Source organism: Rhipicephalus microplus, chromosome 1 (genome assembly GCF_043290135.1).
Source record: "Rhipicephalus microplus isolate Deutch F79 chromosome 1, USDA_Rmic, whole genome shotgun sequence".
NCBI classification, from domain to species: Eukaryota; Metazoa; Arthropoda; class Arachnida; order Ixodida; family Ixodidae; genus Rhipicephalus; species Rhipicephalus microplus.
In genome coordinates this window covers 210,150,954-210,223,042 of record NC_134700.1, presented here as the reverse complement: position 1 = coordinate 210,223,042, position 72,089 = coordinate 210,150,954, and the positions used below count along the sequence as shown (strand labels likewise).

The window sequence follows — 72,089 nt, the reverse complement described above, 5'->3', positions numbered from 1 at the left end:
GTTTGTTTGGCCTATTTGGACGACATCGTAATTTTCTCGAAGACTATGGCAACTCATTTGCAAGATTTGGAAAGTGTGTTTTCGGCTTTGGACGCGGCAAACTCACGACTGAAGTCCGAGAAATGCAGCTTCGCCCGCCAGGAGATCAAATATCTTGGACACATTCTCACAGGTGAAAGCATCCGGCCGGACCCAGACAAAGTAGCAGCGATCGAAAAATTCCCAAAGCCACGAAACAAGAAAGGTGTACAGACCTTTCTAGGAATCTGTAACTACTATCGGCGATTCATCAAAGATTTCTCGACCTCTGACCAACTTAACCAAAAAGGATGTTCCTTTCGTCTGGGATGCGGCATGCGAAGTGGCCATGGAATCCCCCAAAGGGAAGCTGATCACAGCCCCCAATTCTGCGTCAGTTTGAGCCGGGAAAGCCAATAAAGGTGCACACTGATGCCTGTGATTACGGCATTGGCGCCGTGCTTGTACAGAAAATTGGAACTCAAGAGAGAGTCGTCGCCTATGCCAGCCGCCACCTTAACAAGGCTGAGATGAACTACAGTACAACTGAGAAAGAATGCCTCGCCGTTGTGTACGCCTGCGGACAGTTTCGGCCATACGTCTTTGGTTCTAAGTTCACGGTCGTGACTGACCAAGCCAGCCTGGCTTGGCTAATGAAAGTAAGGAATCCGAACGGTCGTCTTATGCGATGGTCTCTGTTGCTTCAGGAATTCGACATAACGTTGCGACACCGCCCTGGCCTCAAGAATGGAAATGCCGACACGCTTTCCCGCCTTCCTCATGATCCCGCGCCTGTAAGCGAAGAAAACCCCTTACGGTTGCTGGTTCTGGATCAGGTGGATGTTGGAAAAAAGCAGAGGGCAGACCCATGGATGAAAGAAATTATGCAGCACCTCGAGCACCCGGATGCACCCGATGTCAGGAAAACTAAAAGAACGGCACGGAGCTTTCGGTTGATCGACGGTGTACTGTATCGAAGGGCGAAAGGGTTTCAGGAGGATCGTGCTGCGCTCGTTGTCCCCAAGTGCTTGAGATCTGAGATTTTAAGGTACTGCCATGACGCCACCACGGCAGGCCACTTAGGTGTCAAGCGCACATGGGAGAAAGTTCGTTGCCGATATTTCTGGCCGAAGATGTCCTCGTACCTAAGCAAGTACGTTCTCTCCTGCCCCGACTGCCAGACACGAAAGCAACCACCGGGGAGGCCGGTCGGTTTCCTCCAACCGATCCCATTTGCAGGTCGACCTTTTCAGCAGGTGGGCATGGACTTCATTGGGCCTTTCACTAAATCCAAAGCAGGGAACCGCTACATCGTCGTGATTACCGACTACCATACGAAATGCGTCGAGGCTGTCGCGTGTCCAGCGGCCACTGCCGCAGAAGCAGCAAGAGCTTTCGTCGAACAAATCGTCCTACGTCATGGTGCCCCGGAGAAAGTAATAAGCGATCGTGGGCAGCACTTTGTCGCCAACTTGACCGAAGAAATATTCCGGCTCGTGGGTAGCGAGCATGCCACCACAACAGCATACCACCCAAAGGCCAACGGCTTGTGCGAGCGTTTTAACCGCACGTTGGCTGACATGCTCAGCATGTACGTTTCCTCACACCACCGTGACTGGGATGAATTCCTACCGTACGTTCTTTTTGCATACAATTCTTCCACTCACGAGACGACTGGATTCACTCCCTTCTTTCTTCTTCACGGACATGAACCGACACTACCGGTGTATGTAGGGTCAGGCACGCAACGCGGATTCGACTACACCCTGGATGCAATGAAAGTGGCCCGCAGGCTGTGGCAGGCTCGAAAAATAGTAAATGAACGGGAGAAGCGTTAGCAGGAGAAGAACAAGCGCAGCTATAATGCTAGGCGACGAAGTGTTGTTTATCATCAGGGCGACTTGGTGTACTTTTGGACTCCCTCCCAGGCGAAAGGGAAGACGACGAAGCTTCTTCACAAATATCACGGACATTTCCGTCTTGTGCGCCGGGTAGCCGAGAACAACTGGGAGGTGGTAGACCAAACTGGGAAAAAACGTGACGTTGTGAATGTGGCGCGTTTAAAGCCCTGCCACGTTCGATTGGGCTCCGATGCCGATGACGCGGACGATGAGTCTGATGATAATCATGAGGTGTGCGATCTCGGTGGTGATGTGCGCGAGTGCAGTGCAAGGAGAGATGACCACGGATTGCATCGAAGTGTTGTGCGCGAGTGCGGCTCCAATGGTGATGTGCGCGAGTGCGGTTCGCGAGTGGGTCAAGAACTCCGTTTGCGACATTGTGTGCGCGGGACACAGAACAGTGTTCCAGTACAGCAGTGCGAAAGCTACGACACGGACACTGAACTTTACTCGGACTGGAAGACATTTTCAAGTAATAACAACGCACAACAGAATGTCAGTGCTTACGAAACGGACACTGAGTTGTATTGCAGTACCAACGAGTGAACCTATATATTTCTGTGCCCAAGGATTTTGTTTTTTTTTTTCATCTGTTGCTTTTATGTAATTTTTTTAAAGCCTCTCACCTTTTATACACATGCATAAGTGTCTTTAAATAAGCATCTCATACACTTGTTGAATGCAAAACCTTTTTGTATAATTAGTCTATTTCTTGTCGTGTTTTGCAGATAAAATGAGTGGGACACTCTTTTTCGCAGGGGGGAGGTGTCGCGAGAGCAATGTTTCGCGGAAAACCTTGTTCTTTTACTGCTCACAAGCGGATCAGTCAAGGTCGCCCCGTTCGGGATTAGAAGGGGAAAGCTTACTCGGAAAAGCGTCTAGCAAGAGGCAGGTCCGGCGCCACCGTCTGAGTTTAAGCCATTGTTGGCAGGCACGCGTGTCATTGAGAATGACATGGGGACGCGACCACTTGGCTGACCGAGACATAGTGGCGGCAGCTAAACGACCATATTCTCCCCCGCTGTTGTTAGGATGTCGGGGCGCCTCGCTGTCGCATGTACACCTGGTAAGCGCACGGAGCCCAATGGTGTACCCATCGCTCTTAGGGACGCTTCTAGGAAGCAACAGTTAATGAAAGAACTGACGGGGCTCGAGCGTGAGAATGGCCGCCGACGGAAGTCGGCCGATGGAGGCAGCACGAGTAATGTTGGGCAGCATGGCCTGGCATGGGAGAGAGTGTCCCGTGCGGAGAACCTATCCCTTTGCGTGTTTCATTTGGTGACGAGGTTTTTACAAATGTAGTGCCTTTTATGAAAGTGTTTCTGTGATTGGTTGTGATGATGCGAGTCCCAACATGTGATTGGTTTTTGTGAAGACTCTTTGTTCGACCAAGGGTTGAAAAGAGGATGTTTGAATTTGAAAGGTGAGCAGAGTCGGGGTAAACAGCGGATCTCACCACCGGAGACCACGCCGGCCGAGGGGTATGCCACTATTTTCTATGTTTTCTCTTTGTGACCTAGTGCATTTTGTAAATTGAAGTTGTGTTAGCCAAATAAACCCCCAATGAGTGCTCCCCGAAATCATCGTGTTGACTTCTCATCGATTGCCTCCGCAGAGTTTCACCCACACTTATTCGTCTCCCTGGTCGTCCGATGCGCCTAACTTTGAACAACCCCGACGTTTCGCTACAATATATATGTTTCGGTGCAGAGATCTGTTAACTGGCTTGCAGTAAAGAGATATGCAAAATATGTTGGCAGTATAAGCGAGAAACAAGCAAAGAAACCAAGTATGGAAGATGTTGATGGATGCAGACTTGTTGCAAGAATACAATATAGAAAAAAAAGCTTGAAAGCAGAAAGAGAAGATTCTAAATGTATACTCAAGAACACTATAGTTTTTAATATATGTATTAAATCAACATTAGAATGTAGAAAAACAGGCTAGATGACTGTGCTTGTCATCACACTTTTTGCACAGGTGATGCCAATGCGTACCATCATCATCATCATCATAATCATCATCATCATCGTCGTCGTCGCCATCGTCAACGTCTTCATCATCAGCAGAAGCGATGACGTTATCATTCGTTGAATGTCATGGCGCTCCCCATGCATGGACGACTCATTGCGGTGGCTGGTATTTTTTTTTTTTTTTGCTTGATGGCAACGGCTCCTTCTAAGACACGTAATGTTCTCTTGTAAATGTATCGAAGACTGCACAACTGAAGCAGATGACCACACTAGGTGTATGATAGGTAACTATCAATGAAAGTATAGCGCCGAATCAATATGTTTTCGCTGTATAGGTTGTGTTGTGATCACAGATTAATATGAATTCTTCGTGGTATTTGGTCGCCTGCTTCAAATTTAATTTACCGTTATACTCGTACGTATAAAACTTGTGAACAGTGACTGGGCATGTTTTATAAACTATATATTATATCTCTTCTCTTCTCCTTTATCCCCTCACCCCTTCCCCCAGTGCAGGGTAGCAAACAGGAAGTGCGTCTGGTTGACCTCCCTGACTTTCATTTCTTCCCTTCCTCCTCCTCGTATATATTATATCATTGTTTGCTATGTATAATAGCAGACTACGATGACAATGATGACCAGCACGATTGTTGCTACCACTATAAATGTTATTGATGATGATGATAATTATACATGATAGCATATTGTTATTAAGCGTAACGTCAAGCGGCTCACGACTCCTGGTGGCGCCATCACTAAATTTTCGCTAGCGAGATTCATTTAATACCAGGACTTCAAGCTCGTCGTGACGTTTTCATTGTGAGCCGGAAAATATGATTCAACTAGTTTGTCTCCCTGCGGTAAAAAGCAAGTATATGGTGCATGGTACAAAGAAAAATTCAGCCTATTAACCATATACTTCGTGAACGATACCATGCCTGAAGGATGACGAATAAATGCAAAAATGACTTGTTGGTAGTTACTTGTTACCATAGGGTGGTTGCCTATTACTAAACTTTCTTAGACACATAATTTTCTTGCCTGCGAGTTTGCATTTCCTTTAGTCATCGGATGACGCACGAATGCGGTTTACACGACTTCATAGAAGGCGAAAACCGTTTACATCTCGCCTGAAATGTAATTTCCGTGCGGATTAACAAAGTCAATATCGCTCGCTAGTCAAACACGCGTATTTTAACCTTGTCACGCTCTGCCGGCTCTGTGAACAACGCGGGCTGAAATATTCTGGTAGTCAACTGTGTTACGTACTCGTCTATTCAGCATACGCGCCCCGTCAACTCCCGACAGATGTCCCGTTTCATTTCATTTCGTCTTTTTTTTTTCTTTTTTTTTGTTCCCGCACAGCCAGTAGCATTAGTATAGACATGGGCTCTTCCGATTTATCGATCCACCCATACCTGTACAACACAGCGTTCGCAAGCTGTCGAGGCAGACACACCGATGGTATCAACACTCCGCGAGACAAACGAAACTAGAAAAAAAAATGACGTCAAAGGATAGAGTAAATAGCCACGTCGGTGTAGGTCGATGGGGCAATGAAAACAATATTACATGCACAATCGCCTACGCGCGGAGCTTTATACGCTGGCATCAATCACTTATCTAAACAAAAAAAGGACTCCCCCGCCTCCTGGGGGTTCACAAGGGCTGGCTGCGGAGCTCGCAAGCACTCGTGTATGGGAGAGAACACCGAAAAACGGTTCTTCACTCGCTCTACGCACGCAATCGCAGCCGCTCTCGATGTGGGTGACTAAACGCAGGAGGGCCGTACTCCCGTTTGCGTAAGGGAAGCGCCCGCGATAGCAGGGGAGGCGAAGGCCTTGACACCTTCACGAAGCGTGACCGATGGATGACGCATGGCAGAACCAATTAGCCGGGCATCGTATGTCGTGCTTCCCCCTCCGCACGACCGACCCGCCGCCTGGTGGATCCCCCTGGCGGGCATCGCGTGAACTATACGCTGTATAGGAAAGCGCATGTGACGATGTGAGCGAACCACGTCGCTAGTTCCATGCAACGTTGGAAGATGATTCGGATTAAGCCGGACCCTCGGTTGTGTCGACTTACTGAAGAGGTGAAATAGTAAGGTGGAAGCGGGACCTATATTCGTAGTACCGTAGGGTCAGTCATAATAATCTTACACATCAGCGACGCAGGAAATAACTTGCGACGTCGCACTGAACCTCCAAAGCTATTAGCAATTTATTATAATAATTAACAGGTGGTGACTAAAAGTAACATAAATAAAAAAATTCTAAGAATGGAGCAGTGTGTTTCGGCAAGAGGGCTCGTGTTCTCCAGGGTTCTGGCAATTTGAATCGAAACGTACACTTTAGACCAATTGTTGACTAAATAGCATGCCTGCTTCATATTTATTTGAATTCATCACTTTTTTGTTTTAAACAGAATCTGTTTTGCACAAATATGTGATTGACTGGGCGCTGATGACTTCTGTTCTTTTTTTTTTCTTTTGGCTCAACGCCGGCACACATTGACGTGCAGTACGTAAGTATTTGTAAAATGCGAATTCGAAATTAGCCTGGGATGACGGAGACTTAAAGAATGCCAATATTAAGTAGTCCAGAGCGTTTCATCCGCCGAATGCATCAAGCCCTGAGCGGATACGGGGAGCCTGAAAATCCCGGTTCGATTTGCCCGCACAACAGATGTAAACTTTGATCCCAGTAAGACGCAGTGGGAACACATTTCCACTCGGGCTTAAATATATATGCTCCAATGTGGTTCTTGATCGAGAGGTTGGAGTCAATGTCACGAAATCGCGCGTGCTATTACGATTCCTTCTACTCTTGAGATGTTCGGAACCACTGCACGGAACTGTTTTATACGACAGCCGTGGCGTATTCGTCTCTTCCTTCTCCCTGTGTGTTCACGCTGTGCCCTGTTGGTCGGTTGCGAGACAGCACACCATCACAGAGCGGTAGCAGCCATCCATCTGTCAGAAACAAGCAGCCAGCGGTGCCGGCATTGCCCGGACACGGTGATCTCTTTGACTTGTTGACGGGACAGGCACTGCGTGACGGCGGCTTCTCACTCGATCGAGCTGTCATTCAAAAGAACAAAGGAAGGCAACAGATATCGCCGTGCTTCGGCGTGCCCATATGTAGTCATATTCGTACTATTCACGTCGTGACTTCATTGTAGTATCACAGAAGAAAACGGCTACCGAAAATAATACCAGAAAAACGACGAAAATGTGCTCACAGTTTTTTTCTTATGTTTCTTGAGTAATTTCTGGCAGCCACAAGAAAGGAGGGCGGAAATATTGGTTTGCATTGGCAGAGATTTCGATATCAATGATTGGTTTCAATTAAGTGCAGATGCATTCGGAAACTTTGTACCTTGTCGAATTAAAGGATGGGTAGCTTTGTCTAGTACATGAATAATGAATGTGAACTCGTGCGCAATGTTTCCATATTGACGGTTAATCAACACGGTCACACTTGTCAACATGCTGACGCTCAGTACCATGACACTTAGCCTTGAAAATGTTTAGCATGTGTGGACTTTGGGCTACGCTTACAGAGTATTATAAGTTTACATACAGCGTGAGACTGAAATCGTGACAGTGTCAGACTTTGTAATCGTCGAAATTATCGTAATGCAATTACCAAAGTCCCATAACTTTGTTTTGGGAACACAACAATTAACGGTCCTGCACCACACATTTTCCGGCCGATGTGTATATTACGTAATAGCTACACTCACACCTTGGAGGTCTTTGATAATAGTAACGAGGGAATGCAGCATCAGATGAACAGGCACGTGGTGGTACGCAGGCTCACATATATATATATATATATATATATATATATATATATATAGGCAAGAAAGAGACGACGAAACATATATATATATATATATATATATATATATATATATATATATATATATATATATATATATATATATATATATATATATATATATATATATATATATATATATATATATAGGCAAGAAAGAGACGACGAAACTTTCGTGGAAGCGTCTTTACTAAACGTTTTCAGCTGGTGGACCAGCCTTCGTCAGAGTAATGTGACAACAGTTCATACATGGCTTTAAAAGCTCCTTTCAATAACAGGTCAGCGCCATCTGCCAGCGCAGATGGCGCTGACCTGTTATTGAAAGGAGCTTTTAAAGCCATGTATGAACTGTTGTCACATTACTCTGACGAAGGCTGGTCCACCAGCTGAAAACGTTTAGTAAAGACGCTTCCACGAAAGTTTCGTCGTCTCTTTCTTGCCTACAATACGTCGGGTCCAGCGTGAATGACGTTCAAAGAATCTGGTATATATATATATATATATATATATATATATATATATATATATATATATATATATATATATATATATATATATATATATATATATATATATATATATATATATATATAATGTGTGTGTGTGTGTGATCTCTGTTAACATTTCGTAGCTCTCTGCAAGCTCTCCAAAGCTCCACCACATGGATTTAAAGCCGTGCTACTGTCTTGAGGAGATGACCTTTTGTGGCTTTTCATACTCGTTGCGGGAATTTGTAAAACGAATTCACATTCTTCATTTTAGGATCTTGGGCTTTCCAATATTCATGCTCGCTTTCGATCATTGCATGATAACCCGAAAACTAGTATTTCGGCCTGACACAGGTGGAACACAAATTGACTTATGTTGTCACCTATCCCTAGAAAGAATGTTCAGCACTATACGTGCTACATATTTTAGGCCTACTGTTCACAGCATATATATATAGTGTGCCATATTCTTTTGTATACTGTGCAATACGCGATACTGTACTATGGATGTAATCTATTTCGCGACCAAAATTTTTTCTACATACTGTAGTTCCGACATGCGTGGTGCAAACTGAGTCGACACACCTCCGTTTGTCGCATTCACGTAAATGCCTTGTATACGCTCCGTAACAAAAGAAGTCGTTGGCCACGGTATTTCGTTCCGCTTGCGGCCAAGATCGAACACTGCGGTCTTTCGCTACATAACGGACCACGCAATGCGGCATGAGAGCCAAGGACTGAAACAATTGCACGGCCTTCTTCGCAAAAGTCACCTTGAATGCACATGTCGTCGCACTGCACCACGCGAGGAGTCGTAGACGTGATCCATGGAGAACGATCAATCTCAGGACGTCGGTGCGGGGCGGGCTGTACAAGCAAACAGCGTCGCGTTTCGTCACAACTCATGGCGGCATTGTTCACGTGATAAGAGACACTTGCCACCGAAGATGTTACAGGGGCGCCGCGAGGCGAACGAAGTCAAAGAGAGGCCATTGTTGTGGAGTCGAGGCGCGCAAGTGTGTTCTGACTGCATTCTCTCTTCACCCGGACGAATCTCTTGTTTTTTTAGGGTGATTGGCGCCACTGTGTGTGAGCGATGAGAAAGCGGAAACAGAAAGCTCGCTTCGTTGTATTCATACCCGAAACTCCTTACACAATAGCTGCCATTGTCCCGTCGCCTGGTTCATAGAGGCAGCTGGTTTTGTGGGGAAGCCGTCACGAAGGTATCGTGCGTGTTCTCACTTTGCATGTGTACGACGTCCATGGGTGCTTGATGGAGTTTGGTAAATGAGCCTCTCTTTACGCATGCAAGATTAAGATTCCTTGATCCAACGTTAAGCATGCAGCTTCCAACAAAAATTCGACGAGGCGACGCTACTGCTCTGTGCAGACTATGGTTGGGAGTCGCGTTTACCCGTGCGTACGCGTTCCGCATAGGTATGGCCGACACTGCCGACTGTGCACACTGCGGAGATGAAGAAACAATTCAACATATCCTGTGTGACTGCCCGAAATACAACCTGGAAAGACAACACCTTTCTAATAAACAAAACAGGTTAGATGACCAGCCGCTGTCAGAAGAAAGTATACTGCGCCATCGTCATGACTCATCGTCACAGAAAAAAGCTGTGCAAGCGCTACTGGGCTTCTTACGAACTATACTGGCCTGTCGGAACGCCTCTGAGTGGACTGATTTTGTGCGTGCGTGTGTGTCGGTGTTTTTCTCTTATTTATTTTTTACTCTCCCTTTCTCTTTCAACCCCCTATTCCCCAACCCCAGTGTAGGGTAGCATACCGGATACTAGCATCTGGTTAACCTCCCTGCCTTCCTTATTTCTCGTTTCTTTCTTGAGTAAAAACCGATCGATAATTACCACCGACAGAGAGAAACAACCGCTCAAATACGAAACGGTGTTCCGAATGATGCCTCATGCACAGCAAAACTTTTTGCCTATTACACAAGCAGACGCTCGCACAAAATGAGATTGTGACAAGTCGTAACCTATTTCTTGTCGTATAGGAAAGTTCACGGGAGAGTCAAGTTCCGTTTACCGTGCATGACAGCTTGAATTGATGAAAAGCCAGTATTACCACGCTTATCTCGATGTGTTTTTTCATCTCTGCAGTTTAATCGAGGAACAACGATTGAAATGGTGTACGTGCAGAGTGTAGCTGCAGTTCCTGGCCTAAGAACGAATACGAGCCACTGAGGAATGTCTTTGAACGAGTTGGCAGTATTCGTATCGAATACAATCCTTTAATACGCAATGGTGTGAAGATAGTCACTTGTATTCGACCGGATGAAAAAGCTGCTGTATTGCGAATAAAACGTGCGAAATATTTAACCGGGGTGGGGCAATAATATTGTGTGTAGACCCTCAGTATTTTTAGTCTATTGTCTATTCGCCTAAATAATTTGAAAAATTGAACTGCCTTGATAACGCGAGGCAGATTGAGGTCCGTATATATAGCGACCTTTCAAAGGTTGAAGACAACAGAATACAAAATCAGAAATTTTTCCTTTGTTACCACTCCACTTTAGTTTATCGTAATGTTGCACTTAGCTTCGAAGGACAAGTAAGCCGATTTGGCCTACGACAATCGTAAGTGTTCGTGGCAAACGCAGCAACTCGAGCGCTGACAGCCTTATCATCCCAGTGTAAGTGTTTTTTCCCGAAGGTGCAGGCTTTTGTAAGAGACTGTTCCAGGGACTTGATTGATTTATATGTGGGGTTTAACGTCCCAAAACCACCATGTGTTCTAGTGGCTTACCGCAACACATTCATTCCACAGCAAGTGCTTGTTAAGAGGCCCCGTGTAGCTGTTTATACACGCGTACAAATAAACTGAGAAGCTATGAAACGGCGCCCCACTGGCTGTCAATGAGCTCAGTCCACACATGTCAGCCCAGCAGCCGGCTCTCTACAGCCATAGACTGCGCGCGCAGCAGGGCAGCTTCTCGGGACCATCGTTCGAAACACAAGAGGGGGCGAACGGGGGCAAGTGGACGGCTGAAAAGCCGCGTACAGGGTGCTTGATGAGCTTCGCCGTACGCAGGACTGGTGCGTGTATACGAGCTCGCTTATTCATCCTCGTGACACGGACGAGGACCGTTCCCGCGCTTATCGGCGCAAAATGAGAAGCAGATAACGCCTGCCCTGTATGTACACGACAAGCGGGACCTCTCGAACCAGAGAGGAGGCGCCAAACTTCTCGCGGTGTGTAGCGCCGCCTGGCGAGCGCGGCAAACGACGACTTCGCCACTCCGCGGGAGGGACACGGGGCTGCGGTCTTTATGAACGAGTCGTTAGCGGCGGAACATCGGAAGCGATATGGTCATCGCGGAGGAAGCGGGTGGCCAGAGGCCCTCCCACAGAGCACCCATGCCTGTTCATTTTCTCTTCATACTCCACGTCTCTCTCTGTATGTGTACTGTATGTGGGCGAAATGGCTTCATCTGAGGTTTCGTCTTCTGATCCCGTACGTTACTCTCGCAGAAGGTGGTCTCTCGCTATGGCGCTGTGCCCCCGCACCAAATGTTCCGGCTCGGTCCATCCGCAGCTAATCGCTCAACGGTCATCAGGTTTCGGTGCTATTAGCCCGCGCGACGGCTGTATCTTGCACACGCTGTGGAGACGGTTCGAGACGCGATTGGCAGCACCCGTCTTTTTTTTTTTTGTCTTCTTCTCTTATTCCTCAATGAACTGGATCGAATGGTTGGGTCCGGGCTCTTCCATTCTCTCGCCCTTTGGTGTCGTCGCTGCGGTTGATGAGTGGCGCGAGGTCGTGCACGCTGTTCCGGCCGGCCTGCGCTAATCGGCGTCGAGATAGACGGCCGGGTGGCAGAGAGCATTATGTGCGCCCCATCAAGCGTGTTACTGCGCCGTCTCTTCGCGCATTAACCTTTGTCGACCGGATGTCTTCCGTTATGTAGACCACTATCACGCCCTATAATAGCCACGAAAGTATCGTGAACGCAAACAGGAGCGGAAGTTTGCTGGTTTTTTTTTTGTTTTTTTATCTGTCCTATTTCTTGGACCATTTGTGGCAAGGAAAATACACCAGGTACATGTTTATGCTGATATCATATACTTATGAGCCACTGGTAGATTGATGCCATGACACGATATATCAATGAGCTGAACTTTGGCGAGATTAGGTGAGGTGGCGAGATTAAGATATTTGCCGGCAGAAAATGCAATCAGCGTATACGCGCACGGTGTGGTACGTTGGATATGTTTCAGAGAGGCCTATAAGCGCTCAGAAGTGAACATATGTGAGGCTGAAGCGAAGTGTTGGTACGGGCTCGTCGGTATTCTATTTCAAAAGTAGATTACACCACAAGGGAAGACACGGGAGAAAGAGACCAACGAAAACGAGCGCTGATTTCCAACTAAAGTTTTACTGTGAAAAACAAAGCAGTACCTATCCTTGTGTTTGTTACCTAATATGCGATGTCAACTTTAGCGCAAGAGATGATTGATTGATTTGTGGGATTTAACGTCCCAAAACCACCATATCATTATAAGAGATGCTGTGGTGGAGGGCACCGGAAATATCGACCACCTGGGGTTCTTTAACGTGCACCCAAATCTGAGCACACAAGCCTACAACATTTCCGCCTCCACCGGAAATGCAGCCGCCGCAGCCGGGATTTGATCTCGCGACCTGCGGGTCAGCAGCCGAGTACCACTAGACCACTGCGGCGGGGCAGCGCAACAGGAGTAGCCGGCGCCAAGCATTGGCACTAACCTCTTTATTTAATGAAAAAAGCAGTTTACAAAAAACAACTGGAGCGAAAAACAAGCAAACAAAAACAGCGTGTGATGAAACAAATCCATCCGAAACACGAAGCTAACATGAGGTAGGCTGAAGATAGGCTAAAGATGGTTATGGCGACCATCTAACATGAAAATTTAATGCACATTTCCTGGTTCGAAGAACAGGAAAAGAGCGGAGGACTGCGTAGCAGAAGTACACAGACTCAAACACCGTACAAGAAGTAAGTAACACGCGAAATATAAGAAAATCTCCTCAAGTGGCCCAATATTGCGCTTGCCTATTTCGAGGCCCGTTTACGCAGTGAAAGAGCCATTTATACACGCTCTGAACTCTCTCAGGAAACCCATTCTTGCATAACTGCCACGAATTACGGTTTGATTTTACTATGGACATAGATACGACATACACGAATAATTCGAATACCATGATTGCGTACATGGTGTGGCTGAAAAGGTAAATCAGGATAGCGTTAATGTGTCCCGATCTTGAAACGAGTGAGCCGTTGTCAACTTACTTCTCTGGCACGTGTCTGTCTATACTATAGTCACACTAATCAAAAGAATGGCAAAATAGAAATTTCTATATATATAGCTTCTTTGCTAAGTTGATGTATATAAATAATGACATAGGTGGTAACGATTTCCCACCAGCGTTTCGGTGTCTGCTTCAACTCTTGGAAACGAGGGCCGATCTGGCCAGAAAGAAAAATCAAGAAGTGTTGTCACCGCACAAAAGCGTCATAAAAAGTACATGCATCTAAAAGTATAATGCATAAAAGAGGGGGGGGGGGGTAAACAACAAGAGGGAAGGCAGGGAGGTTAACTAGGCACATGCCCGGTTTGCTACCCTACGCTGGGGGAATAGGAAGGGGGCATAAAGATGAGATAGAGAGAGAGAAAGGAGGCATATAAAAAGGAAATTAGGAGCACACACTGGCGCGCACCTATCCCCCCTCCCCCCCCACACACACAGACTCGTACGCATGCACAAAGAGACACGCAAATGCACACGCACGCACGTACACATATACACACGCGAGCACACAGCGACAGACAGAATAAACAGCAGTGCTTCCACGCAAGTGCACATCTGTGTGCAAATCTACGTGTGACACGCTGCTCGCGTGCACATTCCTTGCTTCGCGCTTTACAATCGCTGCCGCCAGATGGCAGGCGCATTCGCAGAGTATGAACTTGTGGCAGAAAACTAGAGGCTCAGACAATAAATAAATAAACAGCGGGGAAAAAAATGAGGACATTGTGCCGTAAGTAGCACAGAAACGGGCTGTGAATTCCTTTTGTTTTTTCTGTAATAGTATCGACGTAATCGAAGCAGGCAAGGCGATATTCCAACATTGAAAAAAAGAAAGTTTCGTTTTTGTCAACCCTGGTGGTTCACATGCCACCGCGCCGTTATAAAGGGGATGTTCATAAAGAGCATCCATCCATGCATCCACCCCTCCAGCATTGGCCGATAAACTGGCGAACAGAGCGGACAAGATGATTCAGTGCACATATTCCATGCATGTGATATACTGAACACTCCGCTTGCATAGCATCTACACACACACTCACACACACACACACACACACACACACACACACACACACACACACACACACACACACACACACACACACACACACACACACACACACACACACACACACACATATATATATATATATATATATATATATATAGGATTGTTAATGGGCAATATTGAATGGAGGTTGGGTTGTAAACGTCTTCGACCATTTGTAAATGCTAGCAGAATTGACGCCTGCTCCAGTTGTAACGTGATGATAAAGTTCGGTGTGCTATTGTAAGACGTATGTTCGAACTATGCTCTATCAAGGTGAATGTATAATACTTTGAATTCGGCCAGCGGCACGTAACGTGACACGAGTTGACTGATAACCGTATACTCACTTGTGCAGTAGGGCTGTGCCACACGTATACAGTTATATCACGCGAAGCATACGTACTTCGCAGGCGCAGCTGATATCATCTGTAAGACGCAGATTTATTTTTTCGTATATAATACGTATATATTTCAGCAAGGACGCAAGTAGGTAAGAGAAGAGTGATATAAACGCCATCGACTAAAAAGACATGCATGACCAAAATAAATAAATTAGTAAATTACTAAATAAATAAATGAATGAATAAAGAAATAAATAGGTGTCAAGGATAATGTGACTTTTGTACGACAATATAATACCGGCTCTCCTCAAATGGCACAAAGCTCTAACATAGACTGGTGTTTACGACCCTTGTGAAATTCGTAGGATGTTGATAAACACTATTTCGAATTGTTACCGCAAAAGGAGAAAGAAAAAAAAACTGCCGGGGTTATTCCGGTTTAATTCACTCTTGTTTCATTCCTTATTGACCTGTCAAGTGGGATCGGTTGACAATTACCAGCGAAAGATTCAATACTGTTTCTTTGTATATACGATACTTAAATATGGCACTTAAGTCGGCAGTGAAAACTAGACGGTTCGGCAATTTTTTCCCTCGTAAAATGTGTGCTGTACACGGTCTTCAAACACGCATATTTTTATATATAGCCAGAAGCTCAGCAACATTCGCTAATACGGTATGGTATGACTAACCATACTCGAAATATGCTGAGACACGCCACTATTTAAGGTATACCTCGGACAAAATAATATATATATATTTTTAAATGTCTCTCTTTCTTTCAGTTAGTCCTGCATGACTTGCCACATCGTTAACTTTAGAGGGTAACGCTTCCCACCACTCTCCGCAGAGAACATAATGATCTCGAACAGAGAGTTAACGTGTACCTTTTAAAGAGTGTTATATGTGCGGCAAGTCAGGACACACCAAAATAAGTAACATGACTTTGTTTTGTTTGCTTGTTTTCAGTGATAAAATATCTATAGCCACAAGTTATGCTTCTCTCAATGCAGCTAAGTCATGCGGAGAAGACACACAATCGTTCCATGAACGCTCATGTTTTCGCGCCTTTTCGTGCTTATATAAGCAACTTCACTAAAAAAAAAAGCTTCTTTGGGTGGAGTTGATACAGCTAGTCTGATCACGTGCCTCAGCGCATATAAGGAATTCGTGGCCTTTGTCCTGCAAAAGATCTGCAACTGGTGAAATGACCGGGACCAGAATACATGGCCGTGCGCATGTAGTGTTTGAGGACATTTTAAATCAAAATTTTGGAGAGACATTAAAATGAGAGGAAACGCCAAGCGTTCACCCATGTATGCAAACGTTGTCCACCTGCCAGCGTTTTCAGCGTAGGCGTAGCCAGGTGGAAGGAGAGGGGTAGAAATTTAAGTTCACCTGAAAACTTTCGTTTTTACATGTGTATGGTTGAACAATAAGTGGCTTGTGCGAGAACTAGTGACAGTAAATCTTGCCTCCTTCTGCGCGCGCATGAATTATCCGCGTGTTCTCTGAGAATTTTCTATTCCCTTTTTCGCTTTTTTATTCGCCTGCAGCCACCACGTGGGAGTACTCCTTTGTCACTGAATTATAATCATCAGGCACAGAAAATATTTTAAATATTAGTCTGACCTATTCAGAAAACATCACCATCCTCTTTTTGTTCATCGTCATCACAAGTGTTTTTAATCAGCGTCAACATTGTTAAGAAAAGGCTCATACAGAAAGAAGTACGATCCTTTCTTTGCTTGTCAAAATTTCTTTGCTTGCCAAATATCTTGCTTTGTCAAAATCGTCGATTGTCTATTCCGAAGCAAAGTCCTCAATAAGAGAATTCGCAGGAGCGACACAACGAAATACGCACGCACAAACGAAAGAAACAAAAAAGCATATACGTAGGAACACGTCGACTCGGTACCACATGGGCGTGCAAACATCGGAGGGGCGGCTGCTTGACGATCTACGCATTACGGCATCACCCCGTCCTCGGACCTCTCCCGTGATCAAACAACGGAAGAAACACGTTTGGTGCCTTCGCACTTTCATGAGTTGTGGGGAGGGTTTTGTATGGGATTGCGCCAAACGAAAAGAAAAAAAAGAGCACGTACCATCTCGAACGGCCGAGCCATAGAAGTGGAAGAGGGGGGAGATATTTAACATTGCTTGAATACACGCAAGTTCCCGCCGCATAGAGAGGTGGTGCGGGTGACTTGTTACAACAGCGTACGCTATTGTGGAAGTTGCATGCATGGCCGAACGATGGGATCTTTTGTGTATACAGGCTCAGCCTCCTATGTGTATATGGTGTGGCAGTCTGACAGCGGCGTCACAATATGGGTGCTGAAGCATTGCCTTTCGTTGACAGGTTGTAGATGGTCTGTTAAGACTTTGCAAACGTATACTTAGACTGTCTAATCATAGATACTCTCTCTCTCTCTCTCTCACTTTCTGTTTTCCTATAGGGGATAAATGGAGATCCCGTGCTGTCTGTACACCAATTATTTAACTCGAAATTGGTAAGGTTTTTTGCATATAACTCGTCAAGTCGGCTTATCGACCGGTGGCACAGTATTGAAGGCGTCAACCTCATCCGCCCCCCCCCTCCCCCTCATTTGACTCGTGGTTGAAGGAAAAAGGTAGGAAAGACTCGATTTGCAAGGGTTTGGGACAGGGGTCGACCATGAGCTCGATGGGTGGGGCTCGATGTTCAGGGCTTCACTAGCTGTTGCCGCCTGTCCGACGTGACCCAGGAGCGCAAGCTGTACCTCTGGGTCAGAACTGGCGTGCTGGGCGAGCCGTTGCTCGAAAGTCACAGGGAGCTTGTAGTGACCTAAAAGGGTATCTAAATTTAGATGTCGCTTTAGGCATCCCCACGAAATGTGGTATAGAGCGATGTCTTGCCGGCACACCACGGACTGACGTGCCCATACAGCGTTGGAAAAAAAAATTTGTTTAATCTTTTAAGGTTGGGAAAGACTCCCGATTGAATCTTGCGAAGGTTAATCGCGTCCTCCCCTTCCGTTCGACCGGTTCGTGAGACAATTACATTGTTTCCCTTTATACAGCTTTATTCTCTTTCTCCAGTATTGATATCGGACCTTGATATCGGTCATGTTGATAGTTCGAAGACGCAGGTGCAGTCTATGTCCGAAATACCGAGATTACTAGACCAAGAAAAAAATGTCACGTTTTTTAGCGATTCGCAGCTGTGCCCATGCAGTCGAACTCAATATATACCACATTTTGGCTTGTTTTAGAACAGGCCCAAGCCTAATTTCGCAAGTCTGCGGGCCGAAGCAGTGACATTCATATTAAAACCTATAGTATAGGACAAGGCACTGAGGTACGAGGCCGACACGGCACTGTAGCAGTCTTAATCAGGTCTCGCTTAAAGTGCTTGATATAAACAGAAAACCGGACAGGTTTGCTAGACATAGCCGGCACTTCACCGGGACTTGATGAAGAGCGCAGAACAAAGCTCACTGCATTGTCCTGACTCTTCAATGTGCGCTTATACATAGGTGTTAAGATGGACTACCAGCATGCCCAATCTCACGTTCTTCCAAGGGCATATTGAGCTTTCTCTTGTGTCTCAAGCTCCATAAAATTTTGACGCTTACTGTACATGCATGGCGCCCAATACAACCTATCACAGTGTCTCAAAGCCTACATTTTTGTCTGCATATCTGTTCCAAATGCGAAAACATCAATTTGGTGGTATTCGCCGTGGTACAAGTTTCCGTAATGCAGCATTCAGTCCCTCTCTTAGAGCATTGCCCATATATAGGTACCAGCTGTGAGCTTTGGTGTAGCCTGGGTAAGGGGGTGGTGGTCAACGTTTTTGCCTTACCAAATTTCATTTTGAATGTGTACATGATAGACACACACATGCCAGCACACCACCGAACCTATACCCACATAAACGTTTTCCCGCTCCAAACTCTCCCTCCTCCTAAAAAAAAAAAAAAAAATTCGCTGCGCCCCTATAGTCCGAACAAGGATGCCTAACACCAACTGCTGCACATACCCGACATGAAGGAGGCATGCAACCGTACACAGCGAAATGTGCGATGGTCATTTTTTCTCCCATGCACAGCACATCACCGAGGGGAAGGCAGCCTCATATCTGTCAAAGCACGTTGGCCTCACCGTCCTATACAGGTTTGAGTGGTGTGTGATAGGAATTATTGGCTTGGGAAAGTGCATCAGAAAAAAGTTTTCTGGTCGTCAATCGCGGCTCGAAGAAAGATCGTAGACAACGTAAGTGCTCAGTGTGTCTTGAGAAGATGACGCCCAAGTTATACGCCAGCCGAATATCACGGAGAACCGGGCAACCTAGTTGCATCCTAACCTAAGAAATCTAGGAGGTTAGTGGAGGTGGAATTACACACCACCATCACCACCACCACCACCATCATCATCGTCATCTGTGCGCCCACGGCAGGGCGAAGGCCTCCCACGTTCCATTAATCAACCCCGTCTTGTGCTTTCTGCTGCTACGTTATACCTAAAGCTTTTTAATCCAATCTGCCCCTCCAACTTTCTGTCTCCCCCGCGTGTGTTTGCCTTCTCTGGGAATCCAGACAGTTACCCTTAATGACCAGTGGTTATCCTGTTTACGCGCTACATGTCCGGCCCATGTCCATGTCCTCATCTTGATTTCAGCTATGATATATCCTTAACCCCGGTTTGTTCCCTGATACACTCTGCTTGTCTCTTAAGGTTACACCTATCAGTTCCCTTTCCATCGCTCGCCGCATCGTCCTCAATGTAAGCTGAACCCTCTCTGTAAGACTCCAGGTTTCTGCTCCGACTTTTTATTTAAGCTATGACAAAAAATTATTGCTAATAGAATTAAGGAGACAGAGTTTAATGAAACAAAAGAACAAGAAAAACTCGTACAAGCTACTCAGCAACATACCCTATTTATATTGTCAATCAGGTCATAGATAAATGCACGGAATACAACCAACCTTCCTAGATTACGAGGCGGCATATGAGTGGACGAAAATATCAGCAATCATGCAATCTCTGCGTAATGAGGGTATCGATGAAGCATATAATATAAACGTACTTGAAGAGATCTTCAGCGGAACCACAGCCACCATAGCCACACAACCCTCCTCCAAGAAAGCGGCAGAATTCGAGTAAATAACTGTGTATGGCAGGTTAATACGATTCCTCCCGCTACTCGCCACCTGCTTACGGAAGATTTTTAGGGCTCCAGATTTCGAAGAATTATGTATAAGAGTTATTGGTGAGCACGTTAGTAACCTGCGACTCGCTCATAGCTGGACTGGACACGGCAAGCAGGAGAATGGTCTTAAATTTAATATACATGAAACAAAAATACCATGTGACACTGGTCTCAGTAGAAAACAGCGCTTTTCTATTGGTACGAGGCACAGAAAGTTCTAAAGGATACGTCTGCTCAGAACATAGAGTAACCATGAAGCCGAAGCATGAGAGTGAAATAACTGAATGAATCAGAATTGGTTGGAGCACGTTCCGCAAGCATTCTCAAAGCATAAATGGTAGTCTGCCACCATCCCTCAAGAGGAACATATATAACAGCTGCATCTTGCCGGTACTGGCCTACGGAGCAGAAACTTGGAGGCTTATCTTACGAAGAGGGTTTAACTTGAATTGAATTTATACCGCCCGCACATACTGCCACCTAACAGTGCCTCATGTTTTGATGTGCCAGCTGTCTGAGAGTGTCGTCTACACAAGGAAAAAAGCCAACGAAACTTTCGATGCAACAGTTTCACTTGAAGACCGCGCGGCGAGGTAGTGCAGTCAAGTGGCACGCGCGCCTCTTCGCGCCGATCGTTCGCGAACGCCAGAACGCGCGGTGCGTTTATTTTTTTTTTTTTTCGTCCTCCTTCATTGCCGGTTCTCCTTCTTATATTTGCTCCCTCTCCTGAAAAACCCAATGGCATTGTGTGGCGGCGCCTTCAATCCCGCCCTTTGAGCCACTCGACATGATTGGCCCCGCCGACCCTGTGACGTCAGACGCGACCGGCTCCCGACGGTTGAACAGGCCAATAACAAAGCGACGCTCCAAGAGAATCAATCTGCGCGCGCGGTGCGTGCGGTGAGAGAGAGAGCAACGCGAATCTCGCCGGATTCCGCGTTTGTTTTCGCCGCCGTCGGTGACGCGTGGCTTTTGTATTTCATTTCTTTTCTCCCGCTCTTTTCATTGCTCCTCGTCACACGGGGATCTCTGGCTTGTTTCGTCGGTGGCTGCAGCAGCAGCCGGCGGCGTCGGCGGCGGCTGTGGTAGAAGCGGCACGAGCGCTGCGCGCGTCGCGGGAGTGCCTTCCTCTTCCCCACGACCCTTTCTTCTTTCTCACCCTGCTGCTTTGGCTTTGGAGTGACGCCGCTATGTCGACTAGTCGCACACGTCGTCCGCTGTCTCCGGTCTGTGGACGTTGCGCCGACGCTAGTCGCGTGCCGGTTTGCTCTTGACTCGTTCGCCACTTCTCCTCGAGCCAGCGGCACTCTCATCGTGCTTACGCTTTCCGTGTGCACCGCAGAGGATCCCTACAACTGCCTCCGTCAACGCGTTTCTGCCCAACCCTGGCATGGACTTCTGCGTCGGTTGTCCACCGGCTAGGTCGACGACAGTGACTCAGCCGTGGTTCAACGGCCCCGCCGCCTGACGTAGCCTCGGAGCCGTTCGTCTAGACAACCCCTGCGTCGCGCGCCCACGGCCTCGAACCGAGGACTACGAGGCTGGGGCGCTCCTGCTCCGAGACCGCCGTGTTGTGTGTTGGCTAATTTGCTCCTGTGGTGTGCGCGGATCCCGCATTGCGGGAGCCCCCGTGCAAGGCATCAAGATTGCGTCCTATCCTGCCTCCGTCGTGTCAGCCGCGTTTCCGTTCGCGGGATTCGACTATCGTTTCCCGTACGGAGCCCTGCCACCGCCTGCGACGCCTAGAGACTCCGGTGCGCCACACGGCATCCCGTTGTCCCTCTTGGACCGTGGTCACATAGGCGACCTGGGTGCGCGGTCATCTATTCCGCCGACCCCCGGTGGAGGGGGCCCCTCTCCGCTCCGTCCGGCGCCGCTCACGTCGGCACCTTCTTCGTCGTCGTCCTCTTCGTCGTCCGCCGACTCGCACGTCAAGCGTCCTATGAACGCCTTCATGGTGTGGTCGCGTGCCCAGAGACGCAAGATCGCGCTGGAGAATCCCAAGATGCACAACTCGGAGATATCCAAGCGACTGGGCACCGAGTGGAAGCATCTGTCCGAGTCTGACAAGCGGCCCTTCATCGAGGAGGCCAAGCGACTCAGGGCACTGCACATGAAGGAGCACCCGGACTATAAGTACAAGCCGCGTCGGAAGCCCAAGAGCATGCTGAAGAAGGACGCGCACCACCACAGGTTCCCTTTCGCTCTGCCGTACATCCCGGGTCCGGGGGACTACCTGGGCCTCGCGGCAGGCCTGCCCCGATCTCTTTTCTCACCGCATCCTCGGATTGCCATTCCTTTTCCGCAGCACCCAGCCGCTGTCGCCTCGCTGCACCAGCAACAGCCTTCGCCGTCTCCGTCACCGTCGCAAGCGCACTCCATCTCACCGAGGTCGTGCCACGCGGAAGAGAACAACAACCGGCCGTCATCGTGCGATGACGTTGTCATCAGCTCCGGTGGCCGCAAGCTGAGTTCTCCGTCCTCACTGTTGGCGCCCACCTCCTCGTCGTCACCCCCGGCATCCTCGGCGTCTACGACACCAACGTCGGAGCCTGCGGCGTCCCCCGCGTTCAAGGCGTTCCTGCCGCCCTCGTACGCGTCGCCGTACGTTCCCACGTCGTCGGCCGCCGCAGCCGCTGCAGCAGCGTCGTTCTACTCGGCAGCTGGACTGTCGTACCTGATGCCGTGCGGCTGCGGCTCGCCGTACGCCGGAGGCGCGGCTGATCCCAACTGCCGGCAGCACCTGGGGCCCGCGCCGCCAGTTCCACCCGTCTCCACGTCATCATCGCTGTTCGCGCTCAATCCGTTCCTCAAGTCGGTCGAGTCCGGTCTGCCTCCGGGCTACGCGGGACACGCGGCCATGGCTGCGGCAGCTGCTGCCGCGGCTGCAGCGGGCTCCCTACTCGACGATCCGCAGTCCATGTCCACGGTTCCGTCGGCGGCCGCCCATCTTCTCGGCCTCTATTCGTCTCTGGCCAGGCCCAAACCGCACGACGCCCGGCTTGAGGTAGGCGCTTCTTCTTTCCAGACCTCGTGAGGCGCGCGAATAGCTTAATCACTTACCTGAAGAAGCAGGTTGAAGAAAGGCTTTGGGAACACTTCGATCCCTTTCAGAACAAGTATCAATATTAACTATACGTGAACGAAGCTACCGCTCTCATTGAGCTGTATCATGGACCAAGTGCGTGCGTTTAAGTGATCGATTGCGGAACTCACGCGGACGCATGACTTCACAAACTACCTTGTTTGTTGCCTGGACCCCACTCCCCCCCCCCCCCCTTTTTTTTGTACGAACTGGTAGCTCGAAAAGGACAAACGGCTTGTTGGATCCACTCAGCCGTGCATACAGATGCCGCCTTGAAAGCTGTCTGTCACCTTATTGGGTGGGCGCGACTTCAGCGGAGCTGTGACGCGTGTAATTTGTACAGATCGGAGTAGATAGTGAACGGGAATCACGGCTGAACTTCGCATTTTATTATGAGCTGTGATACGTCATGAAGAAGTGTACGATTATTTATGCATCTGTTAAGCGTCATATACACGCGTTCAAATAAACAAGAATAAGGAGAAGACGCCTCTGTTGTGGTGGCTTTATTGCAAACCTATATGTACTCTATACGTTCACGAAGTGACGTGTATCGCGGGCGAAGCGTGTACTGTCCTTCATCTTCACGATGTCTATTTTCGAGCATGATTTGGTTCTCGCGAGGTAATTGGGCATTGTGTTTGCTGTAGCTTTATAGTACTCTTCAATTTGAACTTTAGGACTACATTTGATTAGACTATACGTATAGCTGCTTTAAGAGCTCCGGTCAATAGAGCTTTAATGAGAATTCCTTGGCATCGCGAGTAGATAATATTCTGCTCAGCTTGCAAGCAAAAAGAGTGATTTCCTCGTGATACCAGCAATTTGTTGTTTGTGCAAGGTTGCGCGGAAAAAGATACGTTTTGCACGTGGTTCGTGTGTGTATGCCTACGCATACGTGTACCTTCTGGTGAGGGGTTATCTCACCTTTCGTTGTAATCTGATCTCGTTAATACTGTCGTCGTAAACCAAACCAAGTCACTTGCTCATGCCTGTAATATGTAAATTCGTTTCGCGGGATGTCTTTATGTAATTTAGTGCACATGTTGCGTGTATCGGCCGTAAATGGGATTCGTATCAGCAACTGACTAACCTCCCCGTCTCTCCGTTTTCCTTTTCCTCATTTATCAACATCGTGAAACAAGAGCTTAGCAAATGAAACAATCATACACGGGGTATTTCTCGGCACATTAAAGAGCTGTATTCTCGGCACACTTTGTAGCCAGTTCACTTTCAGTTCACATAGTACAACACATGTCGTCGAATAAGAGAGATAGCTGCTAATGCTTACGGAGGCTGTCAACCCTGGCTGAGGTATTGAATCTTGGCGAGAAGTTCAATTGGGAAGAGACCTTAGAAGTCGATAAAGGTCTTCTAAATCAATACAACCGTTGTAATGTGTTTCACGTGTGTTACAACACAATTTCAAGTCTTTAAAGCTTATTGTTTAAGAAAAATTCAGAGATCAGCTGCAGTGCAGTGATATTTTAAGGACGGAAGTAAGGGACACTGGATTTTAACGTATATTTCGCTTAGTATTGATCGCTTTTAGGCATGACAATCGACGTCTAACTACACTAATTTAAGTAGTTCATTAATCGATATGTTAGAGTCCTGCCGCTTGCAACAAGAACGAGAGGAAAAGGAGGGATTTTACCACTCTAGAACAACAGACATGCTACCCTGCACAGGGAAGGATCAAGAAGATTAAAAGAAGACTAAATAAAGAGAACACACGGTCACAGTCAGACAGTCTTGTGCGGTGTTGGACATCGCCATGAGTCTATACGGTCGCTCGTGCAAATCAGTCGTGTCTGCGCATGTTCATCGATTACTTTTCGGGACGACATTCGAGGATAGCTTCCAGCGACATCTGTCTGTGGTCATGGCGAGCAAGAGCGCTTGTGAGCCATCGTTCGTGCGAGGACCGTCGCAGAAGATACACTGCGAACTCTCCTCCATATACCATAGACGCCGCGAAGAGTGTTGTCGGTCGTCCCTATTCGAAACGAGAATGGTTTTATGAATGCCACATTTAGCCGTCCCCGGCATAGCAGAATAGTCACTTTTCGGTGGAGTCCGGTTGGTCTTTCACACCGTGACAACGCATTCAAGTGGTGCTGCCCGTAGTTTTGGTTAATTGCTCAATTCAGTTTGGAGGGCGCAATTTCTTGTGCGACCATTTGAACCTTGACAGCAGCATCAGACCTTGAAAGCGGTATAGGTTCCCATTCACCTTGCAAAGCTGACCGAGCAGCATAATCAGCCTGTTAGTTACAGATCATGCCGCAGTTCCACTTGGCAGCCAACGAAACATCGCGTGGTGTTCTTTCTCAAATTACGAACGAATGAAGTGTCTGACCTCGCATATCGGTCATTAATTAACCAAACGCGATGGTTCTAGAGACACCGTAAATGGCGGTGCGTTACTTTCATTACAAAAAGAATATTATTTGCAATTCACCGTGAACGACTTTCAAAATATCATCCCCTCCCACCTATTTAAAAACTTGCCATTCGTTCATTATTTCCACTTTCCTTCCAAGGCAAGGTATATATATATATATATATATATATATATATATATATATATATATATATATATATATATATATATATATATATATATATTGTACTTGTCTTTATACTTGTTTGTCACCAGAGGGATAGTACCGAACGCACATTGGACGGACATACATTCTTATAATTTGATTTATTTAGCCTAAGTGACCCTAATTAAACATCGTATTCACTTTGAACCACTCTCAACAGTATACATGAACACCTGCATAACGAAAAACGAAAACATCCGGGCAAAAAACTGACTTCATGTGTACAATAATGAATTATATGGCAGCACAATGCATCACCCGTATGTTCGTCCGTCCGACCGTCCGTCTATTTGTCCGTGCGTGCGTGTGCCTGTTCGTCCGTGCGTCCATCCGTGCGGCCGTTGGTCCGTCTGTCGGTCCGTGCGTCCGTCCACTTGTTCGTCCATCCATTCGTGCATGCGTATACGTCCGGCCATCTGTCCGTCGTTCATACTAGTCGGCGACTTTCACGTATACATCATGGATCTTAGGACCCAACTTCGCCCACTCGTCATCATTAACTTCGTGGAGACACGTGGATTTGTTTACCGTATTCGTGCCCCAGTGTTATGAAATCATAAACTCGTTCTGATATGTAGTTGCTAAGCTTGATACTGGCTTTTTGCTTTTTATGGTGTTTGTCAGCATATAGTTAGCGCTTGTCAGAGCCAGAACAATGCTTAACCATAATGTATTATTATTCGAATTTATTATCCCTCATTCGCCATTACCACCGAGGTCATTCCGCCTTGAATGGTGGATATCACAAGAAAGGGGAGTTGTTTAAGCGAAAGTGTTAGATGCCTTATCAAACGCGAAAATTGACCGTCCTTGTCCCGCGGCGTCGGCCCCCAGCAGCTTTGGCGCCAGCAGGAGTGATGCGAAAAAAAAAATTAAAAAGTAAGTGTCTCATGATGAGGTAACCACCTGACGTCATCGTGACGTCACGAGGCTGCACATGATGACATCATCGCATGACAGCGCGGCTTGGTCAAACGTTGACCAATCACGGAGGACATGCAATATAATAAGGCGAGGTGCCTCTGATCCTGGAGGCAGTGCGAAACCACGTTATAGGTGCAGACAGCTCTCGAACGAGCGCAGGGCAGGATCCATACATTGACTGAGAAGAAAAAAAGCTGACTCGCCTTCCAGCGAATGCATGAGAGACCTGGTGAGTCTTTTGGAGGTAGAGCGAAAAGTTATTTTCTGAAAATTCGCTCAGTTTATTAATTAGCTGGCGAAAGTACACCGCACATGTCATACGTCATATACAGTCAGGTCCACTGTAAAGGGAACACCTGCCTGCGCAGCATATGTTTGTATTTCACACTCTTGCAACTTGAAGCATAGTGACTTAGATTTTATACGAGACTTCTTGTGATTGGCCGTTCTGGCTCCATTTGGCAGTCTAGTGCCGTGTATGCATAAACATCCCTATATTTCCGTATCCACATGCTACTTGAGGGTCGGCAATGTGAACGGTGCTCATTGTGGTGTTCCCTTTAACCGTGGACGGTACTTTTCATGCTAGAAAAATGTGATACGATGAAATGAATAACAGGTGATAAAAAAATCTTTACAACTTTTGCAAGCACAAATAGGCCACACATAGACATCAGAATGATGAGCTCACGGGGAAAACGGACATCGTTGTGCAGAGGTAGCTCACACTTCCCTTTCCTTCCCTCCTCCACTTCGCTGCCGTCCGCGGCTGCATATACTACAGCAGCCCTATTTTGCTGGCTCGTTTTGTTTTGGACCTGTAGTATAACGGTAAAATTATTTCCGCAGGAGCTTCATAGTTTTGATCCTATGTAATACTGAGTAGTTGATTTTGTGTACATCACTTTTAATGAACTGTCACTTGTAGCGTGATTGGGAAAGGTGCTCTCGTGGGTAGATTCTAAAGACCCACGTATTGGCCCCCCGAAACGCGCACCACGAAATCTTGGACCATTGAAGGTAGGCCCCTTTAGTGTACCAGCAAACGCCGGTTATGGTCCAAATACGGAGTAAGAGCCAAAAGCTGACAACAGAAACAAAATGTTCTTATAGTTGAGGTAGTAAAATCCTTGCATACACACGCACATTCGTATAGTCAGTTCACTATATATAACACTGACGATATCTATAGGACAACGAGAACAGTCTAAACAATCACGCTGCAAACGCAATGTCATGCATTACACAATCTTCCGAACACTTAACGTCTTGAAATATTCACCGCTCATGCCCTGTCCACAAGTTCTTGGAATGCGTGTCGAATTTTGCTCGTCGAGGAAAACACCCGTGGATACTCCAGCGGTGACTGTCGTTCCCTCCGTTGCTGGTCCATTACATGATTCTTTGGCCGCTTCTTCATCAACTCCTTGACTCTCGGTCGCCGGCCGCTTATATCAGGCCGCGGTTGAGTTCTCAATTATTCCACACCACTCGCGTGTCTGTATAGCACAGCGAAGGCCAGGAAACGGACTTAATCTCTCTACAATGTTCTACTGCGCAGTCTGCCGTGCGCAGGTGGGAGCCGCGTTAGCTTCGCAGATTCTCTCCCCTCACCCCTTCCCCCAGTGCAGGGTAGCAAACCGGACGTGCGTCTGGTTGACCTCCCTGCCTTTCATCTCTTCCCTTCCTCCTCCTCCTCCTCTTCCTCCTCCTCTCGATGTTTCCCGGTGTTCGCTCTCACGGCGTTCGTCGTTTGTGGTGGAGCTTAAGTGGTGTTCGCTTTGGAGAAGTGACCGTTGTTCGAGCCTTGAATGGCGACGCGAGATCGGCCGGCGCCGTCTGTTTTGACGCGCTGCTGAGGGTGGTTCCTGCGCTCGTTTGTGACATGCGCAGTTATTCTGGAAAGAGGGTATACCCTCATTCTACTGCCCTTACGCTGTTTGTTTTCGTCTCTGGCTTAAGAGTTGTAAACGTCTTGAAAGTGACATTTTTTTTTTAATGTCGCGAGTGATTGCGTCCATCACTTAAAATCCAGGACCATGCGCACAATATTCAAACCGTCTTCTACATGTTCGAACCCCCTTCCCTTTCCTGAGGCTGAGTAGCAGGTCCCAAAATTGACTCAGGACGAACACTTAGATGCAGTGTCTTCACAACGATGATGATATGTGGGGTTTAACGTCCCAAAACCACCATATGATTATGAGAGACACCGTAGTGGAGGGCTCCGGAAATTTCGACCATCTGAGGTTCTTTAACGTGCACCCAAATCTGAGCACACGGGCCTACAGCATTTCCGCCTCCGTCGGAAATGAAGCCTCCGCTGCCAGGATTCGATTGCGCGACCTGCAGGTCAGCAGCCGAGTACCTTAGCCACTAGACCAACGCGGCGGGACGATCTCTCAGCTTTTCTCTCATGATAAACCTCTCTCTCTTGTCAAAAACAGTACATTGATGGAACGGGAAAGCTTGGTAATGTTAAAATAAACGGGAATCTCAGACACGGTGAAGAAAGTACCAAAAGAATGTGGCTCCGTATTTGAATGTGAAGAGCCACCACTTCGATGAGCTCGAACTTTAAGTATTTAAATGAAGCTTCTGGTTCCTGAGAGGAAAAAAAAATCAAGAGACATATCTTATTCAGCAGCTTAGCAAAGTCCAGTCAATACTTATAATCATTTCAAAGGGAGCTCTCGAATGATTTTGATATGGCGGGTACACAGGAGCAACCAGTAAGACTGAAGCAATTGTATCTAAGAATTTTCTAACCGTTCTGATAACCTTGAAATTATTTTTTTCTAACTGCAGCTCGGTTTTGACATGCATGATTACGTGGAACATCGTACCTCCGCCCCTTTTCTATTCTCTTGGCGCGGACCCCCCCCCCCCCCCCCGACACACATGTACAGAGCTTGTTTTTTCTTTCTCTGTTTTCTTTCACTTATTGACGTGTTTCTGTACTCCAGCTTGTGTATAGACCTACGCATGTTTCCTTCTCCCCCTCCCTCACCCACGTTCCTCGTTATCGTATTTGCTCTCTCATCCTCCGCCTTTTTGGCTTAGGGAGTATATATGTATGAAACGTACACATACGCGCACTATAAGGCTTTAAGAATCTGCTGCCTTGAAAAAAAAACAGCTATTGTTTCGACCACTTGTCAACAATAGCTCCCGGAACACACCCGGTTCAAGGATTTTTCAAACCAGAGCCTTGTTTCTCGCATTGCACGTGACGTGTTTAGCGCACGTGCTGTGCACATGCGCGACAAACGAGATAGCTGCTTGTAGCACAGTCGTCAACGCCACTCGGCTTGAGCATTGACTCGCGACGGAACATCACCTCACACCATTAATCTCATTCTGCGAAATACTCGCTGTGCTTTTAATGTTATAACAACATTGTTATCTGTGGTTTTACGCCCCAAGGCAACCATATGATTATAAGAGAGGCAATAAGGTTGAGGGCTCCGGAAATTTCGACCATCTGTTGTCGTTTAACGTGCACTGACACTCATAGGTCGGCTAAACTTGTGGAGCTCACTGAGACTCACCCATAAAACATATTTTCAGCTTTGAACTCGCTCGGACTTTTCCCTAGCCCGGCTAGGGAATATTTTCCCTAGCCGGACTAATTCGGACTCACACTCACGAAAACTATCTGGAACAGGACTCTGACTCACGAAAATGTGACTCACTCGGACTCACTCAGACTCATACTTACGGCTCGATCTGAGTCAGAGTGAGTTCGAATGAGTCGACTTATGAGCGAGTTAGCCGACTTGTGCCGACATCGCACATACACGGGCCTCTATGATTTCGCCGCCATTAAACGTGACCGCCACGACCGGAATCGAACCCGTGACCTTCGGGTCAGCAGCCGAGCACCCTAGTCACATGTGCAGTTACACCGAGGTGGACTCACTGTATTTTTGTCGCTATATGTATACGTCAACTTTATCCTACACACGAACTAATTCGCTCGGAATGCCTCGACTTGAGCTTGAAGTGCGACACACGAGGAGAGAAGAATCGAAGGGTGTGCTAAAAAGAAATGTGATGCCGAGTGAATGTCTGAAGCCCGAAAAGCATACGACCAAAAAGAAGAACAAATTCCCGGCTGCACTGCGAAACGTATGCGCCGCTCCTTATCGTGCGATGAATTAGTTGGTTTGCGCGCGGAGAAAGTCATTCACAGTGGTGTCTTGTAGCGTTGTTTCGCAAGGTACTTGGAAGGTTGAACACGTGTTAAGGGCACTGTTGTACGGAAACCTTAGGTGCACGTCAGAAGACATCACTTCAATGGGGTGCTGTGCATGAGCTTCATTGCATGATAGCCAAGCCAGAAACTGTCAGCGTGAATTTAAGTATAGTCTGGTCAGTTTTAACCTAAAAGTAAAAATGAATGGGACAGCCCCTAGAGCCGCCGCTGCTGATCCGGGAAAAACCTGGGTAGATTCTCCACCTAATCAAATTTGATTATTTCTGTGACGTCAATTTTCTTAGATGTACATCAAGTAGGTGATTTCTGCGTACATGTTCGTGTTGCTCGTTTTTGGTCGAAAAATTTGGATTTTCTGGGAAATTTCAGCAAGGATTAGACATCATACTCAGGCAAACGTAATAATTTGTACTTTAATTAGGCACGATGAAAATTTGTTCACTAATGTGCGTAGCATTAGATTAGCAGCGACGCAGTAATGATTGCAACGAAATAACTTGGCACAACTTTCTTAAACAGATGAATGTCAGGCGCGCTTAAATTCTGGGGCTGGAACTTGTATGTGTTCTTGGGTTGCAACTCGCCATATAACGGTGGATAAAAAAATGCCCCAGCCTCTTTGAAGGGAATCGGGAGGAAATTCGAATGCGTTTCTTGCGCCGAAGGAGGGTACTGATGCCGTCAGACATTGGCCTTCACAGACTTCTGCCATCGCCTTGAGAGGCGCCCAACCAGTGAACGGTCGATAGTGAGGAGCGAGCGGACGGTAGAGCGGGGAGCCAGCGTTCTCAGCTCGGCGGTTTAGTGTTTCACAGCGGCGTCTCGAGCACACATTTCCGGGTGTTCTTGAGAGGCACCCAGCCAGCGAACAGTCGAGAGTGAAGCTGGTGAGGCGCGAGCGGACGGGAGAGTGGGGCACAGGGATGAGAGAGACCGAACAGCGAGATAAGGAGTGGCGAAGCATTTTACCTACCCTCTCTCGCACCACACGCTCCGGTTACTAGGGGCGAGGATAAGCGCTGACGCCCTCAGCTGATGCTATGGCAAAAGTGGCGAGAGCGGAGATATAACATGCTGGTGCGCGGGCACCACCGTGGACAACGCCGGATGCCTGACATAGCTGGACTAAGAAATTCATTCGCATTTAAAAACCTAGTGGAAAGAACACGTGAAGAAGTCCTTCACGCTGGCAGGTACTTTCGGGGCGCGTCCGGAAAGTTGAAGATGCCAATGTGTATGAGGCGGTAAAAGAAGTTAATGCCGTCGCTGATGCATATACATGGGCTGTAGGTTGCGTGTGTAGGACGTATGAATGCGCGTGTCTACTGTGTCATGTGTTGAATTACTTGTTGACATGGATGAACATACCCAGAAATGTTTGTTCTTATAAAAAGTGTTCCATTTACTTTCATGTTAAAGAGCTACATGTTGAAACACGGAATATTTAGCTACGCGACGAAGCTTGTGGCGTCAGCGCACTTGTTGATTTCCTGGGCCTCTGTGGCTCGTCGATGAATCTCAAGTTACTATTATAGCAACATAATTATAGCCAGTCACTGCTTACGGAGTCTCCCTGGAAAACAGAACAACATGCGGCAACAGTTTGTGCTGAGCGCCTGCGATGGTTTCCGCTGAAATCAAATCGCAGTTTTCTTGTAACAAGGATAACTGAATATGCACGTATTCAATACGGAGTTGACGGAACGAATCGCGGAAGGTATACCTATGTCAGATGACCCGAAGACCTGATCACCAACATAACTAATCTGCGAGTCTTGCCAGCGAAATCTATCGCTTCGTAATCACAATTATCATTTGATCGCTTAATTCTTTATTATCTATAATTTCATCGAATATAAAGCAAAGGAGTGGAGGATGAGAATCCCTCGAGCGTAAGTCTGCACTTTTGAGACGATCGAAGGTGTCCCATCAGGTCCCTGCCTGCAGAAATTTAGCGCTTTTTGTCAATGAAAAATGTATACGCTCGTTGTGCCGCTGTTAACTGTATAAAAGGTGCATGACCTAGCGTTTTACTTTCAGAAAAAAAAAAACGCTTTGGCAGAGCAGTCTTGAAACGCTTTGGCAGAGCAGTCTTTGGCAGAGCAGTCTGATAAATACGACGATTGTTCGAGTTGAAGAAGGCTGCCTGGAATAAAGCGATAGAGTTGCTGCCCGCAATTTCTCTCAGCCTGTCTCTCCGAGGTGAAGACTTCTTTGCAACAGCGGTTCTGTTTGGGCGTGGAGAAGCCCCGTCAGTCATGGAGAAAACAATAGAAAATTATCATCATCATGAGTCGGTATGCGCTCTCTTCCTCCTCTTCGTCTTCGCTCCTACGACACGTGCGCCGATTTGTCCGGCGGAAGATTCGATAACTCTGATGAATAAGAGAACGAGCACAGGGAAAGAGAGAGAAAAAATAAGAGAGTGCAAGAACTGGAATAAAGATTGTGATGCAAAAACTCTGATAGGCGTGGGAACGAGTACCAGTCGGGGTACGCTGAAAAAACCGAACGTTCAGAAACACAATGATGTAGTACATGCGTACGCGCCTGCGGGTATGAGTTTAAAGGCATACGACGTAGCTATTGCATTGATCGCGTATAGTGTCGCGTTCCAAAGCCATGCGGTGGATTCGGGGCGCGCTATTGTGAAGCTCTATTGGTTTGTTCCGTACGAGACTGTCTGAGCTGTGAGTGAGTAAGTTTTCCGAGAAACGGCTAGTATAAGAGTATAGTCGCTTGAATACAAGTGTCTATAAGGTCAATGATGCTCTCGAGCACTACGTTGTTTCTCTCGAGTGTATAGTGCCCCAGCGCACGCTCGTAGAGACATTCAAAAGAAAAAGAAGGAAAGCTGCTCTTTGGGATCGAACATAAGCACGAAACAATAGAACGAATCGGCTAATAGAAAAATTACACGAGACACTCTCGGATTTATACACGTATGTGTATACCTGCGGCTGTGTCGAAAAGCGCTGACTCCGCACTATAGCGCAATTTTTCATCACACAAATCAGGTCTGAGCACACACGTACAGACGCACACATTTTTATACAGCAAAACGATTCGTGACCGTCTACACAAGGCGATGTGCTCATGCGCTTCCACGTTAAAAAAAAGAATAAAAAACGATATTTCTTTACTCTGTGCCTCTCTTGGCCTTTCTGTCTCGTGGATCGTACGTGCACCAAAAAGTAGGCTTGTTTACTTGTATTATTGCTCCCTAACGAGCAGGTATATGAACAACGACTGACGTCATCGTAGCAACATTTGCGCCAACTGTTCGTTTCTACTTTGTATTTTTTTCCTCTTTCGTTCTCTCAAACGAAGACGAGCGTGGATTCGCTGTCTTCTTGAATTGTCGAGCTCCCCTCGGTGCGCACCGCAAATGTCACGTACCGTCTGGTGTATGCGTCGAACGAATAAGGTCTCGCATTGTTCTTCAGAACGCATTGATAGCGTGATGTGTTAGACAAAGTGAATGAATGACTCGGCTCAAGTTCCCAATGTTTCAAAAGAATGAAGTGACTTTTCCGTCAGTGATCAGAGAAAGCTGTTTGTGGTTGAAGATGTATGGCTGCTCTCTTTCTCCCTCTCTCTCTCTCTCTGTCTTTTCTTGTCAGCGAAAAGAAAAAAAAAGAGGAGGGGGAGTTGATGTGACTGAAACCAGGCTGTTTGAGAAAAAAAGGGCTTGTGCGCGGGTGCTCCATTCAAAGCGCTTCGCTGATAAGTAAAAGCGGCCACGTCTCGATAGGACAGCTAATTTCCGGGCTTGAACGCATATATACTGTCTGCATACGAGAGTCGCGGTGCACCAGATGTGAAAGAGGAACTCTCAAAGGTGCGCTTCATTCACATTTGCCTTGCGTCCATTCGTGATCATTTTTCGCTTTTATACTTCGTTACCACAATAAAAGGAAGCCAATTTGAAGCAGCAACCGAAATTGTACAAACAATATTGTCATAAAGAATGGAGGTATGACGTCAAATAAATTGTGGAAAGACGAGTGCTGCGTGAGTGCTTCAGAGACAGGCATCGTTCTAGTCCATGCATGCTTCTTTCGAGGCGAAATCCTTAGATGCCTCATCAAACGTTAGAAACGTGAGAAAGGTGAGATTCATCGTCCGACGTAGTCAACGTTGGGACGAGTGATGCAGAATAAGCATCACTTGATGACGTCATCATGATGACACTGCTTGCAAAATTTGTGACATCACGTGATGACGTAAGAACATGACATTGCCCCTGGCTGGGCTGATCACTGAGGCACTCCAGAACTAGATGAAGTGCAGAAAGCCTGAAATGCCTCTGGTCTTTGAGGCAGTGCAAAACTACGTTAGATTCAGAAGGATTTCGAAGGTGGACGACGGTATACATCAATAGATCGTTTGAAAAGGAGACGGTGGCTTTCCCTTCGAGTCATCATAGGCGAATGCAGTTACTCTAAGAGGCCCTCTAAGCTTTCTGAATTGCCACATTATGATATTGCGCATTATCCGCACTGTGCTCGCCGGCCGGGAAGATTAATTTTGAACACTTCCGCTTTCGACACAAGCGTGTTTTAACTCAAAAACGCTGACTCAACAATGACGCTAATTTAAAATGCCCAGAAGTCCGTCGCGAATAGGTGAAACTTCTAAATCTTTCTTTTTAGTAACAACAATTTGAATTATTCTACATTGCACAACACGCGTGCCTATTGTAATACAAGTTTTTTGTGCATATAAAGAATAAGTGAACTTGCATAATTGCTTTAATTTCAAAGGGGAAGCCGGCTTTATATACGGCTAAAGTAGAAACATTTGCAGCTTTATACGCTGATACCATGAGTGCCCTCGCAACGGTTTGAGATGGCCCGAAAAAAAAAAAAAAACCTGCGTAGGACTGGCTCTGACAGTGATGGAACGCGTCACTTTTTTTTTTCAAAGTCGAGAAGGGCGTGGTCCAAAATATGAGAATGTAAACTGTTGCGATAGTAATAGACCTTTGTTAAGCAACAGAGTGACGGGAAGAGTAGCGTAAAGCTGTTGTGAAACGGCGACTAAGGGTCAGACTTCAATACGTGCAAGAACTTACACACCAATATAGCATTGTAGTGAAACCACACGACTGCGCAGCACGCGTGAAAGACCTCCGCATATAGGCTGCTTTTCAATAGAAGTTCCAAGGAGTGACTGTAAATATAGGAAGTCATACAGCGACACCGCGTCAGCGTTGTGGTTGGTAAGTGAATTCCGTCTCAATACGCTTGAGCCATTCTTGAAATCGGTGTGCGCAGACCAGTATAATAATATAAATATCAGCTTCCCCTTTGTCATGCAGGATTCATTCATTGGCAGTTAGTTCCTTTGACGCTGCCCCTTCATTCAGTGATTTTACGCGAAACTGCTAAGCACATTCATTGCTTCTATGTACAGGAACGGCTGAACAATGTCGAAGTGCAAGTGAGCCGCCGTATACACTAATCCGTCTCGCTCCGCGAAGTTTGTTACGAAAGCGCATGAAAGCAGCATGCAGAATCCAAGCTTAGCGGCACCTTGGCATTTGTCATCGGGAGTTCCCCGATCTTAGAAATAGAAAGTGCATGGCGTGATGCAGTTGTCGTGAAGATGGTCATTAATTAGCCTTATTTGACGAAGCACCTAGGCATAAGTACGAACGTAAACGGCGTTCTCTCTTCGTGGTACCTGTCTCACAGATGTGGCTGCGTCTTGCAAAGCAAACTACACATGCAAATCGACTGAATAGACGTCTTATGTACACGTTAAACCAGCGTAGCGGCTTCGTTCGCACGCGCAGCTAAGTATTGTTATCTCTGGGAGTATGTCGTGTGACTCGCGCGTTAAATTCGACCACTTCGTGAGGGTTCCTTCCGTTAGTGATTCTTTCTTTTTCTTCTCCTCACCAGTATCATGATTGTCGTCACGCAATCAGCGTAGTCTTTTGTTTTTTGCTTCTGACCTTTAATTGGGTGAAATAGTGTTAGAAAAGGTATCAATAGTGTGAGACTTGCAAAAAAACAAACAAATGTTTTGACGAATGATAAACTGCGATTTTGTTGTATCCCCTCGCATTAGGCTTCACGTGAGTGAAAATGTAATGTTGCTTAAGCAGTTGCTGTTACATATACTCCCGTTATTAACGCTTTAAAACAGCCAGGCAGTCACGCACAACCGCGGAGCTTGGGACGTTCCCCTTCTCCATGCTATGTACTATATTATACTACACAAAAGCTATACTACACTAACTATACCATATTATACAAGTCTGTGGAATGTTTTCTTATCATCCTCTTTTGCTCCTCCGCACCCTGACTTCTTCTTCCCAGATCTTCCTGACCTCCAGTTTAAAGAGCACCGCTGTTAAAAAGAAAAAGAAAGAGGCCTTGTTTTCGCCTCTGTTTTTTTTTTCTTGTAACAGCATGACAGACGCACGCCACTAGGCAATAAAGCAGATATGTGGATACATATTCTTTTCTCATTTTTGCACTTCTTACTTACGTGTTCAAGCTTATGGTTCACGGCCGAGTTTTCTGCTTGTTTGTTTGTTTGTTTGCCGTACGCCTCCAGCATCGCACTGTATATAGTTGAAGACGACCAGAGGATTCTTGAAACAGATAACAGATACTCGTCGTATCTTGAGGCAACGCGCATCGTCCCTTTCGAAGCTATTACGCGCATGAAGAGATGTCATTCAAGAGAAATTATAGGTTGAAGCTCTCCGCATAATATTAAGGAAACATAAAAAAAAAACAAGTGACCAAAATGAACTTTGAGTTACCTACACTGTAACCAGTGTCTCACAACTGAACCGTGCTTTTGGCACGTTTTGTAAAAGAACACGCGCTAAAACGAATGGGCAAATGGAATCTGCTCGTCAGTAGTGAATACGCTGTCACTAACGAATATTACCGGAGGAAGGTCAGAGTAGGAGCGGGCAGTGGGTGAGGGTTTCATGATATACTGAGCGTTTGCACTTGCTCTTAGACCTCGCGGCTGGCCATAGAATTATTCTGCGGCATTAGTTTAACGGGCGCCTCGTGACGTGCACTGAAATATCGCGCTGACATGTGCGCGTGCAGGCGGGAACCATGCGTGGGTGGCGTGGAGCACTGAGTGAACGAAACCGTGGTTGGAATATGTTTCTACCATAGACAAAAAAAGAAAAGCGAATTCACATTGAAATGCGAGAGAAGTATAATGATGCGAGTAATGCGAATAGACAGCTCTATAGGCTCAAATGACCATACGCTCAGTCTATATATATAGCGCTTGCAAGCTTTCAGTAGACACCATTACTGGACTACCTACAGTGCGACGTGGTGCGCCCGAGATCCTGCGTTCAGAACTATTGAACGCAACAGTGTTTTTGTACCATCCCCTTTTTCAATCTCCCCATCTCTTAATCTCTCAATCGCCTTCTCCCAGTGTAGGATAGCAAACCGGACGCGCGTATGGTTGACCTTCCTGCCTTTCCTTCTTTTTTTTCTCTCTCCCTTTCTTCCCTTACATCGCCATCTCGGAGATGTTGCTATCAACTTTGCATTAACGGAAATTGCTCAGCTTCCTTTAAACTGCGTGTCTGTGCAGCGTAGCGATATTTGCAGTGTTTTGTGTACCACTCCGCAGCTTGCTGCGGAATAGTACAAAGAAAGAAAAAGCAAAGAAAGCGAGTGCTATTTCACATAACACCCTTTGTTTTACTCGTTATGATCGAATGGTCTCATTAAATGCGTTCGTTGCCTCACAAATCGGCTGCCGCCAAAAATTTTAAAATCCGCGAACTACGAACACCGTTAAAGGACGTGTGGCAAGCTTTAAAGCGGTGTCACAACACCTTCACAGCATGGCCAGGAAACGCTGTCGATTGTAGATTAGGCTCCGAAGAACACACGAGTGAAACTCTGTAGAGCAGCACGCGGGCTGGAATATATAAATAATTTTCACAGTCAGCTAGAAATCGTGCCCTTTTTCTTTCTGCAGATGATGCCATATTCTGAAATGATTGCGCCATACACGTAAATGCACGGCCAATGACGATTTGAGCATTGTGAGCTGCATAATCACTGCAGCCGCCGCAGGAGGCCGCCACGTTTCAGCGCACGTGCTCGCGAGGACCACCAGTGGTATATAATGCATATAAGTACACCGCCGTGAGCAGGCTGGACAATGTATGCTCTGGACAATGTATGCCGCGTGCTACGGAGCGAGAGGTCGTAGGTTTGATGCCTAGCGACAAAACATTTTCTTCTAGTTTTTTTGCAGTCTGTTAGCATATATTTTACAATGTCATATCCGTGACGGAAATGCGTCACTGGAGCAGTGGCAAAAAAACTCCGTATTATGGAAGCACCACGTAGCTTTAATCATATTCCAACTCACGAAACGAATGTTCAGACCGTTATAGTTGTGTTCGCCCTTCAACGAGGCGTATGCCTGTTGGCTTCGGTTTCTTCACATTTTTGATCTCGCAACAAATACAATAGGAACAAAGAGGCACTGCGCGTCAAACTATTACCTTGTCAGGAACACGAAGACAAGGCAGAGTTCCTTTCAATGGGTGCAAGAAAAGCGCTGCCCACGCACGCTCATTTCGTGTCCTTCAAAATGGTAGAGCGGGCTTTTAGAATTAGTCAAGCGGACAGGCTGTATATACTTATCTATAGCTTCCTCGATAATACGCCAACGCGCAGTGAAACGGAAAGCACCACGCTGTAAGGGCCTCCCTGTGTGGTTTATTGATTCATTCTCTGTAGTGCACCTTGGAGACAATGCGGAAGGGTGGGAGGGTAAGTGTGCGTGAGAGGTAGAGAGAGAGAGGCATACAGGAAATTCATTTATTTATTTATATACGACGATATACGAAATAGCACTTCGACGTGGCTTGAAAGAAATAAATAAATCCGTGACATTTTTTTTCTTTTACAGCTGTCAAGTACATAAACTGTGCACACATATCTTTGCAGGCAAACAAAGAGTGACGCACGAGAGTAAAAAAAAAAGCATCCGAGAACCTGCGAGATATCGAAGCACAAACGTGTCCACATTTGTGAGATGCCCTTAGAGCTCTGGCATTTTTCGTTTAGGCTAAGAATGAAATAACGTCATTCACGCCGTTTTAGAGGATATTACCACGTGTGTGCGGTAGATCTCTCGCACTGTATACCTGCAGGTTCCGAATAGGTTGAATATATGTCACAGTCGGCGCATGCGCGAAAACGAGCGTGGGCGGGAGTTTAGTTTTTTCTCGCCTGAATGACCAGGGCGTCTCTTGTTTTCGTCCGAGGGCTTATCTGATGTCCAAATGTCATGCTTTGTGCATTGTGCTCCTACAACAGACCGTATTTACAGTGTGCCTTAGTGCCTATGATTTTATTCTTGATTTGTTTTATTTGCACTTTGAATGTGAATGCCCACGTGTATTTCTTGTTTTTTTCTTCTAACGTATCACAAACGCTCGTTCCTTCAATAGCTTACCGAAACAATGGGGCCATTCAGCCACACTTCAGAGTAGACCTGTCGCGTCTGGTTTCCATTGACTTTAGCTTGGTACATAAGCGCGGCGCTTTTCTTTTTGTTTTAATAGTGCGGTGGCAAGTGTCGGGATAGTCGTAGGGCGTTCACGCTGTCGGCGCTGCTGTACACAACTTTAATCAGCACTATCTTTTCACGGTGATGTCAGTGACAAAAGCATGGCCTGTGCGTGATTGGTTAGCCCGTCTACGCATATCAGACACAGTGTGCACCAATGTTTGCTGAACAAATGACAAATCCAAGCGGACACGTTCGAACACTCTTCCCAATCGCCTCTGTACAAGCAGATCCACGACGGAGGATGATGATAAGCATATGAGAATATACGATGGCGCTTGCTGGAAATTAACATATGCAGAGATGTATCCGTACAGTTTACATGCGCTTCTAAGAAAGCGTTTACATAGCTTCAGCAATATATCAATTGTGAGGGCAGGGGCCTCAATGTTCTGTTCCGCGAAACTTGAATGAGTGAGTATAGATGTGGAAGGCAGAAGAGACAATAAGGTGTCGTTTGCCGAAGAGGAACATTGGCGCAGGCGGTGATCGATGATGCCTTCACACTAGCATTTATCAGTCATTCCAATCAGACAGCTACGTAGGAGTTGGTGAACAGTTGAACAAAGCCGATGCATGCAGCGTTGCACCGCGTCGCATGATATTGTCTGGCAATTGCAGCGCCAATGAAAAATAGGGGCAGCACAACAGAAGGTTGGAGTTCAGAGGAGTATTTAATTATTCAATGTGGTACTGTGTGTAATATGAACAGGTCTCATTTAAGACATCTGATTTTAGTACTCGTATAAAAAACATCGGCGCCCCATGGAAACATCAGTCAGCGTCAAGGTGAATGTTGTTAACAATGGTACCACAGTCTCACGTATACAAAATGGCCATTTATAAAGAAAGTCTATGGAAGATATATGAATGTCTATCCTTTAGTGTCCGTCTTTTTATTTCTTTGGTTTTTAATGCATTTTAATGCACGGCATCTCTGAATTCACCACAACAACACTCTTTCAGTAGCAACGTGAAAATCGAGCTAGATTAAGAAATCTTCGTGTTGGGCAATATGAGACATTTGGAGAAAACTATTTGTGGCGGTAAAGGGCGGTCAAATCAAATTTGTGGTGCATTAGCTTAGTTTTTCTTGCCTTGGAAAAGAACGAGAGTATTGATTCACAGAAATTTAACTCAGTGAGGCGAAAACCCTAGATGCATCATCAAACTGAAATATTTGCCGTCGGCGGCGTCCGTGCAATACCAGGTGAGGTGCAGAAAGCTTGCTATGCGTTTGATTCAGTGGAAAAGCGCGCTACGTGTTTGGTTAAGGACCAATATATCGATTGAGGAGGAGAAGAAGAAGAAGTAAAAGAAGAAAAAGCAGAAGAAGAAGAAGAAGTAAAAGAAGAAAAAGCAGAAGCAGAAGAAGAAGAAGAAGAAGAAGAAGAAGAAGAAGAAGAAGAAGAAGAAGAAGAAGAAGAAGAAGAAGAAGAAGAAGAAGAAGAAGAAGAAGAAGGAAAAGAAGAAGAAGAAGAAGAAGAAGAAGAAGAAGAAGAAGAAGAAGAAGAAGAAGAAGAAGAAGAAGAAGAAGAAGAAGAAGAAGAAGAAGAAGAAGTAAAAGAAGAAAAAGCAGAAGAAGAAGAAGAAGAAGAAGAAGAAGTAAGAAGAAGAAGAAGAAGAAGAAGAAGAAGAAGAAGAAGAAGAAGAAGAAGAAGAAGAAGAAGAAGAAGAAGAAGAAGAAGAAGAAGAAGAAGCTGAAGAAGAAGAAGAAGAAGCTGAAGAAGAAGAAGCAGAAGAAGAAGCAGAAGTAAAAGAAGAAAAAGCAGAAGAAGAAGAAGAAGAAGAAGTAAAAGAAAAAGAAGAAGAAGAAGAAGAAGAAGAAGAAGAAGAAGAAGAAGAAGAAGAAGAAGAAGAAGAAGGAAAGAAGAAGAAGAAGAAGAAGAAGAAGAAGAAGAAGAAGAAGAAGAAGAAGAAGAAGAAGAAGAAGAAGAAGAAGAAGAAGAAGAAGAAGAAGAAGAAGAATGCTTTGAGTACACGCGGCGACAGGAAGCCCGCATGCTGCACTTGAAGACAGAACACAGTCGCAAACGCAGTCACCGCTCTGTTACGCACGCGCTCTTGGCGTGAACGGATGCAGCCAGTGCCACTGGCGGTGGCGGCACGAAAGACTGAACTCGAGACGCTGTTCGTTTTCGCTAACGTGCCACGCTGAATGTTTCTCTGAAGGTTTTTTGCCGACACTTACCTTGAAGATCAAGAAGTATGCAGGGAATATTGTCCTGGGTATGCACCAGTAATAGTAGCGATATCGATTTGAAGAGAGAGAAAGGGAGGTATGGCATGAAGAAAGACAGGGAGTTTAACCAGAAAGCAAGCATCTGGTTTGCTGCCCCGCACTGAGAAAGGGAAATCAGCCAACCTGTGCCACCTCATGATGAAAATCAGAATGTTTGTCTGACTGTGAAGTGAAATAACCCTCGAATTCTCATTGGTGTTTGTTTACTTATTCCCTTCAGCTCGTTTTGATCGGAAAAGACTGGATCACATACTTGCAAGCGTACCGCGTCCACAGATAATTATAAAGGGCTTCAACGCCACCCACCCTATCTGGGGATGCTCAAAAGTCAATGGCACAGGCGAAAACCTGGCTTCATTTGTTTCGCCCTGAAAAAGCAAAAAGAAGTATGGTAGCCCCGCACTACTGGTGTGTGAAGACTGAGGTGGAAGAGGAGCTGCCCGCGTTCTCCCGTTTCTCACCCTCCTATCTTTATGTATATATCTCTCTGTTTTTATTTCTCTCTCCTGGCCTCTCTCTCTTGAACTTACACTTATTCTTCCCTATCCCTGTGTTTATCGCTTCCTTTTTCTCTCACTCTCCACATCTTTTTATTTCACTGGTTCTCTCATTTTCTCGAACTTGTTTTTTCTTACTTTTGTTCTCTTTTCTTTTCTAATCTGTTCTACTTTCTTCTCTCTTCCTTTTTCTCCTCACTCTCACACTTGTATTCCTCTCTCTCACTTCTCTTTCCCACCCCAGCCCCGCCGCAGTGGTCTAGTGGCTAAGGTACTCGGCTGCCGGCCCGCAAATCGCGGGATCGAATCCCAGCTGCAGTAGCTGCATTTTCGATGGAGGCGAAAATGCTGTACACCCGTGTGCTCAGATTTAAGTGTACGGTAAAGAACCTTAGGTGGTCTAAATTTCCGGAGCCCTCCACTACGGCGTCTTTTATAACCATACGGTGGTTTGAGGACGTTAAACTCCACATAACAACCAATCTCTTTCCCACCCCATTGCTACACTGTACGATACTAGTGGCCCGCCTTTGGATGGTGCATGTGTTCGTGGGTTTGAATATCAACTCGCGAAAAACTGTTTCTGCTTCAAAATTTCTCTCTTTCTTTATTTTTTTTCTATTTCGCTGTAAACGTCGTCTCACGCATCACAATCGTTTGAAACATTTAGTTGAGTGCTAAAACGCACCCCGGTAAGACCTGCGTAGGACAACGATCGGTAAGACCAGCGTAAGACACACCCCGGTAAGACCTGCGGTAAGACAACGATCGTGCGAGTAGCGGAACGCAGAACGCATCTCTCGCTCCGTTAGTGTAGTCGTTCGAGAGAAGCGTGAAGTTGCGTCCAGTTGGTTTCACCGTCTGTTTGCACCAAGCTGAATCAAGTACATAAGAGGTGTTGGCTGAATGCTTCTCAGCAAAACCAACACCTATTGGTGTTGGCCGCGCAGCGCAGCACGAGGCAGCCCAGACAACGAACCAACCACTAGGTGGACGACAGGGTGAAGCGATGGGTTCGCGCGTTGGCCGGTTTGAGGGGAGAGGCCAGAGACGAAGAAAGAGGGAGAGGAAGCTACACTACACTAGAGGAAGTGAACGTAGTAGTAAAAAGAGAAATCCAACGAAGATGACGAGATGGGAGGGGGAATTGCGGCATCGTAATAGCCTCGAGTGCAGTCCCTTTAGTAACATCCGGAGCAGAAATATTTTGCTGTGTTTAGTGACACGTATCTCTCATGCCATCTCTGGCATTATCGCTGCCTGCCGGGTACGTTCAGACCTCAAACGACGTGCCCTTTATCAAAGTGACATAACTATCTTCATGTAAAAGTACAGAGAGCTGATTTATCATTGTCTGTCTTAGACTTGAAGACTATATTAATAAAGATATCGTTGTGGCAACTACAAAGAGCGTAAAAGGCGCAAAATGATGTCCTAGTTAGCAACGATTCTTGAATAGCAAAGCTTTAAGCTACGCGGTATTTTTAACGACAATCATACATTGTTACGAGCACTAGGTACTTTCTTTACAGCTCTCCGCAGTCACGTCGTGTGTGTCATCATTTCTAGTTCTGCTTAATGTATTTCGCAGTCCCTCTAGAAATAGCCCATTGTGTCTTCTTTTCAAGCTGCCAACACACGGGCGAATGAGGCACCTTATTCTATTTTGAAAAGGAACATTGTGTGTATTTTTGACACTAATCACAACGCATTCTTTTCATGCATTTCTATAGTGCTGCAGCGCGCAGAAAGAAATACTTCGACTGAAATAAACCTAACTAAATCAAAATTGTTGGGGCAAACAACAAAGTTCTTTGATGCTGATGGGCATACAACACGGTCTATATCTTTAAATACATTATCTTTATCTTTATTTGAGAGAGGGAATAATTAGGTGCGAAGAAAAGGCAAGCAGGTTCCCCAGCTCGAGATAACCGGTTTGCTACCCTACACATGGGAACAAGATTAGGAAGATTGAAGGTTGGAGCGGAGAGAAAGAGAGAGTAATACCACAAAGAACTGCAGAAAAATGTGTTGTATATATATATATATATATATATATATATATATATATATATATATATATATATATATATATATCTTCCCCTATACTTTCCTTGGCATTATTGTCTGTTAGATCTCATTAATATTGTGTAAAATACGGAAAAACGAGCCCTTAGGTAAACACTTCTTTCCTTATATATATATATATATATATATATATATATATATATATATATATATATATATATATATATATATATATAGTGCCTAGAACTATTTTCTGTCGAAAATAATTGATTGTTTATCGTGATTTATTCGTGTATTAAGCATAGCACGCATTTGGCTTGCCAGGACACCACTCGGTCTAAGTTTGACCCGAAGTGATTGTTGCTACGAACCGTCGCGGTTGAAATCTTAAGAAGGCTGTATAGTTTTGTACGACGCGCACAACGTTCTCTCACGTCCATGTCTCCTTCTTTCAATTTAGCGGACGCTGTTAAATGGAAGCATTTCTTAGCGAACTTCGGCGACTATGAGCGTGTCTACCTACCTACCTACCTACCTACCTACCTACCTACCTACCTACCTACCTACCTACCTACCTACCTACCTACCTACCTACCTACCTACCTACCTACCTACCCACCTACCTATCTATCTATCTATCTATCTATCTATCTATCTATCTATCTATCTATCTATCTATCTATCTATCTATCTATCTATCTATCTATCTATCTATCTATCTATCTATCTATCTATCTATCTATCTATCTATCTATCTATCTATCTATCTATCTATCTATCTATCTATCTATTCACTCATCCATCCATCCGCCTGGCGTGGCAACGCTGGCAACGCCGGCGTTTCCACGTCAGGTGCCTGTCCTGCCATCGCAGCGCGTTTCAGCGCGTCCGGCGTCCCTCCGTCATGAAAAGAAGGAGACACAGTGTTGTCTGGGTAACGCATCGGAGGGAAATGCAGCATGCAGCATCTCGCGCGGGTTGCCGTCGGGCCGCACCAACGGACGGTGGTCGCGCCTGGCGTCAGACTATAGAAGGCTCGCGCTTTGCTTACGTTCCGTCGCTGGGCCCATTGGGCACGCGCGTAAACGCTACATTGGAGTATATTGGGCCCTTCATGATGCGCTCGTGGTCGTTTTGCTATAGCTCCACATATACTAAATTTGATGTTACGGGGTGTCAATGGATGGCGAAATATATGACTAGTGAAAACATGATAATCCTGACACGCGTGGCATGTAAGAACATGACAATATACCACGCTGATAGCGTGCTGGCGGCCATTTCGCTAGCTCCACATATACTAAATTTGGTATCACGGAACGTAAGTAGATGACAAAGGTAAACGACACATTCAAACATGATAATAATGACACGGAATTCATGTACGCCATCACTTACCTCTACCTCGTAAGGTTGTGCTGATTTTAAAGTGACATACCTACATTTTTCATTCGTGCTTCGCATATCATCGATTCCCGCTGTACGTGGGACCTGCCAATTTTTTTGCGTTGTTTTCGAACTAGAATATGTTTTCCGGGGTTTATGTGTGAAATGTTTCTCAATATATGCAAGAGAGTACTTAAAGAAGCCAAGTTTGTGACGAGCGTCCTTCGGGGCAAACGATACACGATAAAGCATGATGCCACTCCAAGATTGATCTATTTTCACTAAATAATTTGATATCGCCTTATTTATATGAAAGACTTTCTGTTTAGTATCGGTTTTTTGTTTTGAAAAACTTTTTATGAAAGACTTTTTGTTTCGTAGTTGAACAATGACGACACTGTGTAGGAAGCTTTAGCGCGTGTGCTCACAACGCTTTTATGCACGAAGTGCTCCGTCATCTGCTCTCGCGTACACACGTGAGCAACCGTTTATGCGCCTTCAAAACTCGCTAAATTTAGCTAATATAAACTGTTAGCGTATACTAAATTTTGGTATATGCCGCGATTGTTGCGTATGACTGGTTTACTGGGCGATGGTATCTACACCTTGTGACGCCCCGCGCAACAGCAATTATAGAGGTGTTTCTTTATTTTTCGCTAAGTGACCATGGTGAGAGAAGATGTGCAAGAAGGCAACGCATTCGGAACCGTGTTGTTTCCTAAAGTTCAAAACTAGCAGAGAAGTGGAATACATTAGATTTCTGCAACAGTTCTTTGCTTGTCTATATACTTAGGTGGCCTCACCTAACTTGTTTCACGTTTATAGCAACGGTTATGGGGTGTTTTAAAGTGAAGAAGCGTGCGAGCAAACCTAAATATCCTAAGTCACCTAAACAGGTTTACGTCGCGATGCAAACCACTTCGCAAAATCCGAGCAAGTTTGACACAGTCTCGGAAACATTCTAAAGATTAAAAAAAAAATGCCGTACTTGTGTAGCGATAGGTGTAGTTGTAAATCCTGCACTGAAAGCAGCTCCACGGCTTCAAAAAATAAGGTCTGTTGTTACTAGAACTTTCGTTTGCTGGACGGGGTGATGAAACCATTGATTTATTTGTGGTGATAAAAAATATCCGAGGTAAAATAAACAATTAATATTAATCAGTACTCGGCAAGCGAGAAATATGTGAGTTGCATTTTTTATTTCCTATACAATTCATAAGATAGATCACTTAAAAGGGTACGACGAGCAAGATGTTTGCTCTGCGGGCACTCATATTTTACGTCCTCTTTCGAATCTTTGATATATATCTGTAACCTTTAGTAAACGAATGCCACAATGCTCACTTGATATTGCCCACGCCATTTTGATGTAATGTCAGAGACCATCTCACGCTAGGTGTCTCGTAAAATCCATTGTTCTACTGTCTTCGAGACAAGCGCCTTCAGATGTATCGAGTAAAGCGAAACTCTCTGTTTGTTAAAATGTCCGCTGAAAGAACTCGACAAATGTCGTATGTAATTCTATCAGATGGTTTTGTTTAATGCTAGTGTACGCTTTTGTTAAAACAGTTCGGCGACTGTCCGACAGCGTGATATATCTATATACAAAAGGACGCCGTAGGTAGCAGTTTAGTCGGATGTTTCGCGATGATATTTAAGTATCTAAAATAGTTCGAAGCGTTCACGCTGTGGTTCATATACGCCTATAGTATACGAGTGAATCGCACAGTCGAAATTCATCCGACGTGTCTCTGCAAGGCGTGGAGTCAATGAACCGATCATCGGTTCATTGACCGAAGATCAGACCCATCAGACAGAAGATCTGTTCATTGAACAGACCGATCGTCTGTTCCTGCGCCCTTCCCTGCGTTCGTTCATGCATCCGCCCCTGCGTCCGTTCTTGCGTCCATCCATGCATCTGTCTGTGTGTCCGTTCGTCCATCAATTCAACGCTCCAAGTCCCACCATCTCGCATCTTTTTATCAGATATTCCCCATATTGAAGCACCGTCATTCAGTGGACATTCCAAGGACTAAACGAGAGGTGGCACACGCACACTTTCTTACGGCTTGCGCTTCGGGTCTACTTCCCACCTTCAACCACCTTGAGTTCATGGTATATACTAGTTCACTGTATTCATGACACTGCGGCCCAATGCTCGCTAAACCTTTCTAAAACCAAGGGGGTACGCCCGGCGAGTATAACGTAGCAATCTTTTCCTGTCAGATAGTGCTGCTCAATGTACATGCCAGTGGCTGCTAATGTGAAATGAGAGACAGGAGGATTCAGCTTTTAATTTCTTACGGCTTGCGCTTCGTATCTGCTTCCCCCCTTTAACCACCTCGAATTCATTCATGGTATATACTAGTTCATTGCATTCATGGCCCTGCGGCTCAACGCTCGCTAAACCTTTCTAAAACTAAGGAGGTTACACCCAGCGAGTATAATGTAGCAACCCTTTCTTGTCCGATAGTGCTCAATGTACATGCCAATGGCTGCTAATGGGGATCGCAGCGTGCGCGTTGACTAAAAGCCGAATGCTCCTGTCTCTCATTTTCCATTAGCAGCCATTGGCATGTACATTGAGCACTATTTTTTATTGTTAAACAACGTGCAGAAGAAATCTCTCACCGGCACCACCTTGGAGGTCAAATGTTAGACCTATTTCGGGTATGTGCCACTGGTGGTTACGTACTACGAGGGATGCCCAAGCCACGCCATAAGGAGCTTCACCCCCAAAAGAAGTTATCATTTTCAGTGACAAGAGAGAGAAATGTGTGAAACATAAGGAGAAAGACGGGGAGGTCAACCAGGGCTGAGCCCCAATAGGGTATACTTTGCTCTGAGGAAGGGGTCTGTTTCAATGACAACATTTCTGTAGTATACACGTAGTTGTGATGCTCCGGGAAGCCGAGCCACATTTACATCGGCAGTGCACTTATAAATTGTCATGAAGTGCAGAAAAGACAGGTGTGGACACGCACGATTTAACTGCGCTCTTTCGAAACGCGGCTACCGCGCGCTTGCAGGAGCCGAACCATCGGCATATCAGGTACAGAACAGCGCTAGCGCGGAACCATCGCGCCGTGCAAAGACGAAGTTTGACATTTAGAAAGTAGCGAGTCGAATGCGTTTGACCTGTGCTCATGGCAGGCTGTGGGAATAATTGTCATTGCCTATACGTAATTGCTCAAGTATGATCTTTTGTGAAGCATTTCATTGTGATGCCACAGAATGCCCGCAATATCGGCGTGCATATAAGATGTAAAGATCGAACGTGATGTAGCACGAGATGCTTCACTGTCGCGAATTCGATGACGCAGTGGGTCTAATTGCCACACAACTCAACATTCTCGTTATAATGAAGCACCAGTTTGACAGCACTGCTTAAATGGCCGCAGCTGCGGCGTCGGCGTTCTTGCTCAGCTCAGCGAGACAGGTTTTCGCTGCCATACATCTCAGCCAATGAATTGTTTTATTTTTATTATTCATTTGACAATACTGTCAACTCTCTTGCGAGAGTCCTTACAGAGAGGGTAACATTACAAAATAATAAAGTGAAAAAGATCATCATTAGCACGCACACAAATGTTAGATCAAGATCAGACGCTACACTTATACAGATAGTCATCCAAGGTCTGTTCGAAATTTGACAAATCGTTATGTCCAACAACACACACTGGCAAGTGATTCCACATCGCGAATGAATGTGAACGAAACGTGACAGACAGCCTTAGGCATGCGCAGGGCTTTTCGCTTAAAAAAAGGGGGTGGGGGGGGGAGCACGTTAGTGCTTTCTTTACCCTTGTTAATGTTGAATCAGGAAGGAAACAATTAAGGCTCGCAATGCATGCAAAAAGGTGACACTTTCATCTTGAGGGTTAAACAGTGTAGGCAATAGGAACAGGTAGTAAGGTTATACAATGTAAGGCTGGCAGCTTACTATTTTGAATTTGATCTCGCGCTAGCCTACCAAACGCTGGTCAAAGAGAATACTGCCATATACTTCTCTTTATTTTCTTTATCTTTATTTACTTCTCTTCAGTTTTGTCTTTTTTTCTTCCTATATCTCCTTGCTTTTTTTTCTGTCCTTTTTATCACTGCCTATTGCTATTTCCCTTTTCGTCTTTCTATTTATTTCCTTGTTATCTTTCTCTTTCCATGTCTGGCTTTCTCTCTCACTTGCTTCCTCTTTCTGTCTTTTTTCTTCTCTATTTTTTTTTATTCTCTCTCGTTTTCCCATTCACCCTGAATAACCGAACTACTTTGGCCACTGAAGCCAATTCAACAAATATTTCTCAGAAATAACTGGGTGAAAAAACGGTGATAGTCTTCCAGTTTTCACTGACACATGGTTTTTCTTCGAGCGTGTGCTCTATCGCGTTAAAACATCTATAGATGCTATAGTTACGACCGTAGCTTTGCCTCGATGAGACTGCATGCCACGCCAATACACGAAACAACGGACTCAGCAGACGGTTATGTTACTACGTACCTGATGTTGCTAAAGGTGGCTGAGGTTGTTTTGGATATTCAGAGGTTTATGTGACAGATAGCACCGCTAATCGCCTCCCAACTTCTAAAGAAGATAGTCTTTCTTGGGGACCTTCGACGCAAAAATTTTGGTCTGCCTGCCTGCCTGCCTGTCTGTCTGCACATTTGTCTGTTTGTGCACCCTTAACGATACCGGGTACTCTAAACGGCACCAGCCAATATCCCAACCGGCCGACCCCATCCGCAGCGCCCACCAATGTTGCTCAAGCTTCAGCGTTCATACTTGTGCGATTGTCAATTAAAAAGCAACTATTGCGCATGTCTGAGGCACCATAACAAGTATATATTCTGCATGTGCGTCTTTTACTGGAAAATGCATACATAAGTAATTCTAAGGAGCGTAGCGTCTATCACCCTGCGCTGACCATGCAACACTTGCACGAAAAGGCGAGTGTTTCCAACGCTTTGCTAAGACGACACGGTGATGGCACCTACCCGTCGTCTCGCGTTCTACACCTTATCACCTCTAAGACGGGTCTCAGAGCCACGCGCTTCGTTTTCCAAGAAAACTGCCAGATGGCGCTCATGTCTCACGTGTGACGTGACGATCCGCTCGTTCGCCTCCGCTGCACGTTCGAGGCACTCTAACGCAGTGCTTCCAGAATACCATTCACCGATTTTGTTGCGCAGAACATCAAATAAAATGGCAGCATATCCACGCAGTGAATGATGGAGAGTGGGGCGAAGAATTCGTCCGTCCATTCGTTCTTGCTTCCGTCCGTCCATGCGTCCGTCAGTGTGACCGTCCATGCGTCCATCAACCCGTCCATGCGTGCGTCTGTTCGTGCGTCCACCCTTGCGTTCGTCCATGCAGCCGTCCCTGCGTCCATTCATGCGTCCATCCATGCATCTGTCTGTGTGTCCGTTCGTCCATCTATTCAACACTCCAAGTACCACCATCTCCATCTCGCATCTTTTCATCATATATTCCCCATATAGAAGCACCGCCATCCAGCGGACATTCCAAGGACTAAACGAGAGGTGGCACACGCACACTTTCTTACGGCTTGCGCTACGGGTCCACTTTCCCACCTTTAACCACCTCGAGTTCATGCTATATACTAGTTCACTGTATTCATGGCACTGCGGCCGAACTCTCGCTAAACCTTTCGAAAACCAAGGAGGTTACGCCCAGCGACTATGACGTAGCAAACTTTTACACTCAGGTAGTGCTCAATGTACATGCCGATGATTGCTAATGGGAAATGAGAGGTGGAGAATTCGGCTTTTACTTTCTTACGGCTTGCGCTTTGTATCTACTTCCCATTTTTAACCACCTCGACTTCATTCATGGTATATACAAGTTTATTTTATTCATGGCACTGCGGCTCAACGCTCGCTAAACCTTTCTAAAGCTAAGGAGGTTACACCCAGCGAGTATAACGTAGCAACCCTTTCTTGTCAGACAGTGCTCAATGTACATGCCAATGGCTGCTAATGGTGATCGCAGCCTGCGCGTTAACTAAAAGCCGATTGCTCCTGTCTCTCATTTCCCATTAGCAGCCATTGACATGTACATTGAGTACTATTTTTTATTGTTCAACAACGCACAGAAGAAGTCTCTCACCGGCACCACCTTGGAGGTCAAAATGTTATACTTGTTACATACTACGGGGGATGAACGGGTGCCACTATAAGAAGCTTCGCCCCTAAAATGTTTTGTTCACTCTCTTCACACGCAAGACTATCGTCTTTCGATGACATTTACAGATTAACATGCAGCTACGGGGCCAACTTTTTCTCGAGGCCTGCTTACGTAGTGACTGCATTCAATCTCCACGTCATCGCATATCGATAGGTGATCATAACTCGACGTGACCGGACATGGTGTTTCTTATGTTTTACATGCTTGAGTAGAAACAATGCAGTGATAGCTTTTGGGTGCCGCTACATTACACGTTCCAATTTTACATTTTGAAGGACCAGGAAATAAGTCCATGTGCCTTGGATCCGGGGAATAGTAAGCATTACGAAGTGTCAGCGCACTTAACAAAAAAAAAAATCGGCAGATGCCGCGTACTATGTGAATCGTTGTTATGCGAAGCATGCGGACGGGAAGTGACTCTGGTGCATGATGTATACGCGACGGGATTTACACGTTATTCATGTCATTACCCGGCATACATATTCCTTCAACCCTCTCATAATAATTGTGGCCAACCCCAAGTTAAGGAGGCGATCACAACAGCACTAAGACGGCGGACAGACAGTTCAATAGAGACTATAGATAGAAGCGCTCGAATTGCGTGCAGTTCACTAAAAGATACTTCGCATTTAAAAAATTACATTATCAAGATAAATGAAAACTCAAACTTATTGCACTGATTTGTGTTCGTTTGCGCAATCATGGACTAAAAAGGGGAAAAACTTCAGTTCGATTACGTGAAATTCAGGAGCAATTCTAAAGTTTTTAGGAATCGAACACTGACAAAATATGTGATTTATTAGTGCCTTCTCAGTCAACGAAAATATTTTCGTGGAAAGCGTTGCCATTGACAACACGCTGCAAATGAATACTGATAACCTAGCATTGGCCTTCAGTATTGAAAAAGTGGGCGACACTGGATTAGTTTTCACCACCTGGGGCTCATTAACACGCGCAGAAAGAGAAGTGCTTGGATGCATTTACGTTTTTCCTCTATATGCGAATGTGGCTGCCGTAACCGGCAATCAAATCCGCACGCTCACGGTCTCGGTCGCCGCTAAGCGAACGCGGCAGGGGTTCTCAAAGTGCTTAACATCTATGGTATCAATTTAATCTATCAACAGACAGCCCGTTTCAGTTGTATGAATAAATAACAAGGGGTGTCGTGACAGATCACTGTCGCACAACAAGGGCGAGGCACAGTTACGTGGCATTACGAGGGCAACTCATTATGAAGAAGTTTAACGCGGCGAATGCCAGATAGCACAAAGAGCTGTTTGTGCAATAAAGTCATCTCTCCGTCTCTTCGGATGAAGCTACTTCATCATATTTTTATTCTTCTGTCCTCTCAGACAACCTAATTGTCAAGTCAAAGCAACAAATGAGGGACTTAAACATATGGAGAAAATTCTACAGCTGCAAGCCGAGTGGAGCGACGAGAGTGTGTTGCTCTAGGGCGTGTTCTCAAAATGTTCGCAACACTAAACTGTTGACGTGTCACTACTAATGGCAGACTTGAACCAGAACATTCTCTTTAAGTTTTGCTTTTTCATCAGGTTCAGCGAAGGAGGATCACTCCAACTTGGAGCAAAGGAAATAAAAATTCGTAGTCATGCTACTAACGTGTTCGTTTGCATGATCACGAAATAGAGAAAAAAAAAACGTTTCCACCTATTCACTACAGTTCTACCCGAGCAAGAGGGTGCGCCCCCGTTCTCACAGTGAACTACACCAGAGCTCAGGCAATGACATGTAGCATCTTGCAGACTGGTTCATCCTCATACATGACCTTATTTATTCCACAACTTACGCCGACACTTAGACTAGCAGATATTGCACCTTTCGAGGGTAGACACGAGCGTAGCCAAGAAGGGGGTAAGGGGGGTTCGGGGGGTTTGGGGGGCTCAACCCCCCCCCCCCCGAAAATTTTCGATGTAGCTTGCGTGTATATAACCCGCAGGCATAGAAAGGCACGCACGAACATGCATAAAGTATGGTTGAACCCCTCCTCCTCTCCCCGAGAAACTTTCTAGCTTCGCCCCTCCAGCATATGCTTTGTTGATGCTGCTCTTCGTTACTGGGCAGTAATAAAGCCAACCAAATGAAGTGGTGCTGTGCCATCAGAAGGGATGATAACGGAGATCAGCTTCGCGCCATCCAGAAAGCCCACGTTGTGACGGTCGCGCTTAGCCTGCATGCCCGTCCCAACGTTGGAGGAACTCACTGCGCGCTAGTCGCGTCCCTCCGGATTATTCATAAAGTTTTAGCAGCCAATCAAACATATATATTATGCAAATATCTTTTAGAATTGTGAGGAAATACTGTCCAAGTGTGCGATTTGTTATTTGTCTCCTTCTTCAAAGTAAGCGCCATTAGGAGAGGCATGGTTAGACACAATAAATAAAAAGCAGTTCGTCTTTTCTATCTGACATGATATTGATTAGCAAACTAAGTGCACCATCCATATACATGCAACCAACGAGAGAAGTAAAGAAGCGGAAAGCACGAAAGAAGAGTAACGAATCGAGGGGCCTGTTGTGTGTGTGTGTGTGTGTGTGTGTGTGTGTGTGTGTGTGTGTGTGTGTGTGTGTGTGTGTGTGTGTGTGTGTGTGTGTGTGTGTGCGTGCGCGTGCGCGTGCGTGTGCGCGTGCGCGTGCGTGTGCGTGTGCGTGTGTGTGTGTGTGTGTGTGCTTTGCTTCGCTGGCACAATTACATGAAAAGTCGATTAGTGGTAGGATATTTAATTGATGTGGAGTAATTATTTGAAGAAAGGAATTCGGAAGTGTACGAACAAACAGCTTGCCACTGACGAAGACCGAGCGCACAAACAGACAGAACACAGGAGGTGACGCCGCTAATGCAGCAGCTGCTTTGGTTTAAAATGGTCACCAGCCTCGTAACGATTTGATGGTCAGCAATTATGAACGATGACGCGTGTACTGCAAACATCTCTTTCTCCCTGTGCGTGAAAGTGAGGCGTTTTTGCAATTACAACAGGTTATGCATTTATGCATTGAGAAATCACTTAATGTTTATGAACTATAGAACTATAACATACACATGAGTCGAAAGCACAGGAAAGGCACGGATGACTACATTAGGTGAAATTGTCAACAGGACTAGGACAACGGCAGAAAGCGTTTCATTTTCGGTTTTGTTCGGAGGTAAATTTTGACAGAATTGTCGATTTTATGCGATTAGCTTTTAAGCAGTGCAATGGCATACCGCATTGACCATCGGCACAACGCGCTATGTGCAAGTCTTGTACGTCAGCCGGCCTTCTGTGCTGTATTTTCTTCTGTACACGCTGCGCCTTCTAGTGGCGCGCTCGCGAGGTTCTCACGATGCTTCCTCTAGGATACATGACGCACCGGTCCATGCTAACGCCTAAAATTAATTCTGCGTGACGGGCGCACACTGATTAGTTCATACCAAATAAAAGTGTTCATTTGGTGCTTGCTGATGTCATCTCTGTGCGGGATTCACGTTATGCTGTTTCTATAGGTGTAGAGTATACACTTAAGCTGCCACAGGGGTTAAGTCATGGACTCGTGATCATTGACGTTAGCTGTCGCGATGTAGTAATGCCACTATAGGCGTCAACGTGGGTGCGTTCACGTCAAACAGAGTTGTAGTTTCCAAACAACAGGATACATTGTGCTAGATCTCTTGCATCAATATACACGCTGTTTAAAAGACGTGAAGTTGTAAAAAGGTATTTGTTTCGTAAAAAGGTATTTGTTTCGCTATATCAAGAATTATGTTATACTGAAGTTTATTATATCGATGCTTAATGGTATACAGTGTTGTCTATTTCTAAACCCCAGGTTTTTGAAACGTACACATGATAAATTTAACGCGAAATCTTGTAGACATCATTAAACATGAAGGAAATAGTTGTGTCAGCATGCCATCACAGGTTCACACACTATAGTGTGAGTGCAGTTGTAGTGACCGGATCTGACTTTAGCAGTTCATTACTCGGGCTGGATTCACGGATTCGTATGCCATACAATAACGCTGTAAAATATGTGCTATGACATTTTAAATTCGAAAACGCCTAATGTGGAGTATGGGCAAAAATCAAAACACTCGAAGAAGCAGGACAATTACGTAAGATGTGAACCACCACTCGGGTTTGGTGAGAGAACACATCCTGTGGACAGCAGACAAAGCCACGAACATTTCAGCCAAATTGTGCGGTCGCGTTAGTAAGGAGAGCTTACAAGAGGCGCGCGAACTTGTGCTGAGCCTCTGCATGAAGACAGGCGTTTCTGTCGTCACACAGAGGCCCATCCTCACACGCTTCTAAGCTGCCGGCGTCCTCTGACGTCGAAGAGCAGGTCGCACGCTAATGGCTAATTGTATAGTGAACTAGATAAGGATAGTGGAACGAGGGTGGTCTTCCCGGGGAAGCCGTTTGCACGGAAACTACTAGCGGCGCCTTTCTCCTGAAGCGCGCTGCAGGGGGCGCTTGTTTGCCGCACTTTCAAATTACGAGTGCGATATGTTTAACGTTGATGCCAGACTCCTTATTGCCTAAATTGTACACTTAGTGAACAGAAAGAGAATGAATAGTTTGGTCTTGGAAGCTCCAAGACGTGAGATTTTAGGCGCAAGTCTGTCAGCGAGAAAGTTTTTGGAGCTGCGCGTTGCTAGTGGCTACTCTTGCAGAATGGATGCGGCCCTGCACAGCCGAGGCCGTCGACACAAAAAACACACAAAAAAACAGAGAGAGGCAGGGACAGATAAACGATTGAAAGATCGTATCAAACAATTTTTATCAACAGAGAGACACCCTTTCACAACAATATGTGCGAACACAAACTCAGGCGCCATGTCGTTCAGCCAAGCTTTTTCTTTTAATTTTTTTTGCTCTCTGTTCAAGCGCAGGTGCGTGAAGAGATAGACGAAATACTTCTCGTGTTTTTCTCTTTCTTGTGAGTGTCGCATAGAATACCCATTGGAGCAAAACAAGTTGTTCTCCACAAGAGCCACAATCATACTTATGTTGCTCCTGTGTAGCTCCGAGACAATGGAGTGCGTCAATGCACATGATTCGGGACTAGGCAGTGACACTCATAAAAGTATTCTTAAAGTACAAATATCAAAATACTTGTGTTGGAAGCCTAAAAGTACACGTACTGAAAAATATTTATAGAAGACTTAACGGGATGTCACGAAAATAGTTTTGCAAAAAGATGAAAAAAGTGTCCCGGAATACAGTTACAGGAATACATATACAATACAGACACTAAAATATTTTGAAGTTACATGGGTATTGATGTTCCGCATGTACATTGATTAAGTGTACCGTAACATTGCCGATAATGCTGCAGATAATTAAAATGCTGTCTGCTGTATCGCTCTACTCAATAACAAACCACTGATGACAAATAATGTATGCCCTTATTTCACACACAAGATCGATATGTTTTGCCGAGAAGGTTCACACTAACTAAAGTAACTGAAGCTTCTAAAATAGACTGTCAGTGGGCAGAGTGCCGGTGAAGTTTCAATTCAAGACTGGCGATATAGAAAAGACTGTTTATTACTGTAGGCGAACACAACTTCGTGTTTTAACTACTAAATGCTGAAATTGTCCCCGAAATTAAAACTGACAGTGCTTCACCGGCCTTGAGCGAGATCCAAGACAGCCTCCTCGATTCTGCCATCTGTCGCGTCAAACAACTGACCATATAGAACATTCTGTGCGTATGGAGGGTTCCTGGCTGATCTCCATGAGTCGCCGACAGGCGGGGCGCTTTGTCTAGCTATGCTCATACAAGCGTCTATTTCGATATTCTCTACACGTCGGCTCAGTTCCAACAAAAGAGTAGCGAGATAACCGTGTCTTCGTAGTATTTCGATACATTCGATTAAAAAAAAAAGCATTTAACTATTGCGATACAAATACATTTTTCAAATGTATCTCAATTCAGGAACTTAAAAGTATCTATGCGATACTACTGCATCGTGACAGTGTCCAGCCCTGCACTACAAATTTTGCGAAGGGTACAACCGACCACCGCAGTCATTCAGCGTAGTCAGACGGCAGTAGTTACATTCTGTTATACCCAATTTTAAAATCTGGCGCAAAATAATACTTCTTCTGCCAATGTTTTTTCCATCTAACTCAGCGCTACTTTAATTACACCAGCAAAAATACCACGCACAAGGGACTACAATCACCAGCGCCTGTTGGCCGGACGCACGTTCAGCGTTGCTGTGAGGAAAGAGACTTCAAGAGAAAGGCGCAGTGGCGCCACCATGCACGCCGTACACAAAAATTTCCGTCTGTTTCGCCTCGCCGCCGTTGCTTGCTTCCGCTCTCCGTTCGTCACACTACCCCTCTCTAGAACGCTGTACTAATAGTGCGCACCAAACGGAAGCGGGGTTCGGATCAGATGCGCTTCCTGCCATGAGATGCCGCTACGTTCCGACGCAGGGCTCCATAGTCTACCAACGTTACACAGTGAGCCGCACTCGCGCACGAAAACGTCAACTGGAGGGAGCGATCGCCTTTCATCACGTACGCTCAAGGTCATGAAGCTCGCTGAGGTATCTTCTTTCGTGGTGAGAGCTCCATGATTGACCTCTTCGCGACGAAATAAGATAGAACGCGCTCAAATCGTGGGACTAATTCCTGCAACTCCGCTCGCTCTTGACGGAAACGAGAAATTTTTGCGGCAATCGATCCGTGCGGAAAAATTTAGCAGATCACACGTACATTGGAAATCGACGTTATGCGAAACATGCGGAGAGAAGGCGACACGTGTTGTTATTTTTATTGAGTGACACGCTACGAAATGACGCTAAGTATATGCACAAATTGTGCACGCACAGACCTATTTTGAACAGTTGCAGATATTTTTTTACTGTATAACCAGTTGTTTCCACTTGTGCAACGATGCCAACACAAACACGAATATTAGCAACACCAGAAGCGATAAGCTTATATGCAGTGCTGGATCTCGCGAGGATGGTAGCCCCGGACACTGATACTTAAAGTAACCTCAGCGCATGACACCTAACTACAATTGAAGTTAACCTGACGTGACGGCTGCATCACAGGAGTACTTATGTAATATTTATAAAATTGGATAATCTGCACTGCAACCAAAACTTATGTTTAACGAACATTAAAGTCTATTAGGAAAGTAGTTCCGAGACCTGGCGTGGTTTTCTGGTAGAATAATTGATTGACCCGTAGAATGCTGGTGTTTGGACCCGGACATTTCTTCTTTGAATTCGTCGGGTCAACGCTGCCGATGTCAGCTGTTTCTCAACACTCACGCGTTAAGAAAAAAACAACCAGTGGTACACACCTGCTCGCGGGTATGTGCCACTGCCTGGCCAAAAGTGTTTGATGACGTACGCGACGGGATTGTGACATTATTGATGTCTTGACCCGAGCATCATATTCGTGAAACCATATTACTCTCCCATACTAATTTTGGTTCGCGCCAAGTTGAGGGGGTCATCATGAGAGCACCCGGACGTTAACGCCCGATGGACAGACAGACAGACAGACAGACAGACAGACAGACAGACAGACAGACAGACAGACAGACAGACAGACAGACAGACAGACAGACAGACAGACAGACAGACAGACGGACGGACGGACGGACGGACGGACGGACAAACGAGACAAGACAAGACAAGACAAGACAGACAGACAGACAGACAGACAGACAGACAGACAGACAGACAGACAGACAGACAGACAGACAGACAGACAGACAGACAGGCAGGCAGGCAGGCAGGCAGGCAGGCAGGCAGGCAGGCAGAGAGACAGACAGACGCCAAAAGTGCTTGCAGTACGCAAAAAATGCTTCATTTAATAAACTTCAATTCTGAGGTCATTCCATGATTATTTGAAAAAGGGCTTCACGACCCTTTTAACGCGCGTTCGGGCAGCTTCTTTATATTTTTAATGCTGAAGCTCAATAAAGGTAGACAGTGGACAAAGGGACAACGAGGACTTGTGCTAGATAGATAGATAGCGCTTGTCCTCGTTGTCCTTTTCATCCGCTGCCTACTTTTGTTGCACTTCAGCTTTAAAAAATATAGAATACTAACTAGCCCGCTCTCACACCTTGCTTCTTTATACAATCGTTCTAGTCCCACGATGGGCGCGAGCACAAATTCGTGGTAGCGGTCATGGTGCAGCTGAACTGACGGAAAATATGCGGCGTGCGCATCGCATTGACGTCACGTCTTCCAAAGTGGCCGCATGGTCGCCAGGCACCTGTCGCCACTGAACACGCACGCGTTAGACTGAAGCGAGTGTGTAGGCTTCTCCGTTATAATACATCATATAGGTGCCCTTCTTACGTAAATGACTGTGCGTCGCCGCCCTCTTTGTGGTGGTAACGGCTGCTTGATCGCCGCACATTCGCCATTCCTCACGAACACCAATCAAACGCCGTTTATATTTCTTTGCCACAAGCGGTGCCCCTCTGCTCTTGCCCTTATGTGAGGAATCGAGTGACATTTGCGCCACGTAACGCTGTATTCACACTTGTATAGCGGGGGCTGACTATCTTCAAATACCACACTAGCACTCGACGTTGCGTAAGTTGGTGCATGTTTTAGTATCAATAGTACTAAACTAGTTGTAAAAAACACTACGTCGGAAGTGCAGAAAGTCCTGTCCATGCACTCGTTTGCGTTGCTATACGTGGTGGTGTTATAAGGCTTTAGATGATCGTCGCCGTCGGAGGCGGCGTGAGAGGCGTCGAAATCAAGTGGGGCGAATATCACCGTCATTATCACCACCAACACGTGATGACGCCGCAGATTTCCAAACTTAGTGACGTCATGTGATGACGTCATCAGAAATACACTCAAAACTATTTGAGGTGCAGAGAACTTCAAGTACCTGTGGTCTTGGACGGAGTGCAACACCACAATAGCTGCAGAAAGAAAGCGTTTGGGGAGGGGGAGAGGGGGGAGGCAAATATTGATACATAGACTGAAGAGAAAGAAGAAGATGGTTTTAGCCTTCAAGTCGTTTAAGGTGATTGCATACTTAAGGAACTTTGCAAGTTCTTGATGCCCAATTCATTATTGATACTCAATATGGCACGTCACACGCACGTGGCCTCACTTTGGACCATTGAGAAGACAGCCTCTCGGATTTCTCAATGAGCAAGAACAATTTTCAATGAAAGAAAGGGCGCAGTTCAATAATAATGAATTGTTCTTTTAAGTAAGACACGGATGCAAATTGCACACTGAGATCACATGCGTTAGAAAGACTATTCCGAGAAGTAGACTTCTGAGAATCCTAGGCAGCTTTGTGTCGCCATTCAGTGAGACACGACTTAAATGTCACATTAAATTCGAAGGTTTGACTGCGACGCGACTGTTGTTAACAGCAATCTTGTCATAGCTGCTGACACGCCAGACGGCGCACAATGAATGTACGTTGTAATTATTTTTCTTTCTGTATCAATTTATAATGGTGTGTCGGCACTTGATTCTATGATTAGAATGCTGCTGAAAGGTCGACTACAAAGAAAACACACTCAGCTATTTATCATATGACAATGCGGTTGAAGCTGCCTGAGCATATTTTTTAGGAACATCGTTCCTAAATAGATGGAGCTGTATACAGCGCTTCAGGTTGAGGAAAGTTATTCAAAAACCACGGACTGCTGGGTGAGTTGTCGCCCACGGAATGCTGGGAACGGACTGCTGGGCGAAAATAAAGCTGGTGATTCATGTGTCCTGCAACCCTCAATTATGTTACTTCCCGCTGAGGTATAGCTTTTCTGGAGGCGCATCATGAAATACATTCTGTCTGATCATCTAATCATTTTCTTCCACCGCACGTGTTCTTGTAACTACATGTATATGTCTGTTTTCTCGAATAAAGTTTCAGTTGTTAGTGTGCGCTGTGTCTAGGTGTCTTCCTTGTTCTTTTTCTTGTGTCTTCCTTTTGTACTTCAATTTTTTTTCGTGCACTGAATTAAGACGAAAGTTATTAGCTTTGAATGCCTCGAGAAACCTGCCAGCACTTTGTCCGCAAGAGTGCTACTTGTAGCGATAACTATTGAGTCTGGTGCACTTGGAAATACACAGGATAACACGGGGCACCTGGAAGTAAAAACAAGGGCTAACTGACCGTGTTTCATTCATTACTGGGCGCATTGTTGCCTTGAATACATTCAGCTCACAATTCACTGCGACATCTCGCTGTTTCTCTCGCAATTTGCATTCACTATCACTTCGAATTTAAGTAATCCTCGCCTCAGTGCACTTGATTTGATCCTCGTGCTGGTACGCGGGCACTTAAAAGGCCAATAATAATGGTTTGTCTGAAGTACACTCCAAAACTCTCATATATGGTTATACAAGACCTGCCGTACTGAGGGACGGCGGATCGATTTAGATTACCTGAGGTTCTTTCACACCCGCCTGTCTTACTAGTTTGTTGAAATTAATGTTTCGTACTAAAACGCGTATAGCACTCGTCTATACAGTAAATTACCTATTACTTGTGCTTCTTTGCAATAGAACAATGACGCTAAGACATAGTGACTGCCTAATTGCTCAAAAATTCATGTATTTTGCCTGATCCATAGACTTCGCCAGTTATCGCTGGACTGGACTGCGCCAGTTCCCTCCTAAAAGTGATATTTGTAGGCGATTCCGGTTATAACTTCCAACACTAGGTATAATATACAATTTTAGATGAAGTGAACGGGAGAAATTTAGTATTGACGTAAAACATTCAGTAGCCACATATATGTCAACCTGTTTGGTAGCAGTTACTGTGTACTAATCTAGGTAGTGAACAGCTAAGAAAAAGTTTCTAATGGTCGCAGCTAGTAGCTGCGACCATTAGAAACCTTTCCTTTTACTGACCTAGGTTGTAAAAAGGTAGCAAGATGTTTGTAGTGGTCGAGGAAAGATAGTAACCACTGTACTTACGACCTACATGCTTCCTGTTACTAACTTTTTCTTCGTCCGCGCTCGTGGTGATGTTAGTCACAGTGAAAAACTTTTTACTAACTTTGCTTTAAGAGAGTGGAGCAGCATGACATTTTTGCGGACCAGTGGGAGGTTAGTGCAATTTCCAGGGTGCTAGAGGTGTTCTCTTGGCAATTACGAGTGCTGTATAGTCATATACATCACTTGGATGTAAAAGGACAGCATTACGATAGGTTTAATCACAGAGCATCTTCAGTTGGGCATTTTACAACTGAGGAACGATTGAGTCCCTCAGGAGCCAGCGTTTATACCGCGGTCTTTGTGATCAACGAAGCTTCTAAAAAAGTTCAGTGAAATTCAATAAAGAAAAAGCCCTTGCGATTGAATTACGTTTGGGACAGCTGCGGTCTGTGCGTGGCGCTGTCCCTGTGTGTCATTTTCGCTTTCTGATGAGGCCTGCCATCATCCTTTAGTTCGACATCAGTACGCAAGGATTATTCCATGTCCTTCTTAGACTATCACACTCCTTCGCTTGCTAGGAAGTATTACTCCTCGTGAATTGTCTCAAAGCTCTTCGAAGTGGTATTTGATGCTTGGAAAACGGCTGCGAACGTTGAAACACTTGACCTTCCCATCTGCTGCTGTAGCTTTACCCGCGGGCGCTAAGTACTTCGTCGATCATGAGTGGGAATAATCGACATTAATCAACACTGCCAGTCGTTAGATTTGAATCATTAATTTATACGAGACCGCGACTACAAAGCGACGCCATGGTTTGAATGAAAACTGATGGATAGTGCTGTCAAATGTAGAAACTAAATGTACTGTCTTTCCTTTTCTATTCTGTTCCAGCTTACTTGCTGTAAGGAAATTGAGGTTTATATCATCGCGGCTACTTCATTTCTGTACGTTTCCGCCCCCCTCCCTCCCCAACAAAAAAAGGGGGAATAGGTATAGAAAGAAGCGGTCGTTGAAAATTGAAGATGACCACGTAAGTGAACGTGCATTGCTGACTGAAACAAAGAAGATGACATGGCAACGTAAAATTCACTTGAAGTATATATATACTTCCATTTGAGAGATTGGAGGTTAACGTAATAATTCTTGGTGTGGCTTGTGGTTTATGCTGATAATATTTTATATTTTACTTCCCGAAACCACGATATGATTATTAGCGACGCTGTAGTCGAGGGCTCCGGAAATTTACGCTATCCGTTGTTCTTTAGCACCGCACAATGTGTCCTGTATATATTCAAGCCTTTGAGCTATGAATAAACCAGTTGGAAGTGGACGTTGTGTGTGTTTGATGCACGGGTGTGTGCATGTGTGAGGGATCGTGTCAAGTTTTCGCGCTCCAATTAACTTTTCGAAAGGTGTTCTTTAGCGTCCGCTGACGTCGCACAGCACAAGTGCCCCTACCGTTTCGCTTCCACCCAGATACGACCGCCACGGCCGTGATCGAACTTGCGACTTCCGTGTCAGTAGCCAGGCAACCTATAGGACGTTTAATTCAAAACAGTTGGCAGAGACGTTGAATTGCACTGGAGGCGAAAGAAAGGAAATAGAACTTGCTGAATCATATGGTGGTTTTCGGACGTGAAGCCCCACATATCGATCAATCAAGAACTTGTTGAGGCGGAAGCAAGGATATCACATGGTGGTTTCGGGAGCAGTGTAGGCTGCTTGTTGCGTCAACACGTGACAGAGGACGAGAACAAGTGGCTTTAGCGTTACACGCTTTTGATGCGTGGAGAAACATCACATTACGATGCTACCGAAGATATAACTGATGTGAAAAAAAAAACTATCACTGAATTTTTTTTACATCTTTAAATCAAGTACGTTTGGGATGCGCGGAATCTTGTCGTCAAAAATGAAATCCTCTTTCAAGTTCCAACGTATTCTTGAGATATCGCGTTGACTACATATTCCGCGAACCTGTTCATTATGGTGAGGAAGCTACGCTGTTTTGTAAACCGAAAGGAATACAAAAATAGCGACACAGGTACATACAGATCTTCATATCCGGTTCGCAAACCAGCATTGGGGGAATAGAAGTGCGAGCACGAGTATACATATGTGTCGTGCGCTCTCACTGGAAGTCGCGTGGTAAGACGTCGCACAGTCTATTATGCATTTGTCTAAGACGTCTTAGAGACTACAAATCGTTTGCCTAACATGACTAAAAATCAATATTCTGTTAGCAGCGGAGCTGGTCTGTTGCTGGGCCTGCCGACAGATGAGTGTCGGCGACGCATGCACGTTACGCTCCGGTTCCCAGATACGCCCATTGATGGCGCAACTTCCTCTGCCGCGGACGAAGTGGCATAGCCTCAGACTGAAACGAAGAAGCGTGTTCCGAGTGTGAATCGCAGAAGTCACTGGGAAGCACGAAAAAAAAAAACAGCTTGCTCTTTCCGTAGATTTCAGACTGGATGGAATAGGGTCATTTTTTTTCTACTCAGTCAATCATTTGATGCCGGCCGATAACTTGCCGAAGCCGCCGCTGTGTTGCACTGCTTCCGAGATCAGATGAAGTAGAAGTTTCTCACACGTCATGTCGTTTCGCATTGCCTACGTGATTGGTCCACATTGGGCTCATAGCGACGACGTCATGCGATGGAGTTGTCGTGTAACGTCCCGTGATGTGGCATCACTACTTTTTGTAACCTTTGACGTCATAGCGACGTCACAGAGGGACAACAAATTATGATTTCCTGTGTCACACGTGCTGACACTGCCGACGACAATAGTAACTTTTCGCGTTCAATGAGCCATTGGAGGCGTTCACCTCACTACACTGTTGAGACTACTTTATTTGGTAATGATGGCGCAACGCTTCTGTGACTCCGAACTGAGAACATGCCTGTGAAACACCTCAAGTGTTCATTGTTTTGTGATAACAGTTAGTTATCACACGACATGGCAAAGATACATCTGTTTTGCGATAAAAGCTACTGTTGTGCGTAGCAAAATATAAGCTCCTTTACATTTCTCTACACGCATAATAGACTAATCAATCTGGGGATCGTGTGCGTCATCTCTAGAACCTAACAATGGGTCTATGTGAATCGGTATTCTGGCGTCACACCATATAGAATGCTTCTTGCCTTGTTCCGACTCCACAAATTCAAATCGGTACAGATGATGTTGCTCAGCGTTCAGATAATTTCAATGATGTTCATTGAAACGAGCATGAAGGTTAAAGTTCTTGTTGAGAAGATTCATTACATACCCACACCGATCATTCGCTGAAACAATAGTTTCGCTATGTGCGACACGCAACAAAACAGCTCGCGCACGTTTCGTGGCTGTCAAAGGCGCGCGTTCAGTCATTGTGTATTCGTGGCTGCGTTGACACATACGGTTTTTCATTAAACGAGCTATGAACAATGGACCTGTGCCATTTTGTTAGAATCATTGTTATTGAGCCGTACCATTGTACTTGTTTCGTGACGTGATGTGGAATGACACGTTGGAATATGTGTAGGTGCCAGCAGCATTAGTCTTCGTTACAGCAAACAGAGATGTCACATTTGCCGTGACAGCGTGTCCCATGTTTAAAACGCACACGCACACACACACACACAATATATATATATATATATATATATATATATATATATATATATATATATATATATATATATATATATATATATATATATATATATATATATATATATATATATATATATATATATATATATATACGTTGTTGTTGCGTCAACACGTGCGTCGACACGAACACAGGACGCGTGTCCTGTGTTCGTGTCGCAGTCGTCCCACTTCTTATGCCCAGGTAGAAGTGCAGAAATCAGGTTAGGGTCGGCAACATTATCTCGAATGTTGTCGTGAAAATTGATTGATACGCTTACATGAACGCGGTGAAACCAAGTTCGTCGAGCAATAGCTTAGGAAATTACGCTCCTTCTTCTTTCTCCGTGTCTATAGTTCTAATGAAGTGGCTGCAAGAAAGACGGCCCTTGAGCAGCCGTTCGGTTGCTCACATGACAATAATAATAGCTGGGGTTTAACGTCGCGAAAGCACGACATGGTTAGGAGAGGCATTAATAGTTAAGAATTCCGGAACTTTAGACTGCCTGGGGTTTCTTAACGTTCGCTTACACTTAAACGCAAGGGTCTCTAGCATTATCACCTCCATTGAAACTGGGGCCACCGCTACTGGGACTCGATCCCGCAACGTGCGGGTCAGCCATCAAGCAGTGTAACCATTAGACCACGTGATGGAAGGTTGAGTGAATGAGCATGGTAGAAATGTCGGAGCCAACTTTGCGCCATCTAGCGGGAAATAAGCGAAAACACTTTCTGCGGCTCTGACGCACCTCAGAGACGTTGGCACGACCTTGCTGAACATAAAGGTCAGATTCGCGGAACGAGCCGTTTGCCGGGTCGGTATCTGGAGGCATAGGTCGGCGAACTTACTCACGAGTCGATTAACTCGGACTCACTCAGACTCGGCTCGAGCTGTGAGTCTAAGTCTGAGTGAGTAAGATTTTCCTGAGTATGAATCAGAGTGAGTCCTGCTGAAGGATGTTTTCGTGAGTGTGAGTCCGAGTGAGCTCGGCTCAAAAACATTTTGGCGAGTCTGAGTCCGAGTGAGTACAAAGCACAATATATATTTCTTGAATGAGTCTGAGGGAGTTGCATTTTGCTTTGCCTGCTTAAGGTCCCTATTTAGCCATCTTCAGCATTACTATCAGACTTACCCAGATTCACGATCATACTAATGTCTCCTCACATATATTCCAAGGCAGTGTCGTTCATACACCAATTCAATACTGATTAACTAGAGGCGTGAATTACGTAAGGGGGTGCCCTGATCAACCGCCATCAACTATCCAATTGAATTTCTTTATGATATGCTGGCATATCTTCCAAGAGAAATGTGGAAGCACACAGAAGTCGTTTTCGAATATACTAGGTCAAACAGCACCCAGAAGAACATCAATTATGAGAGCTATTGATGTTAAAGAGCATTGACACCAATAGTCGTAAAAGCTAATTCTAGGCAGCCAGACTCATGAGTAGACTTACTCGCACTTACTCAGGTTCAGATCGAACCGTGAGTCTGAGTCTGAGTGAGTCTGGGGGAATAATGTTTTGTTGAGTTTGAGTCCGAGTGAGTCCGGCTCAGGAAAAAATTTCGTGAGTCTGAGCCCGAGTGAGTCTAAAGCTAAAAATATATTTCATGAGTGAGTCTGAATGAGCTCCACAAATATTACCGACGTATATGCTTGGAGGTGGTAGGGCTATTGCTCTAAAATACCTATACCACTGGTTGGTCGCGCGTTAGAATCGATGCCTTCGAAAAAACTGTTTAAAGTAATGGTTGACTTGACTTTTATTGTTGTGTAATATGTATTCAACTCTCGTGAAATGTCAAATGCGCCGTCTGTATGTCAGTCATGCATCTGACACCTTCGTTTCTTTATCTGTGTGCAGGCCTAGCGGTTGCCATGCAGCGAGCAATTCGCCCCCAGGACAGTGTGTAAGCAGCTCCAGCATCGTCTTCACGGCAACAGATCCCCGGATGTGCCACGGACACGTGACGGACAACGGTGAAAAAATGAGACAGTATGAACAGTGCTGCGGCGCGGTGGTGCGCGCGTTTTCGTTTTCTATCTTCGGGTTATTTCGTTCACATTCCGCCTTCGAAACGCGAAATCCGCGACAAGGCTTGGATCAAGAGCGCGCTTCGTTACACCGACGCAATGAGTCAAGTCAATGCAGAGTTCTTATAGAGCCAGGAAACATTGTACAGAACTTTCTGAGATAGCGAGTTTAGAAAGGGGCAGTGTTGTCTGTGTGTATACGATAGTGTATATGCGCATGCGTCTTGTTCATGACGGAAAAAGTTTCACGCAATGGATAATGCAACTGCGCATACAGGAGCAGCGCCTAATTAAAGATCACTGTACGCGTGACGAAAATGATAGGGTAGTTGTTTTTCTCTTTATTATACTTGAAACATGCAATCTCTCTCTAAACCGAGACGACGTGCTCCAGAGGACCTAACGGCTCAAGAAAAAAAAAAAAAGAAACGGAAGACATACCGTATTTTTCACTGTAGGTCCTGGTATATTTTAGTTTCTCTTTTTTTTCTCTCCTTAAATATGAAGAGATTATGAGCGTTGAAGTCACATTACAGTAAATTTTGTACTCATTGTGTTATAGTGGGCCACATACAGGATTCACTGTTGAGCCTACTTTTTGTAGCATATTAGGAGTACGAAACATCCTTAAACCTTTTTCAAGAAAAAGAGGAAAAGAAATTCGTTTGTTTGCAGATCGAGATGGTAAACGGCAATGTATTTCGTGGATCAGTTTCTTTGTTTTTCAGAATGCGTGTGCATCAATTTGTTGAATTTGTTCACTCTCTTTGCTATTTATTTGCTGGTCATCGCATTGCGTTTATGTAGTTGAACGTTACGAAGGGGCAATCTTTCTTGACTCGCGGGCTTGTTGAGCCTAATCTACCGTGCATAAACGCGCACGTGTACACGCAGAAACGACGCATGAATTATCATTTCTACATCAAAATGTCAAGCTAGAGCCATAGCGCAGTCGGGCCTGAGCGGACATCACCGTTCGAGACGAGAGTCAACTTTCTAGTCAGCACTTAGCGGCAATCAATCAAAGCCACCCTATATAGAGTCTAGAAACGCGCGCTTGTTTTTGTTGTCATAATTTAGTTCGTATCACGTGGACGCTGACTCTCATTGAAGCGCGTATTCATGAAATAAAGAAGATCTAGAGAAACCATAAGGCTCAGCATCGTGTCATAAACGTTCATGATTCATACGCTAACGCAAGCTTGATAGAACTCAGAACACAGTCACGTCAGTTTATTTATACTTAGTTTTTAGAAAATAGCGCTGCCAGGCTGCGAAGCATATACTTGAAAAGGCCACTTTGCAATGTGGCACACGCACTGTCTTGCTGTAGCTTAAGCGAATGCTGAAATAAGAAGAGACAATCGGAATAAAGTGATTCACGTTCGAACACTTCGTCGTGTATGAAGTGCCAGTGTCATTGCGGATAACTTGCGAAACGTACATATGCATGGAGTAAGACGCTGGCCCCTTGGCGTTCACATCTCGAGCAGTGGTCACTCTTTAAAAGCGTATAACGGAAGCTCATATAAATCTTCTGGAATTTCTAGGAGGAGAACGTATACTCCTGCTTGATGTTTTTTCTTCCTTCATATCATCAGCGAGAGTATTGATTTTGCACGTTGTGTCACCTGATTCGTCCGGCACTCTTTACAGTAGCACGAGATCAAGTTAAAAAAAGATTACTTATATAATTAGTGTTTACATGCGCACACATGTTTACAACTGTCCGTTGCTGAGTTTGCAAGCGTTGTACTATACCGGAAGGACTTGTACTGACAAATTAAATCCCTGAACTTGAAACGTTTCAACGAGAAGAAGAAGAAGAAGGGGAAAGATCTGGACAGAGTTGTCGTAATATCGTTTCTTGTGTTTTCGTAGTAACGTTGATTGTTCGATTGTCGTTGTGTGAAAAGTGGGCTGTCTTGACACCGTCTTTACAAAATGACGCAACAATGGACGGGTTTTCAGTTGAGTCCAGCAGAAATTCCGGCTTGTCAGGAGGCACTTGCAGTGCACACATTATTTTATCATAGTTTGTATATGGTGACATCGGAAATGCGACATTTAATAATTTACTGAGCGTAACTGTTCGATCCGCACGACGGAGGTAATTAACGACGTCTGGTTCAGACTCCAAAGGAAAACTATGTAAGCGCTTACAGTTTAGACCATCATATCCTTATTTGTAAGCATTAGTCACTGCTTTGTAGACCACCTTCAACATGTGCGCTGTTTAAGTGGTGCAGTATTTCTTTAGTACATAGTCACTTTTTACTGGCCGATTCCGTGCTGTGAAGTTACACTTTTTCGCTGTGCATTTCTATCAAGCTTGCGTCAGCTGTGTATAACACTGTCTCAACGAGTACTATTAACCACCACGTGCTGGAAGTGAAATGAACCAAATGCTCGCATGTGATTGGCTCATGTTTTTTTTTTTTTTGCGTGATTGACGCGCCATTTTGCTTGTAAAAGGAGCAGACGTGCCGTTCATTGCAGTGGTGAACAGTTTTTTTTTTTTTCATTTTTGCGTCATGAGCATTTGTTCACGTACTGGAAGCCAGTGTGTCTGAGTCATTATTTTTTGGAAGGT

General features: G+C 45.5%; 1 protein-coding gene across 1 annotated transcript; it reads left to right on the top strand.

Annotated features, from left to right (window-relative positions):
* The first annotated feature begins 21,369 nt into the window (after positions 1–21,369).
* On the top strand, positions 21,370–69,783 carry LOC142805085 (uncharacterized). Its single transcript, XM_075891157.1, has 2 exons — positions 21,370–23,137; positions 69,327–69,783. Exons 1-2 carry the CDS (start codon positions 22,073–22,075, stop codon positions 69,330–69,332), a joined length of 1,071 nt encoding a protein of 356 aa, XP_075747272.1. The 5' UTR covers positions 21,370–22,072; the 3' UTR covers positions 69,333–69,783.
* The last annotated feature ends 2,306 nt before the right edge of the window (positions 69,784–72,089 follow it).

What these genes read in the sequence shown, in the direction of transcription:
- LOC142805085 (XM_075891157.1), top strand. Translation starts at nt 22,073, where the DNA reads ATGAACGCCTTCATGGTGTGGTCGCGTGCCCAGAGACGCAAGATCGCG.